General features: G+C 42.1%; 1 protein-coding gene across 1 annotated transcript; it reads left to right on the forward strand.

Moving 5' to 3' along the window:
- Positions 1 to 6,598: 6,598 nt before the first annotated feature.
- CHST15 (carbohydrate sulfotransferase 15) lies at positions 6,599 to 56,556 on the forward strand. The gene is made up of 8 exons (XM_050899401.1): positions 6,599 to 6,629; positions 35,314 to 36,389; positions 37,148 to 37,487; positions 41,374 to 41,520; positions 46,919 to 47,075; positions 51,208 to 51,364; positions 54,565 to 54,712; positions 55,926 to 56,556. The coding sequence occupies exons 2-8, from the start codon at positions 35,802 to 35,804 to the stop codon at positions 56,114 to 56,116; spliced, it is 1,728 nt and encodes a 575-aa protein (XP_050755358.1). The 5' UTR covers positions 6,599 to 6,629; positions 35,314 to 35,801; the 3' UTR covers positions 56,117 to 56,556.
- Positions 56,557 to 72,089: the final 15,533 nt, after the last annotated feature.

Genomic DNA, 72,089 nt, shown 5'->3' on the forward strand with positions numbered 1-72,089 from the left:
AGGAATTGGCTTTGCACCAAACTGCCTGATTCAGCAAGATATTACCAGTGTGCAGAAGCTCTGCTGTCGTGTTCCAGCTTTTAGGCACCGGGAGAGAGGAAGGAACCTGCACGAGGAGAAACTAAGGGATTCCTTACAGATTCAAGTATGGCAGTGTTTTAACTATGTGAGTAGAAAGTTATCAGAAAAAAATATGCATTAAGCATAGATAATACATGTATGAAATTCATCCCTCCCGTGCTATTTCTTCAGCTTGTATGATGGAGACTGAATTTTATCTCTTTGTTTTCTGCCGTCTCTGGTATTCTTCCTAAAGCCGAAATTCTGTTGCAACTATGGTAGTCATCAAAAATTATAATGTAAGAAAGTGTTTATCAGTTCTATCATTGCAGGTGTACTGGAAGAATGATTGCAAATTGAAATGACTTTGTAGCGAAGCCTGAGTTAGCAAAAAAAAAAAAAGAGCAGAAAAAAGGAATATTCATTTTTCTGAAATTAGCAGAAAGAATAACACTTGGAGAAAACATTTATCATTATGTCAGCAAGAAGGTATGTGATTTATCTTTGTAATAATGGTTTTCATGACTTTGAAGGTAAAGACAGTTGATCTACCTTGATATTTTTCATATAACATCTAGCAAGTTAAATGACTTTATTTGTATATCTAAAATGAAGGCTAATCTAGCATAAGCCTGCTTGGAAATTCATCTCTCTGCAGCTGTACAGGGTCAGGGCCCATCCTCTGGTCCTGAAGGAAAGAAGCATGCCATGGGCCATCTCTCCACAAGTAAACCATCTTCTTTGAAAAGCAGGCTGACCTCATGCACTGACCTCATCGGTGACGTCATACCTACGGGAAGAGTCGCTGACGGTGCTGTTCCCTGAACCAGGACCGCCTGGGCTGAAATGGAGCGTGCAAAAGCATGGCAGAGTGGGACCTCACAGCTGGGCTCCAGGTTTTGGCCCTCCCTGCCCTAATGCTGGCCAGGTAGCAACTTCTCATCAGGTGTGAGGGACACCCGGGGTCCCCCGTGGATCCCCGCGCGTACAGGTACGGTGTTTGCTCTTCATACATGAATTTCTATTGCAACAAATGGCAAGTCCATACGGTGAGCACTCATCCCACAAACTCAACATTAACAAAACAGCCTTGGTACTTGAAATATTTATATATTATGGCCAGAAGAAACAGTCATTTTTTTGTCCAGCAATATGAGGTGTTTATCCAGAATGTAAATAATTCTTAAGGAAAGATTCATATGTGCATGCACATGTATTGTATGTGTATTTGCTTCATGCCACAGTCTGGTTTTTTCAACTCTGAAGGCCCTGCTGAAGGCTGGGGTTTGCAAGGAACTTCAGGTTTAGGCATGAATGAGGAGCAACAGATGGGAAAGAGGAAAGACTAGAGTATGCAGGGCAAAGAGCTTATAAAATAGAGTTAATCTGATTTTTCTTGAGGTAGGCAGAATGGTAAAAATTAGTTCAGGAAATAAGGCACACATATAATCCAAGCACTCATTAGAACACGTCCCTGATCAAATTTTAAACACTTCATTTTGAATTCAGGAGCTGGAGGAGGAGTAATAAATGACATGAAAGTAAAAACTCCGGGCGTTGGAGTGCACACAAAATGGCCCAGTGACCTACAATTCCCTACCAGTGGCTCAGAGACGAAATGTATTAACATACATAATAGATCTGGAGAGTGACAGTTTAAATACATGACACAGAGGGGAAAAGATTATTCTGTAACAGAAACTAAACGCCTCCAAGAGTAACACTCTTCCCTCCTTATTCACAAGAGCAATACAAAACAACAGGGTTGTTCATATGGGAAAGGAGGAGCCAGGAGCAGAGCTCCCATCGGCTTCTGTGGCAGCGACGTGTGCCTCTAATCAGGAACCGCACACAATGGTGACAGAGAAGCCACCTAATCATTTTAGCAGAGATCTGAGAGGTCTTAGAGCATCTTTCCCCATTTAGTCTGCTTCTTAGCTATCTCAAGCTCTTCTTTAATCAACGCTCATGATGTGTTACAGATTTCTAAAGACTTTTTGTTTGTTTGTTTTTTGATTAAAGCAAACAACTTAAATAAGAGCCTGAACCAACCTAACGTCAAGCTCCTTGGCTGCTGGCTCACCTACTTTTACCACTGCTGTGATGAGCCCTGGGTTGGTGTCACATATCTAAGAGTTATAGGAGGAGCAGTGTGAAACCCTCAGGCCAGCAGCACGCGTGAGCTGTTTCTGGTGCCAATTTGAACCCATCTCCATTTGTCTTCCAAATCGTAACTCCTCGTTCATATTCCTTTAGAGAATCACAGAGCTGTGCATGCAGCGGGTTTAAAAGCTTTGCCTGCCCTAGGAGTCACACACATGTATTTCTAAAAGCAGCAGGCTTCAACTGGCTTCGAGCCTTCTCGTTGCGTGCGGTGCCGCAAAAGCATTATGGTAATTCTGAGCGCTGAACCATTTAAAATCTATTTTAATTGATTCCTGGCTATTTCATGATTCCAGCATATTGTTAAATCAGTGGTAGATAAAAGTAGCAGGAGGTAACATCTTTTGTATTGCTGCAGGGAGATCACACCTAAAGTAAGGCATTAAATTCTGGGTACCTCATTGCCAGAGAAATGCAGACAAATTGGAAGAAATTCATAGAAGAGCAATAAAAATGATTAAGGGTCTGAAGGGACTGAGTTATGAGTGAAGATTAAAGGAACTTAATATGTATTGCTTGGCTAAATGATGACTAAGAGGGAAACGATACCCTTCAACAAGTACTTGAATAAAAAAGAATTCTTTAGGGTGCTGAAGGACATACAACTTGGGATAAAAGGATGGCGTTAGGCAAAAGGAAACTGGCTCTCGACATACATCATTAAAACCGAACAGACCATTTGTGGGAAACCAAGTTCTGACACATTTATCTAATCACGTTTCAGTATTAATTTTTGCCTATTCTAGGAAAAAAGCCATTGTCTTCAATTAAAGACTGAGCAAGAACTCCCAGATGCGCTCCAGGGATGTGCATGCCAAGAAGAGTAATTCCCAATCCAAGTTAGGAAAACAGCAAAAAAGCATTCCGAGTATTTGAAGGTTGATATACCCTTTATCGAGAGACGAAGGATGTATAAGACATGAAATTAGTGATCTGTATTTTAGGAATGTGTCTGTTGCCAGGATACCATGGGGAAAATAAAAGTAATAACGCATTTCTTTAAAACATACACATTCCACTAATTCCAGTGAGAATTATACCAACATCTTAATGGGAGAACAGACAACTAAGAATAGTAAATCTTTCTGCAGTTTTCTCAGAGCACCAACTCACAGCTCAGAGCTCAGCCTCAGAGTTGGAAGAGGAGCCGAAATAGTCTCCACGGGCGTCGGGGTGCCACGGGTTGCACATCCTAACCCCAGCCTGTGTTAGAAAGCAACCGTGCATTCAACAGGATTGAATGTCTGCGTGAAATTGGGCTTTGCTCTGCCTCTGCTCAGCAGAGCGGCTCAGCGGCATAGCAGCTGAAGTCCTAAAACTGTTAAGTACAACATATATATCACCTTGTGGTTTTTCAGACTTACTGCATGGAAACTCCCCAGCTGAATTTAGAGGTCCCCACCCAGTAATTTATTTGCTTCCAGCTCCGGCTACCCCTTTGCTTTTCTGGACAAAGAGGGAATCCTGAACCTGCTCGCTCAGGCAGCTCTCTTGGGGAACTCGGCACATCCGTTTGCTCCTCGCAGCTCATGGCAGAAGTGGGACAGAGAGGTTTTGGGGACGTTTTTTGCCTTTTCCTGTCACAACCCACATCCGTTTCTGGTGAGATTACAATTTGACGTAAGAGTATCGGTTTATGCTGGTACCCTGTAGCAACATCCCTTGAGAAAAGCATTGGAAAGCAGCGCCTGGCGATGGGAGGTCATGGGAAAAGGGCTCCCCAAAAGCAGCAGGAATGGAAAGCTGTGGAAAAGTCTCCCGGGTGCTTGCAGGCAATGAACTTCTTCGTCTGGTTTTTGAGTTTGGGAGAGAGGAAGCACAAAGCAGAAACATCTGCATTTCTAATCCCTCTTTGTGAGAATAACCTAAAGATGCTGATGCCTAATAGGCACGTGGAGGAAGAGCAGTCCATTTCCTCGGATTTGCATCCCATTACAGCGGTGCTCTGAGGGCACAATCTGATTTGTTTATCCCAGAGTTAAATCTGGCTATAAATGCACGGTTCTGCTGCTGTCAAACCCAGCCACCGGACCTCTTCGCCAGGCTTCTGCCCCAAACCGTGGCCAGCAGCAATAAGGAAGGACTCCCCTGCGTAAAAAAATCACCTTTAAAACTCACACACTTGCACTACTAGTTGTGTGCCTGCTTTTCAACACTACTAAAGGGCTCTCCCATCTTTTTTACCGGATAACCCTGCTCAGAGCTAAGAAACATGTACAAACTTGTTTTAAAAGTGAGATGATCCTTTATCTGTCACAGAGTAAGCATGGCAACCAGCAGAAATCATATTTCCAGAGGTGGAGGTCAGGAGCTTTCATTTTATGAAAACCAATCTAGTCAGACAAAGTATTACTGTAATTTCTATATTGAAATCTCTTCATTTCTTCCCTCTTTGAACATTTTGAATCATGAGAATTAATGTCCGGTCTTAGTTTTTAGATTTTTTTTTCACTATTTATTCTGACTGTTCTTCGTCTGACTATCATTGTTCATGGTAACACAATTAGTTCCTGGACAGTGATTTATTATGCCATAAAATTTTGTATTTTCCTTCCCATCTCACCAGCTAATGTTGAAGATAGTTTGTAAGTGTTCGTGAGATGGGTAGACACAACCTTTTTGGGGAGCCTGGAAGTTTGAGCTACCACATGTAGATACCGCCATCAAGATATTTACTCCATCTGATGATTGGTGAGGAATAGCATGAACAGAGACTTCCCCAGGGAACGAAGGTCTTGTTTTCATGACAGCTTCTCTGATTTTTTTTTTTTTAAATACATAAAAAGGAAGGGAGTATAATTATGCAGAAATCTGGCTAAGCATAATTGCTATTCAGAGCATCCCAGGAGGCCTAAAAAGGCCTTGGAGGGCAGCATATTTAACCCAGACCAGAAACACTGAATATGCATGAATATTCTATAAATCAGAGGTTTCACCTAGTCAGGTGTTTTATCCTGTGAGGTTTTTTTAGCTAAGAATTAGGTGAGAATCAGATGTGACCTGAACAGAGATACATACACAGTGCTGTACGAAACTTGTGCATGTGTGATTTTTAAGCTAGTCTCTTATTTATATATGGTCTTACAGGTATACAATCACCCATTTGAAATCCTTAAACTGTTTGGCTCCCAATCAGAGCTGTGTAACTTGGAAGCTTCTGTTTTGTGTTTTACTATTAAGTTACATATGGTTTCACTTCAAAACAGATTCCCACAAATTTGTGTAAGTTTTAGATGCTTCTGAAAGTTATAACCGAAGATGAACTAGATCACGAAAGGAAATACTAAAACACAGTAATCACTGTTCTTTCATACTTAGCTCATGCTTCATCGCCTCGACTTCTTAGAAATAACGTTGCTGAATATTAAACCTGCAGATCTAAGCCCAACAATGGGTTGACTTAGTGTTAGGAGGGAAATAGGAAGAGCTTTCCTCCTCCAGTGTGCTCACACGAACCTTGGCCAGCTGCGCAACAACTTCTGATACCATCACCTTTGCAAGCGTTGCATTAAACCTTCATGTGAAACTGCGTGTGCTACCTCACAGAAGGTATGTGCATGTATCACATGGATGACTTAATAAGCAGACTATACATTTACATATACATACATATTTATGTATACGTGGTAGGATCTTCTTGGTTGAGAATGAACCTTGCACTTACTGAGTAGAAGATTTTGGCTTCTTGGCCAATGTTTGTGCTGTTGCCGTTTCAAAATTGGACCGCGGCTGTACACGCTGCATGTGGTCTGCAAGGTATGCAGCATGGCAGTCTGACTGGCTCAAGCGATGGAGACCTGGCAGCGTACGAGCAATGGGTCTCCTCGGGTTGACCTCTAACTGCCCCCATCACAGCTTGGGGTGCTGGTTCCCCCTAAACGCCATTTGCTTGGGACAGCTCGAATTTCCTCTAGGATCGCTCAGGAGAGGCCCATCTCCTTCCAAAAGCTTCCCAGCAAGCCCAGCCGGCAGCTCCCGCTGCCGATGGCCGTGCTGCCGGGACCGGCGAGCCGCGGGGGCGATGCCCGGCGGGACCCCCCGCAATCCGCCCCCGCTCCACCCCGCCGGGGAACCGGGGGGTTCCGCACCCCTTCCCCCGCGGAGCCGCCGGCAGCAGGCCGGCTCTGCCCAATCCCTCCCACCCCCTCCCGGGGGGAGCCGCTGGGGACCCCCCCCCGCCTCCGCGGAGCCGAGCCGAGCGGCAGCACGCCGCCTCCCGGGCTGCGCAGCTCGGCCGGGGAGCGGCGCGGGGCTGCTCCCTCCCTCCCTCCCCCTTCTTCTTCCTCCTCCTCCTCCTCCTACTCCTCCTCCGCCCCCCCCCCCCCCCCCCGCAGGGCAGAGCCGGCGGAGGCGGCGGGCGCGGATGGGAGGACGAGCGAGCGCGGCGCGGGGCAGAGCCGGCGGAGGTAGGTGGGCCGGGCGGGCGGCCGCCGCGGGGATATTGGGGGGGGGGGTCCCCCCAAGTTTGGAGGCGGGGGGACTTTGCGGGAAGTTAGGCGGCCAGCCGGCACCACCGGGCAGTGCGGCTCGGCACGGCTCGGTACGGTGGAGCGGACCCCCCGGGGGGGGGGCGGCCCCGGGGGCGCGGTGCTCCCGCCGCGGTAGCCGGCTCTTGGAGGTGCGGAGAGACCCCCGGCTGCCCCCCGCCTTACTCCGGGGTGAAGCCTGGCGGTGCCTCCCCAACAAACGGGGGGCCGGGAGTGTCGTGCCCCCCCCCCCCCCTCCACGGGCGGGTCCCGGGGGTGCGGGCTGGGGCACCTCGGGGCGCCCCTCGGGTGCAGCATCCCCCGGTGCTTCGCAGGAGGGTGAGCGGAGAGGCGGGGGGACACTTCTTTTAAGACGTGTCCCTGAGCAGGTTAGTGCTCCGGGGAGGACGGAATGATGACAAAGATAATGCAATTTGCTGTCATCTCGCCGGGCTGCCTGTGTTGGGCAGGTCCCTGCTGCCTGCCGGAGAACTGCTCATTTGCTAATTGCGCTGGTTTTACGGTGATTTGGGAGAGGAGACACTTGTAAAGCGGCTTTCTCTGAAAGATTCATTTAATTCCGGCAGCGCATCCTACCTAGAATTAAGCCGTGGATGGATGTTGCCATTCACTGATGCATATTTTTAGGTGAAGAGGGATATTTCTTAAATGCAAGCTGTCGGCTGTTAAAAATAGCTTCATAGCATGCTTTTGCTGAGAATGCAGTTAAGGTTCAGTGACGGGTTATTATGGTTAGAGTCTGTTAAGCAACAATTCACCAGCTGAACTTTGGTGGTGTCATATATGGGTTTGTGTTGGGGTTGGGTTTTTTTTTTCTGTGCTGCTTCATTGTAATACTACAGCTGTACTCTGCAGTGAATTGACTTTCTTAGACACAGCTAGATTTGTGGGTTAATAGGATAGATGATAGTATTTCTAGGATGGCGCATCTAAATACCTACCAAACTTTCAGGTATGGAAATGTATTTGGTTTTTTTTTTTTTTATTATATGGTTCTATGGCCTAAAGTTCTCTTCATATTGATTTGCTTGCATATGACATAAGAGCGGTTTCACTTCTTGAATTGTTAGCCAGACAAAAAATCATTATCGTCTCCTGTAGAACAAACACGTGCCTTTTGTATTTTGTGACTAAAAAAAGCAGAGTAGTCAGCTGAGCAGATTACAGATTAAAACTCAAAGTTTGCTGGAACTGTTCATGAAGAGTAAATATTTTTAAGGTTTGACTGAAAATCATACGCGCTCGTTTGTGTAAACAAATGCCTAACTGAACAGCACTGCGCTTGATCCTAACGGGGGACTACTTGATCTCTGGCAAAAAGGGAAATTTCCATCAATAAGAGGTCACAGCATATATATGGACTATACATATGCATTTATATCTATGCTATTTATATACATTGATATATGTATTTTATATACAGACACACACACGTGTATATACACACACACACTCACTTATAAACAGTAAACACTAATGGAACAGTTGTCTTGAAGCTTTTTTTTGTCAGTGATTACAATGTTGTCACATGTCTCTTGCCCCGAGAGCTTCTCTGCTGCTGCTGGTGCCATTTCACTCTTGGGCATTGAGTCAAAGGATTCATCTGGCTCTTCACATGCCAAAAGAAAGAAAATCAATTTGAATGCAGAAAAGAGGGAACTACTTGTATGAAGATTTAGTAGTGAAACTACCTTCTTTTTTTCCTGAAATCCATAACAAAATAGTTTTATGGTTCAGATTTTGTAATAGGAGGACTAATCTCAAATTCAGAGTGTTTTATTTGGTGGTTTGTAACAGGAGCATGATGAAACAGTGGAGATTTACATGACAAAACACTTAATTCCACTAATGCAGTGGAAGACAGTAATGGATTTTATCTTCTTTGCTAAACTAAAAGTAGGTATCTGGAAACTGTATAAATGAGGAGGTTGAAGCAGACTCTCGTATTTGAATTCTAGCATGTGGTTGAAGTGGAAGGATGAAGTTATGTAATCCACTAGCAGCATTAGCAAGGATAGGATTATGTAGGCATAATCATAGAGATGCAAATAAGATACTGCTTATATTTTATTATTTTAAGCAGCCTGCAGCAGGAGCTCTATGAGAACCAGGAGTTTCAGTGGGCAAAGATTATGTTGGTAGCCCAGGTGATTTCAGTGTTATCGCACATGTTTTTAAGGATGGACTGTGTCCCAACAGTAAAGTATCTCTCAAAGTATTGGTTTATATTTAAGGTCAAGTTGTTAGGTGGGTGACAGCAAACTCTTCCAAAGTTCATGAGGTATTGCTAGCCATGATACTACAATCCCTCCACCCCCAACAGGGATTTCTTATCAAATTCCTCTGCTGACTGGGAAGGGAATCCTTCTTATTATTAACTACTTTTCCTATGCTGAGTGCTTCCTCATATGTTCATGGGAGCAAAATTTTAAGAAGTTGTAAGTCAGCGTTGTTGTTACCATTACGTTCCGATATACATTCTCTAGAGATAAGCTAGCAGCAGTGGTCTGATCTTGCCTAAATGACATGTTGATTTAGGAAGTTAGAACGTCCAACTGTGGTTCTCTTTCGGTACAGATAAATCACTCAGGTGAAGAAAGCCATGACTTAAACGGGTGCCAATATGCTCCCTCTCCCTCCTAACTCTTAATTACTCCTACAGTTACTGTATCCTTGAAGGCTGTATATCCCACAAGCAGGAACTCCAAGGAAATGTGCTGTTAAATCATTCAGTGCTACTCTGGATGCTTGGGGGATGTGAATCACCCTGTTTCCAACGTCTTATAGAATCTGCAGGAGCTGTACCCTGGTTTGAACTGGGCTCCTTAATTGCTGTCTTCAGGCTTCAATTCCTCCCTTAACCCACTTATTTTCCTTCATGCCTTGCACAGTGAGGGATAACTCTGAATTCCCACCATACTCCTTGGCTGGAGTTACGTTGCTCAGCTGGAAGAATCCAAAGTGCTGTGGAAAAACAAGATAGATTTCAAATAAGAGAGCATTTTTTTCACTGCTTTCCCCCACAAATTAGTATTTCTTATTTATTTATGCGTTTTACTGAAGTGCACTGTTTTTCTTACTGATGAAGTGCGGTGCCAGATTTGGAGTCTAAATACAGCTATTCACGCAAGGGCAAGGGATCTGTAAGCTTCTACAAGCTCTTATCTCAAAGCAGCCTGAATTACACCGATCTCTCCACTTATACTGCAATTTCACTAAAATTAACTAATTACGTCTAGCATTGTTGACCCATTCCCTTAAAAATACGTAGGGCTGTCCATGTATCTAACAGCAAGTGTGTTGTACAGTCACACTGGCCGTTTGTCCCTGCAACCTTTTCATTTGTGTTTCCCGGGCTGAAAGACACGATTACAATTCTGTCCCGGTTACTTGATTTGGTTTTTACATGCGAGGGAGACAGGAAAGCTACCGAGGAGCCGGAGCGCGGCAGGCGGGTTGCAATGGGATGTGCCTGACGTGCCACTAAACAGCACTTCAGGGGCAAGCAATTAATGTGGCTTTGCCAGGGGATATTTATTCATTTATGTTACACCTGGTTTCCAGCAGCTGTTGAACGTGGCTTGCCAGCACTAGTTTTAAGGATTGGCGTCCTCTGTAAGAAGAGATAAGCAGGCGATGCGCATGATACCTTGCGAGAAGGAACAGAAAGAAAGATGATGTCCAGTTGGGTACCGGTGGCTGATGGCAATGACAAGGCAGCTGTGGTGGTGGTGAGAGACCAGATGTGACGGTGAGTGTGAATAGGAATGAGTGGTCCACAGCAAGCTCTGTCCCAATGCCCTCCCTCTGTCCTCCTGTGGCAGCAAGCCAGAGGTCATGGACTCGCCAGTCCCAACCCATTGCCCTGCCTCTTCTCATTCCCAGATCCAGCTTCTTAAAATTCCCCTAATACCTTGAACTGGCTGAAACACATGTTTTCCAAATCCCTAAAGTGGCAAGCCTGCCGATTTCCTTCTGAACTTGCCAGAAATGAGGTAGTACACATAAGCTAACCCAGCTCCGGAAACATTTTTGGAGCTCCTGGTGCAGCAAGCCTTCCTCCCTTGGTTTGCAGAAAGCAGCTAAAGCCCCTGCAGCATTAGGGATGGTGAAAGGCACTTGGCTGCCAAGGCGCCTGCCTTCTCTGTAATGGGTTGCCTTTGAAACAAACACAGTCACGTGAAGAAACGTGGTGATGGAGAGGTAGGGAAGTGACCCAGGCCTTTATTCTTTTATATACCGAGCACTACTAAATACACACTTTTTATTCTAAAACGTAATGTGCCATCATTTGGACGCATCAAATATGCACAGCATTTTATAAATAAGTGTGGGGTTTTATGCCAACTCTGTATCTAAGGTAGATCGTTCCTCACTGTACAAGGTGCAGATCTGTACCTAAATAGCAAAATACTAAAACTGACATTTTTTATTTGCTTCACGCCTTCCAGTAGGGAAAAATATGTTTCACAAGGAGATATTTTTCCTGTAAAAAACCTTGATGTTCAGTGTGGGTGAATGTACCCTGCTATCTTACCATAAAATTAGAAAACCTGATGAGATGATTGAAAAATACTTTTTTTTTTTTTTTTTGGCATATATTGGTGCATGGCTTAAATCTGCCAAGTTTAAGTTAGACCTGGTAACTTCTCAGGATTGCGTGGAATATAGGGAAGGACATTTCTTTCAAATAACAGCAGTCATTGTGTTACAGGTGAGTTTTAACTGGGAAGAATCGAGAGGTCAATCAAAAAGAGTGAAGATAAAACGTAAGGTTCAAAGATGTACAGAGAAAACAAGATAAGACTGCTTTGAAAAAATGCGAACTTCTGTAAGATACATAGGAAAAATAATAAAGATTTATCTGCAACGTGTACTTAGGGGATGGAAGAAGCCTGTTAGATGGTAGTGTTGAAAGAGTGCTATGAAAGTGAGCAGCACCTTAGATGTGAGTTTGCAATATTGGATGGTGTCGTGGTTTAACCCCAGCCGGCAGCTGAGCACCACGCAGCCGCTCGCTCACTGCCCCCCACCCCTGGGATGGGGGAGAGAATCAGGAAAAAAACCTCGTGAGCTGAGATAAAGACAGTTTAATAGGACAGAAGGGAATGAAAAACAATTATAATGATAAAATAATATGACAATAGTAATACTAAAAGAATTAAACTATACAAAGCAAGTGGTGCACAATGCAATTGCTCACCACTCGTTGACCGATGCCCAGTTAGTTCCCGAGCCGCGATCCGCCCCTCCCAGCCAGCTCCCCCAGTTTATATACTGGGCATGATGTCATATGGTATGGAATAGCCCTTTGGCCAGTTGGGGTCAGCTCCCCTGGCTGTGTCCCCTCCCAGCTTCTTGTGCCCCTCCAGCCTTCTTGCTGGCTGGGCACGAGAAGCTGAAAAATCCTTGACTTAGTGTAAACACTACTTAGCAACAACTGAAAACATCAGTGTGTTATCAACATTATTCTCATACTAAATCCAAAACACAGCACTATACCAGCTACTAGGAAGAAAATTAACTCTGTCCTAGCCGAAACCAGGAGACATGGTTTCAGATGATTAAAGATTATAATGTCCTTATACGTTCTACATGCCCAGTTAAAGTTCAGGTCTTGGAGCAGTACGGGGAAAAAGGCACTTAATTAAAGTGCTTGAGATCTGGCACCAAATGAGTAGTGAGATACCAACAAATGGGAGAGACCTCAGGAAAAAAGTAATAGAAATCAGGATTCTGGAAGGTTTTGCACGATTTGAAGAAAATGTAAGAGCCCAGTGTTAACCTTGCTGTGCCTCAGCTAGGATATAATGGCCTATGAGTGCCAGAATTTATTAATCCAGAGAAGGAGAAGGACTCTGACTGGTGCAGCCAGGAGGTTTGACTGTGTAAAGCTAGAAATGGGAGGAAATGGAAAAGGATAGTTTAATAGATTATTAGGAGGGTATATCACATAATGAGATGGGTTTGCCTGCAGGGCCAGCTCTTCACAGGGGAGCTTCATCTCCTGAAAATTCTTTAACAGGTCTTAAAAACAACACTTTTTTGCAAGTCCATCAAATGCCATATCTAATGTTCCTCTCCAGCCTCTTCGATTTTGGCTACTTGTTAGTTGAGAAATTGGTTCCCACTGAGCTGTGTAGATATTAAATAGATAAATGTTAAATAGATATTGTTAATGTTAAGTAAGTTAAATGGATAACAAATCTGAAATTTCTAGGATTTCCAAGGAACACTCTGAAAGCTCAGCTTTTCACAGATCTATTTCACCAAGTTAGGCTAGCGGTTGTGCTCCTCTTCTGTCTTCAGTCACCGACTAGCGCATTTGTAGGACTGCTGCTGTACAGTTCATCCTTCTGGCTTGACTGCTGAAGCCTGAGGAGATTTCCCGGGGCCATTTCTGGAAGGGACTTTGGAAGCTGCTTTGTTGAAGTGGAAGAGGAGCAGGTTGCGTGTGCTCATCAGGTTTTGAGCCCATGCAGAGCTGATGCCAGTTCAGCGTCCCGAAGGAATATGGGTTCACGCTGTGAGGTTGTGCTTCAGGATCAGGGACTCTTTGCTTGTGTTGTGGCTCCCTGGAGCTCTAGCCTGGGATAACTCTGCGATATCTGGGTTGTAAGTGCATCTATTGCAAGTGCAGAGGTCAGATAAAAGAGTGGATAAAAACACTGCTGTGCATTCAAGGCTACCAACAGAAATTACAACATGAGATACAGCGGTGGTCTCTTCATTTAAAAAGACAAAAACGTGTTCTTGAGGACTTCAGCATGGAGCATGACAGCTTTACGCCCTGAGCAATTCATCGGAGCCATTCATAAAGTAAATAATTTAGGTGAAAAATTTCATAAATTATAGAGCTATGAAAACAGTGTCTCAGGTTGAGGATTAACTTGCCTGAGGAACAGATATGGGTAAATCAGAATGAAACCGCTATCGCTCTTGACATTTAGTATTAGAATTACTTTGCAAAGCTATTTATACCAGCTTTAAAACAGTTTCAACAAGAAATGAGATGTGAGAGGTGAACAGAAGGGAACAGTGGAACCTAAGCTCATCCCTCTCATTATAGGAAAGAGGAAAAATTCATCTGTCTAACATCAGGCTATTTTAAATACTGAAGTGTTTAACTCTTCAGAGAAGATTTTTGAACATTGCTAAGGAGATCAGCAAAATTAAAAATAGACAGCATAGTAAAGTGGAATATATATTGGTATCCATGGAAATGCCACGTGGATTTCTCTTGCGTTAGGGTAGATCAAGAGTAATTCAGCTCTCGGTTTTCACTGGTGTAAGGGGGACCAGAATCTGGCTCCTCCAAATTGTGGGCACTGACAATGTTCTCCAGTTGTTTTGGAGGAGTTCAGAGTCCTCTACTCGACGAAGTGTGTGGCTGTAGTGGTAAGGCTGGTAAACCTAAGCAGCAGTCTGCTCTTACACTGTAGTACTTGACAGTGAGTAGCTTTTAGCTTAAGTCCGCACTGCTTTTTTTTAAAAAAACAGATTTCAGTAACTCTTTGGGTAAAATATCCTTCTTAGACGGCTTCAAATCACCTGCTGCTTATTTCTGCATGCAGCTTTAAAAATTGAGTATTCTCATTGTTTGATATCGCAGTTACAATGTTGCAATAACTCGTTTTGGTGTAATACAGGGGAATGCATAAAAAGCTTCTGCTGAGTTTTGGTAGCTTTTTCTTTTAATGGTACCCATTAAGTGGGTGTAGTAATCTATCCAGTTTCCCAGGTTTTTGTCTTGCTGTACTAGTACATTGGATAATAAATGAAAAAAAAAGCAGTAAAAAATGTACTGTGAAAATACAGGTAAGCATGTAAATAAAAACAGTGATTTTTGTTGGACTATTACAATTCCTAGATTCTAAGGCTTTTCAGTACGAGGAAATGAACTGAAACTTTATGACAATTTATATTTGTGCATTAAAAATACTTGCCTGTTACTGAAACAGGAATATCCCAACCATAATCACTAAAAATTGTACACTACAGTATTTTTAATAACCTTCTTTGTGTATTTTTAAAGATAAGAAATAATTCTGAAATAGCAAATATCATTAAGTTGCATTTAACAAAAAAAATTGAGGGTTTCAAATGAGGTAATATAAATGCTGTGTTCATTCCAAACAGCAATTCTCAGGATGAACCTCTGGCTTCATTAAAGTCAATGAAATGTCTTCCTGCTGACTTCAGCATGCCAGGATTTAAAAAAATAAATTGAAATGGGGTCTTAAAAAGTTTTCCTCTTGGTGAGTGACTGGAGCTAAAGCCATTCAGCTGTACTTTTCTGTGCCTACGTTCTTTAGTTCAGCCAGGAAGTCTTAAGGTGAAGATAACGTCTGGTGGGGATGAGGGTATGTGAAAAGGAAATAATATTTCTCTTTGAAATAATCTATCAGAAGTTGCGTTATCCCAGAGGTCCCCTTTTATGGAGATGCTGCAGACGTGTGCCCATTTCAGCGCTAAGGGAAGCCGATCGTGCAGGTGGACATTCCTGTCAAGGATATTTAGGCCTTAAAAGTGATGGAAAGCCCCAAAGTCTAACTCTTTATTCAAAGTATTGCATGGCTGCGTTGTGCGGGTAGGAGTTTGGGCAGGCTTTTGCATCAAGTGCAGCATTCAGGCATGGGTTTAGGGACATTTTTAGCTTTGTCCTTTTGGCATCAAGGATTTTTATGTAGCAGTTGAATAGGAGGAAGGAATTAATTTGATTTAGCGATGTCAAACTGAAAATGAAGTTCCTCCTAGCACATCCTTCGAAGAACGCTCAATGGCTCTGGATTTAGCCTGCCATCCGCTTTATTTTTGCAGGGATATTTTTGAACTTCCTCTGCTGATAAATATTTAGACTCTGTTTATATTTCATCTGATTTCTGTTAGATAGTGCTTACAGATTTTTTTCCCGTAAATACTTATTACTGAAGAAATTGGTGTTACAAGCATTGAAATTGCAGTGCTAGCAGTTTTGTAATTTTAACTGTAGCTGACTGACAGTATATTTATTAATTATCCAAGAGAGGCTTATAGCTTTCTGAAATAGAACTTTTTTTCTGGGCTGTAGGAGTTAGAAGGGGAGCTGTAATTGCTTTATGTCTGGAGTGCAGGTTTAGGTGCAGAAGGCTTGGCTGGATTAGATGTGACCATGGCTGAGGATCAATAAGGTATGAAAAGTGGAAAGGCTCTTTCAAATTTGTAAAAGTTTTAGTCACCAGGATGCTGCTGAGCTTAGAATGAAAATTGCAGCTTTTTCTTTTTCGTTTAATTAAAATCTAATGAAAAACAATTCAGAGAAAGCTGAGTTTATATTAATTACTTTGAGCACTTGAAGGATTTCCTTTGCAAAATTCTGTGCAGCCTTTTCTTACAGCCTGGCTCTGCACGATTCTCACTGGTGTTGCCCAGCTAAATCTTAGTGCTGTTTTGCTATGCCTTGCTAATTCCTTTTTGGTGTCATGTTTTTCCTGATGTGAATATGACAATCCCACTTTAATTAGATAACAGCAGTTGTCACCGTGCATAGGGATTGTGATGCCTAGGAGTCTCAGAAGTATCTGTGTCAAAATAAATAAATAAAGCATCTAAAAAGCTTTACTAAGAAACAGTAAACTTAAAAATTGAATTGGTTAACAGCATTGAAATGAGTTGCCTTATTATATTACAGCATATAGCCACCAGGTGTCACTTATTTTGTGCACCACTGTGCTGGGGAGAAATATGCCCTTGGTATGTAAAAGATAAAAAAAACCCAGCAACTTGCTATAAGTGGCTTTGTTTCTGTTTGTATTCATAATTGGCAACTGTCTTCCTTGATAAATATTTATCTTAAAATAGATTGTATGGACTCGTTTCTCACAGATAAGATAGACTTGCATTTTTTATGAGCCTTAAATGTCAGCAGTGACATTTTGAAATTCAGTCTTTAAGAAAATAATTAATAGGCTTACTAAATTTTCAAAAGGATGAAAGTACATTTTATGGGAAGGACAGTTTTATTATTATGAACTGTACTATCATTAAAGACACTTTAACCGGTAGCTTAAATATATATTCATCTTCAGCCAAGTTAAAAGCAGTGAGATGAGTCTTAAAGTCATGCAGGACTGAAAGCAAGGTGGAAGTACGTGTAGACAGTGGAAGAGCCACTTCTAAAATCAGAGAACAGCATCCACTTATAGAACGATGCAATTCATCCTCAGGGTTTAAAGGCTTCAAAGAAAGTGTAAATAAAGATAGACAGCTGGGGATATATCTCTAAAGTGGAAAAGGAACACTTGGTACCCAACGCAAAGCTGTTTTTCCCGACCCCAATGAGCATGAACAGTCAGGGAGCAGGATGAGACGACTACTTGCTCACCAGTGAGAGCGAGCAAAGGGCTCGTGATCTGGGTCGTGGTGTTCAGAGGTGGTTTTCTCCTCCCGTTACCAGAGATGCTAAGTTGATAGGCGCAGACCCTCTTCCTGCTCCATGGTCACATAAGCCTCATGCTCATTTATTTTTCGGTCTGTACTCAAAGGCAGCACCGTTAGAAAGGGGAAATTTGATTTTCTGGACTTGAAGCAGAAAGACTGAAAATTGAGTGATTTCCTGAAGGGTAATGATTAGTTTTTTTTTTTCCAGAGGTAGTACTGTAGTTTGGTTTCACATTTTAAATGCGCCTTCTACCTCAGATTTCAGTTTGGGATGGAGTCATACTCGCTCTGTGGATCTCATGCAGATTGGAGGATGTAAATCCATTGCTCTGAGTGCATGATGTGAGGGTTGCTCTCTGAATTATTTTCCTTTTGAGTCCTCAGGAGCAGCTGTTTTGAAAGACTACCTACCTTCATTTTTCATCTGTGGTGAAAAATGTACTCGAGCATGGCATTCACTAACTGGAGGCAGAGTATATGACACAGACTTCCCCTCCACCCCTTTTCTTCTACGCTTGAGCAAAAATAGAGGCGAGCAAAGCACTCCTTAACTAATAGAAATGGTATTGACTTCTAAAAGCAGCAAATTAGTGTTTTAGCAGCTAATATGAAACCAGTTATATTAATGAGGGCTCCAGTGTCTTAACTGAGAGTTGTTTATGAGGCTGAGGGTTTCACTTCCTAGCTGCAGGTCTTGCACCGTTGCTCCCGAAAATGCCACCTGCCAGCTTTGGCCGCTGCAAGTGCTCGCTGCCGCCGGCGTGCAGCGGGGTCCCGGCGCGGCTCTGGGACGGGGACTGCGATGGCAGCTTGGGAAAGTTGGAAGAATTACCTTCTCTGTCTTTTAAGCTTATGGAAAGACTGAAATTTGCTCCGTTTATCATGGTTGCTGGGGGAAATTCAGATTCGATGCTGTCTGCCTTAGATGGTTTATTTCAAACTGGATTGCCGGTGACTTTATGTTATACAATACATATCTGAATTTTGTTCAGAGTCCCTCAGTCCCCGTGTAATGGGATTCTGGATGGTGAGTTAGGAGATGTAGATTTTTCTTGGACTTCTACCATTTTATGCCATATGGCATGTCAGTACTCTGTCATTTTGTCATCCACAAATTGAAAAGCACTCTGACGTCTGCCGCTGGGAGTTACTCCAAGAAAGTGAGTACTGTCCGTGCCCCAAGGGTCTGATACACGTGGACGTTAACCAAACTCGGAGATACATTTGAGTGCACTCTAGCATCCCCCCGAGTCTGCTGTGTATGGCATGAATGTTTTCAATGCAACTACTGCCTTTACTCATTTAATCAGTTTTTCAGGTTGGACAGAAGCTTCTGTCTAAAAAGATTAATGAAATAATATATAAGTTGTATTTAAATGTTCATGTTTAGAGAATACATTTTGTTTGTTCCAGATCAGTTTTGTTGGTGTAGCTTAGCCCTGTACAAGTAACCTTTAGGAGGAAAAGTAAGAATAACTTCGAAGTCAAATTTTCACGTGTAAAGGAAGAGAAAGCATATAATTGTAAGGTTTTATTCTGATTTGCTGTTATTATCAAAGTCTAATTTATAACACTGAACCATGCAATAAAGAAACTGAGGTATATTATCAGCATATAATTTATTTTTTCACTTAATGAGAAGAACTGTGAAATTTTCTGAGTTTATAGATTATTCTGAAATTCTGAAGTTGCTTACTTTGATTATAAATGTTTTGGATGCTGAAGGCATTTTTCAGGATTTAAATGTGCAAGAAAGTTGTAAATTAAATCAAATGGTCAGTGGTGAGACTATCATTTCTCTTACACACCTAGGATGAATGGTTTTCTAGCATGCCTAATTTCTCCACATACCAGTGAAGTAACTGCTATAAAAGCAGCAGGACTGACTCAGTTACTCACATAGTAGGTTTCATTTTTGTCCACCAGAAAGAGTTTGTCCCTCAGGGCCAGAGAGCCGATCCCTGGGCGCCTTCCCTTGTTGACTCTGTCTGGTTCGAAGCCATGCTCCAGCTGTGCAAAGCGGGATCTGCTCTGTTGAAGCACGTTGGAGATGCAGAAGGGGATTGTCACAGTCGAGATGCCAACTCCCCCTTGAAAGCATAAGCAAAGAGATGAACTCAAAGAACAACTATGTTGCCAAAGGGTGGAGGGTTTTCATGGGTAGAGCACCACAGCAATTCGTCATTAAAAAACCCAACCAAAACAACCAATTTGGCTGACAACCTCATTGCCCAGACTCATGGAAGCTCTCACATCTGGGTGACAAGGCTGCTGAACTGGTGGTGGAGCTGTTCCTGTTGAAGCCGGGGCGAGCCAGAGCCGGTGGGGTGGGGGCAGGCAGCTTTGCTCTTCTGGGACCTCCGCTGTAGAGGACATAAAGCAGTGTGGAGGGGTTGCAGTGTCCGAAGCTTCTCCTGCCGCCTGCTGAGTCGCATTCCTGAAGCTTTGATGGAAGACGTGGCATTTCGTGGTGCTTTATTGCGTGTTGCTATCTTTAGATGTGGGCGTGGAGTGATCTTTGTAGAAGACAATGATTGATACGGCTTTCTGCGGCAACTGCTGTGTTTTGTTTTCCACCATTCTTGAGGGTGGAAAGCGTTAAGGGAATCTGAGCGTGGGTCAGCTTCTACAATGCCTTATTTCTGAAACCATACAGCTCCTTTAGGTGACCACTAAAAAAATAGGTGTAACTCAATAGCATTATTGATAGAACAGGTCAATATAGACCCATTTTTCACATTGCTCTGTATCTGAGGCACTAAAAGAACCATTGTCTCTGGAGCTGCAGTTTGATGCGTCAGCTGGAATGAGCTCTTCTGCTGACAAATACAGCGTATTTCTATACCATTATCTGCATATAATGTATATATTTTATTTAGCATTGTTTTGTAGTGGCTGGGTCTCACTTTTGGGAAATGAACACTGCTTTCCTAGAATGCTTGTGTTGTCACTTATTTGATAGAGTTTTAGGAGTTTTCCTTGGTGTCATTATTATATAATATAGTAGTGCTTAGAAACCATAAATGGGCTTGGAAGCCATCTCTGCCAGCCTAAGACACCCTAGTAAGCTTTTATTTCAGTGTAGTCCCTGCTGCAGACATATATTAAAGAATTTCTAGTTTATTTCACATAAAAAATATCCCCTCCAAATGCATCTGTATGCTCTTGATGCCATCTTAGTCTCCTGCGTATCTGAAAGCTTTGAATGCATTAACAGCCTAAACCAAGTTTTTACATTAATCTCGTGAAATCAAAAATTCATGTTTTTGACTCAAGGTAGAGTAAACACTATTGGCAACAGAGAAATTTAAGAGATGGAAATGCATTTCAATACTTGGGAGGTATTTTTGCTGGAGATGGTTTTTGGTTAGATGTGTTAATTCTGCTAAAGTTGGAGTTTATAGGTCCTTGCAAAGCATTTTGTGGGGCATATTCCGGAGATGCTTCTCGTTCTCTGCAGAGTTTTATAATGTTAATGCTCTAGCTCAATTTTTCTGCGTTAGAAACTAAGCTTTCTGGGTTATCGTTAACAGTCATCCATCTATTCTTGCAAAGCTGGCTGCCAACTGCAGTTGAGGGAATTAGTTTCATTTCAGATTTCTTCTGTGAATTGCTTCAGTAAATGGTTTATTTCAAGAAGTGGAACCCGAGCTCCAGAACTAGCATTGATCTGATTTCAGCTGCAAAGTCCTAAAGGGACTCCATGTCCTCCTCTATTTGTCTAGAACCAAATATATCAATAAACACAGCTGTTTAAAAATAAAACCTCATTTTACCTCCCGCTGTTCACTTTTGAGTTGTGCCCTGCCACCCCCAGGGACACAGGGATTTTTCAGCAGAGTGAGAGCTTTCTGTCTGGAGCAGAGTGTTTGAGAACAATTGCTCACCCTTTCTCCTTAAAACTGCGTCCTCTGGGCCATCTCAGGAGATGGTCTGTCCCACAGAGCAAGCAAGAGCGTCCGGGCCCCAGGCACCCCTGCATAGCACCCACGTGGTGTTCAGGTAGGGGTCAATAAGGACCATCGTGTGAATGAGGCACTTGTGCCATCTGGGAGCTCCGTCAAGAGTGGGATTTTTTTTTTCAGCTTCTCAATGCAAGGCCTTAAAAAGTGAATGTTGAGCCCTCTGCAGTTTAAGCAGAGGAAAAGTGGAAGGTTAGTTTGAGACAGTCTCCCTACAACAGAAGTTAAGTAATTAACGTCTCCACTGGGAAAAAAGTCTCTTAGAGAGCTTGCCTCAGATTGCGTCTGCACCACAAATAAAGACCATCTAGTTTGCTAGGCTAAATGTTGCCTTTATGCTGCAGAAAATGTAGCAGAAGAGGCAGGGTGTGAGGGAGTGCATGCCAAATTTTTCTTGGTGCGTTCATCGTTATGCGGAGTTTGGGGTTTGGGGTTGGGTTTTTTTTTTTTTCCTGTTTTCTTTCCATGGAAATTCAGTAAATAAAGTTCTCAGATTTTTATCTTGTTTGTTTACAATCTGCAGTCCAGCTACATGCAACATAAAGCATGAAAAGAGATTTGTGGTTGTGTTCTTTCCAAGTGGAAAACAAGTATACTGAAGCCAAACATGGGTGAAACCTGCAGGAATACACAGTCAAGTCAAGGGAGTCAGTGACTCAGTGGCTGAGGAATAGATTTATTTTGTTATTGTTCTGGATATTACAGTATTTACTTGCTGGGTCCCATACATAGCATGGCTTTTTTTTTTTTTTTTTTGTTATTACTGTTGTAAATGGGGGTCTTCATGCAGTTGCAAGATTACTGGGCTAGAGTTTACCATGTTATGAAAATTGTGTTGAGAGCTGTGATTTTTTTGAGAGGCTGGTGACAGAATGCAACACATTCTCTTTCTTGTAATAGTGGAAACCAGGAAGTGAAGATATTTGAATTTCTTTGAAGCTTGTGATAGAAGTGTTGTTCTTTAGCTGTGATCATCTAAAAGTACGAGAGGACAATAATGAGTGTTTAATTCATTATCAAATGGCATTAGGTTCCACATCAAGTATGTGCTCTGCCTATAAAGATATATGTCGTTAGCAACAGAAAACAGAGTATAGCCATGCAGAAACGTCTTCAGAATGATGGTCTTGTAAGCTGGTTAGTAAAAATTTATTGCACTTTTGTGTAGTTAAAGAGCAGGTGATACGGATGAGTGATGGAGCCTAAGCCTTCGATGAAACACTTATGAATAGTGGTAGGAGACTTTGGAAGTAAATGTTGCTTGACTTATGCAGAATAAACACTTTCCTAAGATGCTGAAAGCAATAGAATATATTCCATCAGAAAGGTTTTGCTTAATTAACTGTAGTCAGAAGTTACCTGCAGGAATTTTATCTGGTGATACTGTGTTACTCTTACAGAGGTAACCAATTAGCAATTTCTTGAGAATACTTAGACCTTTTTGGGTGTCTCCACTTGGACTTTGAATCTGCTTCACTTTGGAACAAGTGTGTAGTTTCTTGGTACTTTAATGGGCTGAGATTTATCTGCTGTGTTGTTGCTTAAAGAATTAAAGTTGTTGAACACTTATAAAAGTTACTACTAAGCTTGGAACACAGTTGTTTTTTTTTTTTTAAGTATCAAAACAAAGCCACAGTTGTGATTTGGCATCAATGAGTAGTTTTTGTTGACTAATTTTTGTTTGAATTTACAAGAAACTTTAATGACAGACTCTCATACTGAGTTTGTCTTTTCAGGATGCAGCTGTGTATGTTTCCTTTCACCCACTCAGCACTAGATGAAAGATGAAATGCCCTATTCATGAAAAAGTACTTACACGGTACTTATGTACTGATGAAATATGTTTTTCCGTCCCTTTTAATGTATGTCTCATGGAGAAGGTACCATGTATGAGTCATAACAAAAAATTTCAGATGACTGTGTTAAGATAGTAAAGTTTACGGAGAAAATTCAGTTTGGAGGTGGAGGAAAATCCCTTCTCAGTCACTAAAAATCAAATGAGCAGCTGTTAGCATATACGTTGCTCTAGAATTGTCACAACAATATTGTGTTTAAAGCAATGTTAAGTATCACATAGACCGATCCCCTTCAGCAAGACTGCTTATTTGTGAAGCGTGAAGGTATATCAAATGAATTCTAGTAGATACCATTTGGCTGCATTATTGCATGCAAAAACATTTTACCACGCCATGAGATAAACAGGCACTGAAGGCATTACGTTATGCATATTCTATTTATTCCATATAATGTTATTCATCCCTCAAAAGCAGCCTTAAATTAGCAGCTGATCTCTCACAACCCACAAGATTTAGCAATTCATACTGTATACCATTTGCAAAGTGGCAGTAAGTATTAGATTTCAGATGGTGGAAAGAATATGTTTCTCACTTTAAATCAACTTGAGGTAGCAGCTGCTAAAATCAAGTAAAATCAAATGTGTAAAAAGAACAAGATGGTAATCAGAGTAACATAACTGTGAATGCCCACTATTTTGCAGCATGCCGAGGCTGAAAATGCTTGGCAGGACCGTTGGAAATACTCTCAGAACATTTTTCTCCCACGTGCTGGTTCTGGACCAGTAATCAATGTAAGAGACAAAGACCTGTGCTTAAAATAAACCTTCAGCACTGAAAGATCTCTTCCTGCAAATTCAACTGTGCTACACTAGCTCGCCATCTCTTCCTTGAATAAGAGTCAGCTGGCACTCTGAATGTGAAGATTTAGTTTTCTTTAGCACAATGAGGCTTTGGTGTTCATCTCACCTAACCTTAGAGGTGTGGATGGCAGATGCCTAAATCTGAGACAGTCACTCGAACCTCACGTTGTAGCCGACACGGAGAAATTGGCTGTCCAGAGCAATTTCCTCGTGTTCAGATAAGGTGATGAAAACGAGCATGCAGTCCTCACCTAACCAAGCTTTGCATGAAGGGAAACCCCATATCTCTATTGAGCAAGTTGCTGCAGAAGAGCTATTTGAGTAAATTACAGCAATATCTGTCCAGAGACTCAAACAATGAAGCAGACTTGGAAGCCTGAAAATAAAGCAGGACAGGCAGCTGCCAGAAAGAAATGCATAACAAAAAGTAGCCTGCATTTGATAAGTGAACTCTGTCAATACTAGACCAATTCTTTGCCTCTGGAGTTTTCTGAAGATAAGTACTTACTTATTTTTGATTACAGCCTGACTGCAGGGCGTACGGGAGCTGTATTTAGAGATGATATTTTTTCCCACCTGCCAACCCCCAAACCCCCTGGATTTGTTTGATAAAAATATCTGGAGTAGAAGAGCTTCATAACAGATTCAGCCTTCATGCTTCGTGTTTCCCTGTTGCATTAGTACTTATAACAGGAATTTGGCTGATTTGTGGGACGATAGCGTGATTTATTCCTTGAAAGAACGTGTAGGTAAGAATTTCTATTATTGTAAAGTAATGTGATATCCTGTCTTGGGAAAGAAACTTCAACGGCTGTTTGATCTTGTTAAAAATGTAATAAAAACATTTGTGGCAAGACCAGCCTTATCACTTTCACTCTGCACCTGAAGTTGTATTTGAGGTGATCCCTTTACCTTTACTGTGAGCTCTTTGGTTCTTTTTCTTTTGCTGCATGACAAAAGAAAATAAATATGGCAAATTCAGCCTGAAGAATTCTCACTGATATTAAATCACTGAATAAGTGATTTAACCTTCTATGTCTGTTTTCATCTTATTTTTGACATCAGGTGTCTTCCTGGAGATTTAAGAAAATACACTTTTTCTTAGCAAAGGGGTAAAAATTAACTCCCATTAGCATCAGTGTTTTATATCTGTTCTGGCTCTTAGTGATTCAATCATTTTAATGAGGGACTGACTGGTTTTTGTTAAATAGATGTGATTTCTGGTTGTATTCTGAATACCAGAACTTTTTAATCTGGTTCCAGATTTTGGGGAGAGGAATCTGTGAGCCCCACAGAATGGATGCATCAGTTTATCTCTGTTTTCGTGGGATGACCTCAAGGACTGTGTAGGATATATTGGGAGGTTGCTCGCAGTTACTATGAGAATTAAAAAAACCAGAAGAGATACTAAACTTCAGCCATGCATAATGATTTCTGAAACTGGCTTAAAATGGCTTTTCTGTGAGAAGACATGCACTGGAGTAATTTATGTAAAGACAAAGTTTTTCTACAGTGTGCAATTTTTTCATATTCAATACAAATCTGTCAGTGTTTCTTTAGCAAGACACTATGTGAGATGAATAGAAACTAAGTGATGTGAAAAGATGAATTGCTGGAGATGTTGCACATCCCAGGCAGCAAGTTTTGATCACGAGTTGAGAAGCCAGTGTGTACCGTAGGCAAAGCTCTGCTCTGAGCATCCTTATAAATACATGAGAAGAAAATTTTGCTCCGTGTTTGTGCAAGAGGAAGGACATAAATACATTGGTGTGAGCTCTACCCTGACGCAGGGTGACGGATTCACGGTGCTTGGGATATGTGGTGCCACAGGTTGGGCGGCTGGCAGTGGTGCTTTTTTTTCTTCCAGGGCTTGTGGACCTGCGTTTCTGGAGAAGTCATTACAGTGCTGATGCCCCAAATCCCTACACTTCTCTTCAGCTCTCATAAAACCTCATAAAAAATCTTGCATGGGGATAGCTTTTGGAAAATGGCCTTGTGTGGGTCTGAGGCAGGTGTTACTGTGGAGGAATTGTTGGCGAGATCTCATCCCTGCCTTAAACGTGGAGGAACTCGTCCGTTATCTTCTAAACCTGTATGCTAGTTTAGATCTAATTGGGAGACCATAATATAGTTTGGAGTTTACCAGTAGGCCAGAGGTTGGCTGGCTTGGGTTCTGTTTTATTTTCCTGTCTGGACTTTTTATTCTGCAAGTAGCCCAAAAATAAATGACGGGTCTGATTCTAGACTGATTTAAATCAGGTGAAATAAAAAGAAAAAACAACACCGAAGTCATGAAATTTTTTAGTGACATCTTTTCCACTGAAAAATAGTTTAAATTAAGAATGGGTAATATCAAGCATAATTATTATTTTCAAGGCAAATCAAACAATAACACATCAGAACATGTGGATGTGGCATGTTAGGAGCACAAGAAGCTGGACCTTGGTAATTTCTAGGAACCTGCACAAGACTTCAGAGGTAATAACAGGTTTCTGGGGGAAGGCATGACCATGCTGTAGCTGATCCAGGACTGTGTCCTGCTCCCCTTCCCACTCCCCCCTCTTTTTTCCTTGCTTCCAATAATCTGTTTATTCAGGCAGTGTTTATGCCTTAATGGAGCGGTGATTCCAGCTCAGTAACTATTTCCTGAGCATTGCAGCACAAATAATAAGAGTGGGTCCTTATTTGATTGAAACGACTACCGTTACACTGGTGTTAGGGGAGTTTGCTGATTTTTTTGCAAATGGAGGGTGTCATTTGTTCCATTCTCCCATTTGCTTTGGGAGCATATTGATGAGGAAGGAGCAGAGCGTGTTTGGATTAGATCTTGAGAAAGAAACCAGCTGGGTTATGGAATAAGCCACAGTTGTTATTTAGGCACGACTGCTGATTCAGTGGTGATTCAGGAGGTTTTCTTTGGCTTTAAAAGGCTTCAGAACCGGGTCCTTTAAAGAATATTTTACACTTGAACAAGTGTTCAGCAGTTGTTGAGCAGGTTGAGTGTATAATCATGGGTTATGACCACATATTCTAGCTTTTAAAATGTGACTGTTTTTCAAGTGATTGCCTTAAAAATGTTTGTAGTGGGTTTATATAATTTTTTGGGAGTTGCATTTATTGATTTTTTTTTTTTAAATTGTTTTTTTTAAGTAAATAGTGGAGCTTTACATAACTTCAGTCTGCAGGAGGTTGCTGAGCTTTGTAATGAGTCCTGCTGCTTTTCTAAACCACTGCAATCGCCTTTTTTTTTTCTTTTTTTTGCAGGGAGGTTGCAGAGGTCAGTGATTCATGATTCTCATTTTATTGACATATCTTCTTTCTGGCAGCTTGTTGATTTCTCTGAGGTAAATAGATGTGAGTTCAGGCAAAGTTTATTTCCAAAAATGTTAACTTGAGGAGCCAAATGTGTACAAAAAGCAGAATAGAGAAAATCTACGATTATTCCTCTTCTTCTTTCCTGAGCTCGTTTTCTTTTTCTTTTTCTTTTTTTTTAGGTCAACTTTTTACTACTTGTACTGTTTATTTATTACAATGGTACAACCTCCCCACTAACAGGATGAACTTCCTCATGCTGTACAAATACTTCACTACACTTGTACAAATACTTCAGCTTGTTCTGAAGAGACCATGTCTGCGAGCAAAATCATTGTGCCGCCTGTGGTCTGGTTCAATCCTTATCCCTTCCAGTAAGCTCGATAGCTAAAAAGTATCCATAATGGTAAAGTTTTGCAGGTTTTTTATATGTCCGGAGGTCATAAACATATCTTGCATAGGCTGAAGAATTGCTGTTGTACAGGGAGAAAGCTGGTCCCTGCTGCTGTGGGCCACGTTGCAATGGGTGATGGAGGAATGGAAGAGGAATTACATGGTTGTGCTGCACTGCTACTAAATATTGCCTTTTTTTTTTTCCCATATGAAAATGTTATGAAGGTTTTACTCTACCCGCCTCACTCTGCCCTTTTATGTTTCCATTCCTCTTCATGTGAGTCACGGAAGGTTTATCATGGTACGGTTGTGGGCAGCATTTCACTTGAGACCTACATCTTTTTCTGACTAATGACAGCCCTGCCTTCACAGGAGCTCTTGAGAGTGAAATTTTACCAAAGGGAAGTTCATTTCTGGAGTGTTCATGGAGGGTGTGGGATCAGCTTTGCTCTGAGATTTCAAAAAACATTAGCAGCGCAAACTGAGAACTTGAATTAAACAAATCTTCCTGATTTGACAGGGAAGACACTTAGGCGGTACGGATATTTATCCAGATTAGTGAATACAATTAGAAGAGTATGACTAAAACAGCATAGCTGTTACTCAAAGAATGGCAATAGATATTAAATTAGGAGCCATGTCCTCCTTCAGAAGTTACTGACCAAATGAAATCCAGCAGTATTATCTTTTGCCTAATCTTTTCTTTTTTATTTTTGCTAAAGGTGCTTATCCTTATTTTTGTAGCATCTGTAGCTTTCATTTGAAAAAGAAGAAGAGGGGCAAGGGCTACCTGCTGCAGAGGACGCGTTCCACGTGTCTGCTTTGGGTGATGTTTCAGCTGAAGTATCTTCTCGTGGTGCAACTGCTTCTCATCACATGGAGAAATAACAGACATCACAGCAGCTGAAGGTCTTGCCATGACAAGGAAGCAACAGAGCAAGAACATGAAGTGCTCTTGTGTTTCCACATATTAATAGCTCTAGTTTTTCACTTTTGCTGAGAAGTAATAAGATTCCTTGGGAAAAAGAGTCCATTTTTCTCGGCTTTAATAAGCGCATCAACATACAAATCCTTGATGTGATGCCTGACATGACTGGCAACAGGAAAATGGACAGAAAGAAAAAAGAAAATGTGTTTTGTGAGACTGCAGAGCCTGTCTGTGGGAGCTGCAGCTGAGGGGCATGCTTTGGCTGGGCTTCATCCCATCTAACCTGAGAGCTGGTGGATTATTTTCTAACTTGTCTTAGATATCCATATTTCAGGCTGTGACCTGCCCAACAGGACAATCTTAGCTCAAATCTTCAACTGGCACAGATACCTCTGTCCCTCGCTCCTGCCTCTGGCCATGGCCAGTAATAAATGCTCAGTGAAAGAGCGTAAGAACAGGTATTAATAGATTTCTCCGATCCCCATCCCTTTTTAGCTTCTGGGAATTGAGGATAGCAATTATTGATAGATTTATTCTCCGTTAATTGTCTAATGTCTTTGAAATGCATTCATACTTCTGGCCTCAATGAGTTCCTACGTTTTAATTATATTGTGTGAAGAGAGGAAACAAAGTGCTGTAGCTCCATTGACATAAAACAGAGAAACAGTTATACATCAAGCTGAGAAATGTGTTACTGGTGTACTTGAAGTGTGTTTATAATAGGTTAACAGCATGCCACTCTTTCATGTGGTAGTAGGAAAAGCTGAATATAATTAAAAGTAACAAGGCTAGTATAAAATTTAGCCTTAAGAATACTAGCAAAAGCATGTTTTATCTTTATTTTAAAGAATTATGAAAAAAAGGAAAGCACAGTAAATATTAAGGCTGATGACCTGAAAAATAGGTCATACACTTAGATGTCCAGAAGATGTGTGTGCATGTAAAATCAGTTCCGTTTGTTTTATCTTATTCATAGAGGAGGAGAATTTTAGTTCTATGACTGAGCATATGAAAGTAATTTCTTTTTATAGCCATTTTGATTACAGTCTTCCCTTACAATCCTTTAAGAGAAAGGGGAGGAATTTTATGAAATGTTTATTTAATAGAAATTAAACAGAATTTCAAATATTTTCCATATAGTGAACAAAAATATGTCAATGATAAAAAATCTTGCATGTTTTATTTTTGGTGGAATTTGTCTTTTTACCCTATTTAACTTCCCGTATGGCAATGAGCAGGACACGGCGGATACTGCATTTTCAGTAGTTTATTGTAAGGCTCGAGCAGGCAGCTCTGCCTTGTGCTGTTTGCTTTTGTGGTACCTGCAAGTGTTACCTGCCAGCCTTCTCTCCCGCATCCTGCAGCCTGTGCACCCAACGGTTCCTCCTCTTATATAACGAAGGAATTGCACAGGCAAACTAGGAAAGAAAAGGTCTCACCGGTTTGCTATTAAGTTCTCTGCTGCATGTAAATATATTTGTTAGCTTGAGTCTGCTTCAATTTGAAACAGTGATGCAGGTCCCCTTGGCTTCAGGAGAGGTATATTGAAATCTAAGATAGCTATTCATTTTTTTCCCGTTCCACCGTGTGTCATCTCTTATATCCATGTTTCCTACTTAAGAGATTCCCAAAGATCCTCATTTTTATGGGGAGGATTGCTTTTGGCCGAGGAGCTTGAAAAGGTTTATGTTGATTTCTGCTTTGTGGTTAGAGCTGGTATACATTTGTGTACAACAGACAAATACTGTATAGGCATGATCATAAATAATTCACCATTCACTTCAACAAGAGGAAATTACATGCTACATTATTCAACAATATACAAAGACACTGCTTGTTGTGTAAAGAGCGTAGTGTTCTGCCAGTGAACCGACAACAGTTTTGCAACTAAAATATAAAAAGACATAAATGGTTTATTACTAACTCAAATCTCATAACCTTTCTTCTGCCTGCAGTTCACATCCTTCTGCTTTCACTATTGAAATACAAAAAGGGTGAAGTATATCTGTGGCTGTGGTTATGACTACTGGAAATGTTGAATGGAAGAAGCAAACTGTAGATGTCTTGATTTCAGGGGGTAAATGAGGAAAACGAGGGCTGCTTATGCTGGGGAAAGATCCTGGCCTTCTGGTGAGCACCCTTCATTGCATGGTAAAAGGTTGGGGAATGAACTTTTAATAAAAGCTTCTTGGTAAAGAGAAGGGAGTGGCAGTAGGGAATTATATCCTGACTTTTATGTGTTTATTACAATTGGGTTTTTTTACTACATGAACACGACAGTGGAAAATCATGTAAAATGGTATGTCTGCAACTGGCAGTTATTAAAAAAAAAAGTAAAATCAAGATTTTAACATTCTATTAGCTGTGTAATATGTCATGTTGCCCTGTGGTAGGTCGTCAAACTGATCATCTAACTAAGCAGCCTGTTGTAGTGCGTGTGCGTAAGTTGGCAGAGTTATGGTTGCTGGTGGAACTTTAAATTTTCCCTCATGACTGCTGTGATTAAGATCTCAGTTTTATTGTAGCCTAAGCATATTTCTTTCCCCCCCCCCACCTTGTATCAGCTTCCTGATAAAGTATTTTCCTGAGCTGTCAAAGATGTAGTTAACATGGTTTTTCCTTACATTTGTAATATTTGTAACAGAGTTTCATGAGAAGTGTCTGCACCTGGGAAGGGTTCAATAAATTCCAGTCCATTTTATTAACATACAAATGGACATAAGATAGGGCAGAGAAGCTTATGTGGTTTTTCTAAGATCCTGCACTCTGTAGTCGTTAATGTATCTCTGATGACTCTTTTTAATAATTTGAGAATTAGTGTCAAATACACAAGTCTTGAATTGATTCTGTAAGACTATCTCAGATAAATCTGTTCAATCAGTATCACTGGGCAAGTTTCAGATCCCCATTAGAAGAGGACTGGAAAATAAACTGGATTTTCCCCCCCCCCCCCCTAAATAGTGCATAGTAACTGGTCCCTCTGAAAATAAACAGCAAGGAGCTGGAGAGCAGAGATCTAGGAGAATATTGAGATACTCACTGGGTGTCAAAGTGGAGGAGTTCAAGGTGGAAGGATTACATGAAAACAAATGTGTAGCACATGATTAATTTAATTGAAGTGATGCTGTAGGGTACCTTCTGGTTACCAGATCTTTTTATAGCTACCACTATGACGTGTAGTCTCTTCTTTGTGCATCTTTTTTAAGAGATGCTTTTTTCACTTCCCTTTTCTTATCTTTTGTTATGAGGGCCCTCATCTCCATCCTCTCTTTTTCTACAGTCTTTTTTTTGGAACTATCTCTGTTTTCATGATTTCCTCTGTTACCTCCGTGGATGATGTCTGAATCTGCCCTGACAGTACTTCCGTCTCCTGCCTCCTTTGCCTCCTCTGTGAAAATCTTTGCTCAGCTGTCTTATTGCTGCCTGAAATGCTTACTTGCAAAGTAGAAACTTTTCACTTCTCGTCAGGACCTCCCTTTCTCGTCCTCCTTCTCTCCAGCCATTAGGACCGTCAGTGGTGTTTGGACAACCGTCGAGCTCTTTCCTGCTTTAAATCTTGGCTCCTTTCCATAGCTTCTCTTTTTCTTTTGGACGTTCATTTTGGGGGGGCAGGGGATATTTTATGTATAAGAAAGCATAAACTTGCTGGGTTTAATATTACACACATGAATCTGATTTATTCTCTCTAGTCATTCAGACTTCTGTCAAAATCGTCACAGGTCCATTTCTTTAGAGAAGTTTTTAAGACTAGTTTCTTTGAGAAGTCTTACACTGTTTTCTTTCCCTTTGTTTTAAATATAGTCAGTAATGATTATGCTATGATTTCTGTCTGCCTCATTTGACTTGTAGAATAAACTCATTAAGGAAATGAACTTTTTTTTGTAGGAAGGTATTTTGCAAATACTTTTGTTCAGTATTTATCTAAATAATTATTCTTGAGTCCTTGAGACACAGCCTGCTTGCTCTGATTGCAGAAATCCTCCAAGATGTGGCAGTGTTAGGTGGGAGAAACATCAAGGATATAAATAATTTTACAAAAGCACTTTGTCTCATACCAAAACGCAGCTAGAAGAATGATGATTAATGCAGGATCTGAAGTGACTGCCCCATTTGATCTGGACACTTTTGTAGGAATGAACCAGGAGTTATTATCTAGAATTATAGCAATGTTTCTTAAGAATTAAAAATAAGTGTTGAAAGAGCTAAAGGCAAAATAGCCAAATTCTGGGACTCATACTTAGGAATGATTATACTTCTATGATTTAGTGTGTTGTAGGAGTAATCAGAGGACCCTTTGTATATCCATTGTATCATCATGAGAAATTCTTTTCGTTATTGGTGTCTTGGACATTACACAAACATGCACTTCAGAAATGCGAAAGTCTGTGTTGTTTCTCAGGAACCAAGGGACAAAGTCAGACAGGAAGATTTCTGCTGAAGACAGAGGTGTGCAAAAGGATGAGTTAAGTTAGATGGTTTTGGGTGGAATGAAGAGCACTGTAGGACAGGGAAGAAAGAAAGATGTTTGGAAACAATGCAGAGAAAAAGCATTTCTGAGCCTTTGAAAAGAAGATGGATTTTTGTAGAGAAGGAGCAACTACTGTGGGTCCAGAGGAGGGAGCCACTGGCAAAAAGTAACAAGAAAAAAATTTGTACGTGGTTACTGAGGTGTATTTAAACTATGAGAACTGTACCTGTGCGAGAATTATAATGGTGCTGATTTTTTTGTGTTACCCTGATAGTACACTAATTTTTCGTAAGTGTGAGTTGTCAAACATCTCTTCTATTTCATATTTTGTTTAAGGTGACTTGGACAATATATTTTCATTTAAGTAGTAAAAGTGAATGTTGGACCTTTAGATATCCCATAAAGCAATGAGCTGGCTCTCTGGTCTAGTGGAGTTAATTATAACACAGACTAACTTTATCTGAAAAATAATTTTAATTAATTAGCATTTCATCATCCATAGTCTTCTGGGCAAAAGATATCATTCTGTTCAGGTAAAGCTGTTGCGCTCCTGAATTCTTCCAACTCCTTCAGCTGCTACTTTTATCTGCAAGAACATGTTATATTTTGTGCGTGGAGTCCGTATGCCCTTCCTTGGCCTCGCACAGAAGGGGCAGTCCTTTTTCTGTTCTTCAGAGGCAGTATTGAGCCTCTTACTCACAATATGGTTACAACTGTTTGTATTGAACCTTCAGGGTAATTACTTAGGTTAATACTGGGGTTGTCTGCGGAAAGGCTGAAAAGTGGGATGTGGCAGACCAGGTCCTGGGTGATGCTGAGGAAATGGAGGTGCTGAGAGGGGAACGGGGTCACTGCTTTCATGGGTATCCGCATCGGGATGGACAAGGAGCATCACAGCACTGGAGCCTTAAGGTAGCCTCGTTCCGAGGGGCTAAAGGGAAGTTCTGTCTTTATCAGGTGACAAAAACCAAAATAGAAGTCACCTGTCAGAGCCATACATTACTAATGTCCCTTAGGTTTTCCCCATCTTTTCCTTTTCCTTTTCATCCTGTGCCAGTTTATTGTTTTGCTTCTGACTTTTCAAGATTGTTTTAAAATATTTCCTGTCTTTAGATCCCCCAGAAAAGCAATTCTAGAAAATAAAAATATTTTCTAGTATATAGAAGAAGGTATATTATCTGTGAACTTTTGTATTTGATAATTTGGCTTCTCAAAATAGAGAGTTGATTTTGACCTTAAAATGCAGGTAGTTCCCGTAAGGTATTTAATAAACCATGAAAACAGAAATTCTAGAGGAACTATGCATAAATATGCTTTAATTAAGACCATCCTTAAGCTGATGACTTGTTTGTGACTTTAAGTGTCTCTGCTCTGAATGCTGCCTGGAAAGCCAAGCACGGACACGCTCAAACCAAGACCAAAGCTTGACATAAATGCTTTAAACAGCTCTGGTCACTTTTTGGCTGTAAGCAGCCGTGGTGTTGAAGTGTTTAAAGGAGGATGGCACGTACCCTGTGCCGCAAGGTGCTTCAGCCCCTGGTCTGTGTGGACGTGGAGACCTTCATGAGACCCACGAGTGCTCAAGTCCCTGGTGGTGGTGCCTGCCTTGTAGGAAGGGGACATCCGCTCCTGCGTTTTCTGCACGACCTCTCTGGTACCAAAGTGCACACCATTAAGAGGATTCGCTGGATCCAGGCTCTTGCCTTGAAGTTGCAGTACTGATGGTACATTTCATTTAAGTAACACATTTTCCCGTTTTTAGCGAGCACTATGTTTTCAAAATGTGTTTGGCTAGTAGTGCTGAAAGTATCTTGGTGACGTTGCAGTGCGTCACGGGCGGTTACTCTCATCGCAGAATCATTTGGTCCAGAAACCAGAGATCCTGTTGTGAGCCTTTGCACGTGTCTATTATTTAATCCCTTCAATTTGCTGAATGTTTTACTTGGGGCTTTTGGGTTTTTTGTTTGGCTTTTTATCTCATATGATTGAAAGGAGACTGTTATCTTATCCCTGCCTTGTTCTCTTAACTAGGGTTCTACCCCACTTCAGGACAGTTAATTTAAGGTCCCCATGTACAGATAGAGTGTAAATATTTAAACCTGTGTTACTGGACACTGTCCAAAAATGCTTCCGTATTTAAAGAGCAGATTAAGATCTGTTAGATAGGTTAGTGAGCAGCTGAGGGAAGTCGTGTAGTATTACCTGTGGTAGCAACTGTTTGTTGATGTGAGCAGATGGGTGATTGAAAAAGGGCAGCTCGCTGTGAACTTGAAGCCAAACGTTTCCTGGGTTTAATATCGTGAGTGCTGTAATTAATATACTTGGCAAATAGAAGACATCTTTCAAATAGAATTGTGAAATTACTTGTGGTAGATTGTACTTTGCTATGGCTTTGAATGAAGGTGAATGTAGATATTATGCCTGCTGTTCTGTGTGTATCCATATATATGTTTTTGTTTCTTTAGGTTGTACAATGCAAATCTTTGAAGCCGTCTCTGGGAAGATGAAGCTTCCAGTAGCAGCAGTCTGGTTTGGAACCTGCTTGTTTTAAGAATACCTGGGAATTTCTACCCATATTTGCCTATTCCAGCGTAAATCAGAGGACAATGAATTATTTTTATTTTTTGCATATTTTCACGCTACATAACAATTTTTCTTCCTTCTCATTTTGTTCAACGGGAAAAACTTGAGCCAGTTGTGTAGCTGATTCTTACTTCGCCACATTCCTCTTACTGAGCCAAATTCTTGGAAACCACGTCCACAGTACATCTATTTTTGTGTGTTGATTGTTGGTGGTTTTTTTCTTTATGTGACCTATGTCACTTTTTGAGTGCTTTTACCTGTTCTGATTTGAACCTGTCCTTTTGCGTTGCTGAGTAGTCATAGAATCACTCAAGGAATTAAATAATTTCAGACTTACAGAAGATGACTCATATGGTTCAGAAACATTTTTATGGCTGTGCCTGGCTCATTAATACAGGAGTTTAACAGTAGTAATATGAGGTATTGCATTAATTGTTGCATACATTTATTGCCAAATGACTTGCACAGACAGTGTTTCAGATGCCGTGGACCTAATCATAATAACCAGAAGTGTCCTGTTTGCAAAGGAGAAAATAAGATCCCTTTGTACACCGATAGCAAGCAGATGAAGTTGCTTGCAGTTTTGGAAGTAAGGACTGATCACAGGGAAAGCTGGAATGGATTTTCCTGCTTGAGGAAGGGGAAGCTATGCAGCTTAATATTTGGGTTGATTATAATGACTCTAGTGATGGCATCCTACATACTGACTGGAGCCAAACATGGCCTGTTGTTAATACCATCTCCCTTCCATTACGGAGCTTTTACTAGCAATCCAAGCTTAATGGACAATGAAAGCCTTAGCGACATGAAAGACCATTACCAGCCTTCTAAAATGAATATTTCATATGTAAAGGATTATCCAAGCATTAAATTAATTATTAACACTATTACTTCAAAGATAGAGTTTATGACAAGACAGCGCCCTGATTTAGAAGAGCTGAGGAAACAAGAGCCACATGTACGTATGAATTGAAGTGTGTCTTAAACTGCTGTATACTTGCTTGTTTCAAGACGTTTGGGTCAATCTTTTACTGAGGTTAAAAAATGTGCAACTGCTCAGGTGTTCATATAGTGATTTACACCATCTGGAGCCTCCTGATTTACACCAGCTGAAAAGCTGATATTGTAGATCACGTCCTTCTCAGTCATGGGCAAAATAGATGGGTTATATAAATGGTCTTGACACCTGAAGCAAAAAATCAGGCAGTCTTCCGATAGCTGTACAATCTCATTGAATTTTTACCTTGTCTCATTCAAAATCATTCTGACTTAGATTTGCCAGTCACCTTAAATGATAAATAAGAAAAGAGCCTTTCTAATAACTGATAACCAGTGTGCCTTCCTGAAAATCTGGTCATTGCAAACCTTGTGTTTCAGAGTTAAAAACTGGAAGTTAATTTGATTTGAGTATTACGTGTTTGACTTTAAAAATTAATTCCTGGGGTTGCAGGGGAGTGGGGGGATTATTGAGGTCCTTTCTGGCCTTAAAATCAAAGGATTTCTAAATGTAATCCCCTCCCAGGCCAACTGTTTGTACAGGATTTGGTTCCGGTGTCATCAGAAGAAATAAGTTAGGTCAACTTTGTAGTTAAAAAAATAAGGGTTAAAAATGTCCACATAGTCTTTCTATTGTGTTCTCTTACTGTGCTAAGTTAGAACAGTATAACTGTCAGTTTTTTGCTGCCTTGACTGAAATTGTTGTTCTTTGTGTTGCAGATGTTTTCAGTAATTCCTAATAAATTCCTTCCAAATAGCAAGAATCCTTGTTGGTATGAAGAGTACAGAGGAAACACAACCACAGATCCTTATGCAACAAACTCCTATGCACTGTATTCAAAGCGCTTTCGAACCATATTTGATTACCTCAGGAAGGTATTTTGGAACCACTTGTACCATTATAAGGACAAACACTACCGCCTGCGCTGTCTCCCCCATTTCTACATCATTGGCCAGCCCAAGTGTGGGACAACGGACCTGTACGACCGGCTCAGGCTGCACCCCGACGTTCGGTTCTCAGCAATCAAAGAGCCACACTGGTGGACAAGAAAACGGTTTGGTGAGTAAACATGTCCTCTCGTATCCAGGCAGGTTGTCTCTATTAAACTCTGACACTTCTTGTATATATTTGGGATGAAGTTTATGGATTTGCTCCATATTGGCTTACTTTGAAACCACTGGAGTTAATAGTTTTGAAAAATCCAGGTGATGGATGCTCGGTAGGTTCCGGCCTGCTTTTGTTTAATGATGTTGTGAGTTAAACTTTTTGAGATGATGCACATTTCATTTGGTTTATTTGCAGTGGTTTAGAAATCTAGGGAAAAAATAAAAACACTGGATAAAACCAACCCTGTGAATTTGTAAAAGCAGGAAGAGGAACTATCATGTTGTGATGGGAGACTTAAAGAATAGCAGTGATAGTTTTGTATTGCAAAATTCTATAAAGCCTTTCCTACATGAATAAATGATGGGCCAGTATTTGAAATGTGGTGGCTTCAGTCCATACGGTTCAATAAATACAACTGTGCTTTGTGGTAGGAGCTTTGTTAGTGTTGCAGCTCTAGTCAAGCACTGAACAGTAGAGATGCTCTGCATGAGAAAGCTGTCTCACACTGAGGAACCTGCACATATTTTTGATGCTCTTTTTCTGGGTGACATCAATATTTCACGAAGTGACCCTTCGTCTCTGAAGACAGACTTGAATAGTTGAGGTTATGGCCTGCTGGAGCAAAACACATCTACCCTTCGTGATTGCACCTTCAGAGGGTGTCTGAGGGTGGTGGGGCTGAGCGCATCGTTTTATCCATCTGAAGTTTTTATGTCCTTCTTGTTCTCTCTTCCCTGGGCACCACGGAAGGTCAGTCTTGTGGTTAGAGACTAGATGAGATGCAGAAGACCTATTTTCAGTTCCTGACTCTGCTATGTGCTTAGTGCCTTCCTCTAGATGCAGATGCATATAATGCTTGCTGTATTCCACCCAGGCTCTGGGTTTTCCCACTGTTGGGTCTAGCTGTTAAGTGCTGGTATGCCCTCACTTCGTATGACTTTGGTATCAAAGATCACAGGCTTTTCAGTGATATTACTATTTTCAAGAGGAAGATACTGTTATTTTACGGTGACATCTTCGCTTCTGTTTCTCATTTGCTGTTGCTTTACTGCAGACATTACCTGTGGAACAAGGAAAAACCTAGCACTGTGGGGTAGATCATTTGATGAAGACTTTGCATCACTACTTTCCTTTGTTGCTTTTCTAAGCTTCCTTGAAATGGGAAACTATCTCTTCTAATGAACTGCTGGGACTAAAGGCAATGAAGGACACTTTCTGTGGGACCGGGACACCTGCCGTGCTGCTTCTGTTCTTTATTTTGGGGTCGTACCTTCAATTCTTTATTTCTCCTGCATGTGGTGTTGCCATTTCCATCTCCCTTCCCTACGCCCTGGAACCCAGAAGAACCTCTGAGCTCCTGCAGATGGGGCTTTGTTCCTCGCTGCTTGGTGAGGAGGAGGGCTCAGCCACAGAGCTGGGATTTCAGGATTTTGCTGTGTTCTTAGAGTTTGTATTTTCTTCCTTTGCAAATGCCATAAAAAAGTGGCTAAAATAAGTATGTCAGACATTTTCTAAATGTTTGTTATAAACCAAGAGTTAAAGCAATAAGATGAAAATACAGTTTTGCTTTTGAGATAATTTGGTCCAGTTTAGGAGACACTGGAGGCACCAGTGTGAATTGAGGTGTCAAACAAAGTCAAACAAGAGGAGCATCATCGTGCCCCCTGAAGCCCCATGAGAAGGCACTCGTTCATCACAGTCAGCAGCTGACTGAAGACAAATGATAAGAATTACCTCCTGACCTGAAGGTGAAAAGTCAGATCAGTGAAGAAAGGGGATTTTAGACTTGGACGTCTTCCGGTGCGAATGCTGTGCTGCTTGTCTCTGGGTGTGTAGATGCAGGGACTGTCAGCAAAACCATCTGTGGGAGATTGTTTCTTCCGTGAGAGTGCTGGCAGGAAGGGCTGAACCGAACTCACACATTAAGATAAAATCCTGTATACTGAATAGCTCTCTACACCTACATTAGTCTCAACATAAATGTTTGGAATTAATGTTGGAGGAGGTAATGCATCCAACCTCTCTAAAGCAAGACTGGATTCACTAAAGCTCAGAACTGGACCTACCAAACAGGCAGAAGAGTGTAAGGAATCAGGCTGGAGTGCATATAATTTGAGAACAAGGATGAATTCCTATCTCTGTTTTGGCATTCACAAACTCTCCACTTGCACGGTCTTGTGGTCAGCCACTGGAGACCAAGTGCAGATCCTCAAAGAGAACATTCTTTGCATAATTAAATTTTTTGAAGTTAGTTTGTAAAGCTGAAGAATGAGGAAAGATTGCAGAGCTTGTGATCTCATGGGAGGGAGATCTGTAGAGATGACCTTCCGATCATCTCAGGCTGTCTGCCACTGAGAATGAAAGATTAAGTTTGCTCCTCCTGGCTCAGTCCTTTCATTCTGCCTCAACAGTACATTAGGTAATCGTTACTATTAAAAAAAGAAAAAAGAAAGAAAAGGAAAAAAAAAGAGAGTATGACAAATAGACTAACAAGTGAAACTGAGACAGCCCCCTTTATAAGCCAGCTAGTGGATATGACTCCTATGCTCCTGGCTATTAACTTGGTTCAGTTTGTAACACTTATCTGGACAAGAAAGTTCCTTTGTTCTATGGCTTCCTCTGATTCAGTGGATTTTTATGAGACTGACTAATTTCAGCTGAAGCTAAACTGCCCTCCTGGGGAGGCCCCATTTCGCAAATCACCGCTTTCCCGTTTTGCTGGGATGGCTGATGCTCTACAGGACTTTGTCCCAGCTTGACTGTCCCTCTTTCCTGGCTCTTAGCCGCAATTTCTATTCCCATGAGTGGGGTGGCAACAAACCCAGGCAGTCTGTAGCACCATGCTTGTACTTTCTTTTCCCCCCTCAAAACAAGTCAAAATAATACACTGCTGAGCTTTCTTCTACCCTCATTAATTCTTACTTTCCTAAAGGGGAAAATCAGAGGGAATGGACAAAAGAACTCCCTTGCTGAGCTTTCCTCTCACATAAATGATAATTATTGGCCTTGTAGGAACAAGAAAGGGAGAGCTGAGAAGTCCTGCTGTATACTCTTAGCTTTGCTCCTACTCTGTTGCCTTCCCAACACTGTCCTTGACCACTGCCCACTTGAGAAACCCTCTTGTGGTGTGGTAAGAAGCAAGAATGCAAAGATGGGCATGGGGAGCATGTACAGAAAGTGGAGAAGTGAGACTAGATTTGGAAAGAAGAGTGGGAAAAGGAGTATAAAAATCACAGATGTGGCTCAGGATGCTGAGAAATGCAGGGAGAAGGTGATACTGAACACACCCTGGAGTGTAGGGAGGGAGAGGAGAAAAATAAGACACTGTCGTGGAGCTTTGTTTTCATACTTATGAAAGACAAAAACATAAATGATTTCCCAGTTTTCTGATTTTGATAAGTGGATGCTGATTTGCATATTTGGCATCAGAACCTGTTCTCAATCTCAATACAGTAAATCTAGTGGGAGTCCAATATTACTTCAATTTATATTGGTGCAAATGAAAGCAGAATCTGGTCTTTTATATTCATTCCAAAAGCTAAATTCAGAAGAAAATAAATGCAAGCTATTCATGCAGGAACTATGAAACAGAACACTTAAGATATTTCCTATCACTGTGAATTTATGGCTTAATCGTATAGTATCTTGACTCTCAGCTACTTCATTATTGGCACTTCTATCTGAGTGTTACACTTCATCGGTCTAATTTTGTGCTGACGTTAGCTGGCTCAGTGCCAGCCATGTCAATGAAGCCATCTTGGTTTACACCAGCGGTTAATCTTGCCCTGCTATTATTATTATTTTTTTTTTTTAACTTCTCTCTTTTCATTGTTTTTAGGAATCATTCGTCTGAGGGATGGATTTCATGATCGCTACCCAGTGGAAGATTACCTTGATCTGTTTGACTTAGCAGCACATCAGATTCAGGGTGTGCTGCAGAGCGAAGCAGCAAAAGAGCGTGGCAAGATGAACAACATCATAATTGGTAGGGCAAATACAGCCTCTGAAATATGTCTCTGTAGCTCCAGGTTGGCCGTGTTTGTAGCTGAGGCATGAGAGGGGCATTTTCCCCCATGTAAATGGTTCACAGCACAGAGCCCCTGACGTTGGTTTTCTCTGGTGTGCGTGGATAGTGCAGAAGTTCTTGCCTTTTCCTGGAGGGTGGTTACTAGCTTTGTTAAAAGATTGTGATTATCTTTAGAAAATGCCTGAGCAAGCAATGAATGTCTGATGAACATCAGCATTTAATTAAATTTAAAAAAAAAAAAAAAAGAGTGAGAATGACCTTGGTGACTGCTTCAAAGATTGTTTTCATTTTGTTTTCATTATAAGGGGTTTGCCTGTAGTGACAGGATTGTAGCTTCAGGTTCAGATGCTGTAGCAATGTGCTGGGATAACACACTAGTTGTGGTATTATGACATACAATGGGTACCGTATGTCCCATGATAGTTTCCATGGTAGCAACACAGCTCTTCTCCAGCTTCAACCTAACATACATGTAGGAAGAAGGACCACCAGTTTTTGTGTCATCATCCCTATGATGTAGCCTATGGTGGACTGAAATAAATATGAATAAACTCCTGAGCTGCTTTGTTAACAGAAAAGATAATGCAAGTTTCAAGAGCAGGAATATGAAGTGTCAAGTTGAAGCTATCTTGTGCTGTATTTCTTTTCAGGCATGGAACCTAGAGGCACAGTACAGGATACTATTTGAAGATAATCTTACAGTTTCAGTTGATATTAAATTACCTGATTAGCATTAAAAATGGTTTAGAAATGCTGTTGTATTGTACCTTATGGAAGACCGTGGATAGGACTGGGCTGTAGGGAGGAATCCCTGGACTGCTTTCCATGACACACAGTGGTTGATCCACCGTGCTCATCCACTGTGGTCCATGCTGCCATCGGTTTACAGTGCCCATGAGAAATGTCAGCAGAGACTTCTAAATTCTGCTTTTGCTGTCTGCTAAAACCAGAAAATTGAGGGGAAGAGAGTTTTACCAGTCTTACTCTGTCATGGTTTAGGCCCAGCCAGCAACAAAGCACCACGCAGCTGCTTGCTCACTGCTCCTCCCCAGTGGGATGGGGAGGAGAAAATACAACGAAAGGCTCGTGAGTCGAGACAAGGACAGGGAGATCACTCACCAGTTATGGTCACAGGCAAAACAGACTCGACTTGGGGGGAAAGCAATCAATTTAATTTATTACCAATCAAATCAGAGTAGGATAATGAGAAATAAAACCAAATCTTAAAAACACCTTCCCCCCACCCCTCCCTTCTTCCCGGGCTCAACTTTACTCCCGATTTTCTCTACCTCCTCACCCCCGTGGCACAGGGGGACGGGGAATGGGGGTTGCGGTCAGTTCATCACACGTTGTCTCTGCTGCTCCTTCCTCCTCAGGGAGAGGACTCCTCACACTCTTCCTCTGCTCCAGCGTGGGCTCCCTCCCACAGGAGGCAGTTCTCCATGAACTGTTCCAACGTGAGTCCTTCCCACGGGCTGCAGTTCTTCACGAACTGCTCCAGTGTGGGCTTTCCCATGGAGTCACGGCCTTCTCCGGGCCCAGCCGCCTGCTCCACCGTTAACCTCCACGGGCTGCAGGGGGACAGCCTGCCCTCTCACCACAGGCTGCAGGGGAATCCCTGCTCTGGCGCACCTCCTCCCTCTCCTTCTTCACTGACCTCGGTGTCTGCGTGGCTGTTTCTCTCACATCCCACTCCTCTCTCCACTGTAGCTCTTCTTCTTCTTTTCAGCAGTCTTTCCCCTTCTTAAATAAGTTATCATAGAGCTGCTAGCACCGTCGCTGATGGGCTCGGCCTTGGCCAGAGGCAGGTCCGACTTGGAGCCGGGGAAGCTTCCAGCAGCTCCTCACAGGAGCCAGCCCTGTAGCCTCTCCCCCGCTACCCAAACCCTGCCGCACAAACCCAACACACTCGGTCACCTCAAAATTTCCCAGGGAAACCAGACACATTCCATGAAAATACTAGTTGAGCAAGAGACAGTTCCCTGTCGAAAACAGGCTTTTCAAGTAGGCCTGAAGTCATTATTCTACAGAAAACAGAGACAAGATTTTTGCTGCCTGCCCTCAGAGGGAATACCCTCAGAATAATTTTTTTTTGTCTCATTCTAACCAAAAAATTTAACCTATTGTTGGCTGGATGAAATGGTGACGATGTCTTACATTGTTTAAACTAGAGACCTGGCTGTAGTCATATTTGCTCAATACTTCCTCAGCCTCTATTTAAGTCTATCATTTGCTTTATTAAATATTCAAGAAGATTTGCAAGATGGGGTCTTAAGAAATGTTGCCATCAAGGACATCTGCAGATTTTCTTCCTACTTACAATAATATCTCCTGTCCTTTCATGGGTGAAGTGCTTATACTAATTAAATTCACTAATCTAATTGGCAATGTACATCTTTGATTACTTACCTCCTGTTGCAGCTTTTTCTAGAGTTCGCTTTGTGTTTCTTTTTCCTGTAGTCTCATTTCTTTTTTCATTAAGGTTCTGTTCTCTTTTCTTATTAAGTTTACAGGAAAAGTCCTGAATGATTACACTCATTAAGTCAGTCTTTTATGACCTTGGTAACAAAGCAAAACAAAGCTAGCTAGTCTAAAATGAATCTGTATCAATATCAGGTTTACTTGGAATCCTCCATTTTCTTATTTCAGATGACTAGAAAGAAAAATCGAATTAAAACTATACACATCTCAGTAGTTCATCACGTTACATTATTTTGAAAAGTTAAGCTTCTGTGGCTGTTATACTTAGTGGGTAATAATTGCATTTTCCCAAAAAAAGCAACATCTGCTTAGAGATGAACCAAAGAGGACAACACTGATCTAGCCTGAGGCATTCTGAGCGGGACTTCTTTATTTGTGATCATTAATAGGATAAATTCAGAGGAAAGTCTTATGAAAACACAGTGTGATTTTAATCCATTAATGACTGAATAAAGAGGTTATACATCTATTCTTTAGGCAATTTAGTAATTCGTATGTTCTTTAAGTCCGTAAGAAAATTAATATAGTTTTGGTTGCACTGCAGTAATTTGACGTAATTACTATAGCAGTCATTAATTTATCTCATGTTTAGTATGGCTCATTCTCTTTGCAGATATTAAATCTGTATGATAAAGCAGAAAGGAACACTGTCAAATTGTCAGGAGTATTTTTGGCTGCTTCAGGAAATTAAAACTATAAGAGGCAGCAGAGACCAGAATGATTTTTATTCCCTGCCCCCCCCCCCTTTAATTCTTGACAGTCATGTTGCTTTGGGAAGATTTACCTTCTTGAACCCAGGCTATCCTGGACTGACTGCATTAGAGCAGCACCTTGAGTCCCTGTTAATGCTTTAGCGTGATTCAGTCGTGTGCCTGTGATCTTTGCTCACGCGCTGCCTGCAGATTTTTGGTGGTGGCAGCTGATCCGGCTGAAACAATGTCTGTGGAGTGGTCTGGTCTGTGATGTTAAGAGAATCTGCCCATTTCTGTGTAAATGCATTGATTTTATTGAGTTCAGATAACACATGTGTAAGCAGATGTTTTTAGGTTTGGTGACTATATATGAGCTAATTGGAATAAATCCAATAGAGCATCAAATATGATCAGAGATCTACAGAGCAGAGAAGTATGAAGGGAGATCAGAAAATCTATTCTAGAGAGGAATAGATGGCTTGATGAGGTCATAGACTTTAATCTTTGGCATGATTTAGGCAAACATTTTTGAGGGAGCAGTTTAAGCCTAGCCGTTCCTGTCACGGAGATGTAGCCGTGACTTCCCAAGGTCGCTCTCATCCCTGGAATGCACTATTCTGTAAATCCGTGTATGCAAGTGCTCGTACCCATTTGCATTACACCGTCTTCTGATGATAGCGCAGAAATAGCTGCATGAGGTTTTTGTGGTACGGCTATCTCAGCTCTTGTCCTATATTTAGTCTTTTGTGTTTCTGCTTCACCCAGCGTGGGAGCTGGGCTAATTGAGTTTTAATTGACAAGTCAAAGCCCACCAATGATTAGACAGTGCTTTGGCTAATTAATTTAGGATGGAAAAGCAGAGCTGTTGTGGACACCCAGCTTTAACCAACGGACCTGATCTCCTCCTCCTGAAAAGAGGCAAAATGAACATGACAGAAGATTAATGTGTTTTCTAACAACTCCCAGACTTTATTAATGAATCACATTATGTTAAGCTGAAGTTTGGAGCCAGTACCTTTTTCATGTTGTGTTTTGGCCATCTTTTAAAATCTTTATTGGACTTTCCCAGGAAAGGGGGGGGGAAAAAAAATGGAAATCATGTGCAAGTCTGTAAGCCTACAACATTATTAGTTTTTCATCTCATTCCTTTTCATTTGAAAAACCTCATTAACAAGAATTAGCTCTCATTAGACTGTCAAAGAGTGGAAGTTTCCAAAAAGCTTCTGTATATGTTTTATTAAACAGCAGTGTGCCACATAAATGCCAGTATTACTTAAAAAGACGGGGAAGATTACACAATTCAAAACATCGTATCAGATCATTTATTTAGCAGCTGAAGCATCATATACCTTGTTCTGGCAGAGATGTTACTGATTGTGTTTCTCCCTGTAGCATTACATTCAGAGTAAGCTTCTTCAGAAACTAATAATATCAGAATCTGGCATTTAACCAAATGTGTTACTTATTCTATAGACCTTTTGTGTAATAGTCAGTAAATAGTTATATTTGACTTAATCTACATGAGTAATTGTAGTTATATAAAAAAGCTCTGAAAATGGATAATTCTCAAAAAGGGATATTTCAAACCACAGTGACACAATTCAGCTGGTTAGTGCATTTTTTTTTAATATTTCCCATGTGCTCACTGACTCTCCTGTTTATGTTCTAAACACTATTGATCCGCTGGAGTGGTGGTTTCCGCTTTTTTCTTTAGTTTGTGTCAAATAATTGTACAATTTGTTCGCAAGTTATGTTGTAGAGATCAGGAGCATTCAAACCAACCCTTGGGGTGCTACAGAGAGCACGGCAGGTCTTCGGCGGCATCGAGCTCCTGCCTCCTCGCTGGAGGGTGGGCCAAAACCCTGAGCAGTCCGTTCCAGCCCAGATCAAATATATTTGCATGTGTTAACCACTAACAGGAAGCAATGTGGTTAGTGGACAGTAACATTTCAGGTGGAATTACATAAAACCTGCCTTAACCATCACTACATTCACAAAGGTACAAGGTGGTGTCATTAATCTGGCTCTGGGGAGCATTAGCCAGATCAATTTGCAAGAACCAAGGTATGCTGAAATTAATAGAGTCAATTTTAATTGGTCTACACCAGTTCAAAATTCAGCCGATTTCCACTCCAATACAAAGAATGAAATGAGTTACTAGCAGAGATGCTTTTAATTTCCAGGGGAGGCCAGCGCCTCGACGATGTGGGACAACAACGCTTGGATTTTCTTTTATGACAACAGTACTGAAGGAGAACCTCCCTTCTTAATCCAGGATTTTATCCATGCCTTCCAACCGAATGCCAAACTTATCGTCATGCTGAGAGACCCTGTTGAAAGGTGAGCAAGGATCACGTTGCTAAAGTATGCAAGAAAATTTTCTTACTGTAATAATTTTATTCGCTCTCTCACTCTCTTGGATGCAAATAAATGTTCACATGGTATTTGACAGAGTTACTTGCTTTATGACGAGAGCTGCCAAGGGGTTTTATTCTGTGTATTTTGGCATAGGTACTTGTGATAGTGTTTTAAAGAGGGGCATGTGAGTGTAAATGCCACAGTGAGTGCCATGCATGGACACCTGAGCTACTCTGAAAAAAAGAATTTATACGTCGCCAAATGCAATATAACTCCATTACCTGAGCTAATATGCCCTGGTTCTCAGCAGGGCTCGCTAGACTGAGTATGGCACTGCAGTTACAGATCTCAGCATAAGTGGTCCTGTGAAGTGCTTCAATTCATGTTAAATAATAAGGTTTATATCTTCAAGGGGCATACTGTTCGAAGTGGTTAAAAGATTGCAAATAGCCCCAGAGTCGGCAAATGATACAAACTTTTTTAATCTTAAAAATGCTTGGTGCAACAGTCATATAAAGCTTCACTAGGCAATTTTAGCTTGCACAGCCAACAGCTACTTAGGAGTTCACCCTTGGTCTTCCTGGCTTTGTTTGCAGTGAAAGGGCTCTGCTTTTGCAAAGGTGTGGGCTGTTCTGGAATGGTTCTCCATTGTGTTCATCAGGAATGCCCTTCTTTCCACTTGCGTTTCACTTTTTCTCTCCAGTCTTCCTCCAGATTTCTGGGGCATTTCTTTCCACCGTGTCCTCTGAAGGAGGATGATAATGATGAGGGTAACGGGGAGGGTGGCAGGGATGGAGGCAGAGCCCAAAAGGATCAGACCAAGGGGGTGTGAATTCCTTCTCTCTGTAGCTCCGTAGGGATATTCAGGACACTTAGGCCTAGGTCAGCGCTCAAGGGCGAAGCCCCAGAAACACCCAGGAAAGAGAAGGGGATGCAGATGATGATGGGGACCAGGCTCTGGTGCGAGCTTGGGTACTGGGAGAAGTGCAGGCGAGGGACACTTGTGCAGGCAGCCCTGCTGCCCGGCAGCTGCCCAGAGTGACTTGGCAGCGGGACGGGACGGGTGCTCTTTGACGAGCTTCCCCGATGGTAGGACATGGCTACTGGTGAGAGGCAGAGCTGTGAGAGTGCTTCCCATCTCCTATGTCAGGAAATACAGCTCTCAACTTTTAATGGCATCTCCTGACCTCAGGATTTAACAGATGGTAATTTTATGTGAGAGAGCTGGCTGAAGTGGCTTCCTCATGTAAATTACCGACAAATTCCCTGATTGCTTTAACCACCCTCTGTAATGTGGGTGTAGCTCTTTGCCAGCTTTAATAAGGGTGAGATAAAAAGTCAGCTTCATCTCCCTTACTGTATTTATGATAAATTGGTTTCTTTTTGTTTACGATTGCCTATGCCCTTGTTGCCGATAGCTCATCTGAACTGCAGGAGCAAAAGCAGCTGTGGCAGAAGGGGCAGCCCGGGCAGCTCCATCGGCAATGCAGGGCAGCGGGGCAGTTGCCTTGCAGTAGCCAGGAGAATGTGGGTGCTGCAGAGGGTCTGGGACAGGGTCTGATCTAACCTGCACGGGGTCTGGTCTATCCCCCAACAGGGGATATTTGGAGGACATCAAGGTTTGTGATGGTGGGTGTCAACTGCATCATTATTTTATTGTAATGGATGGTGACTGAGGGTAAGGACTTCAAGTAGCTGGAACAGCTGAAATCCTAATCAGCAAAGGTTTTATTTCCAGACAGATGTCCCCAGAATTAAAAACAGATGGAAAGAAACATAGAAAATCTCAACTGCCCTGCGGAGAGAGAACTTGTCTTCAAGAACGTAGTTTTCCATAAGATGTCAGCAAGTCTTTAAAATGATGCATTTATTTTAACGGATGATTAGAAATACTAAGCGGTCATATTAAATCTTTTAAATAAAATTGCAGCCAGTCCCATGCTGTACATGATGCCTGCTGGCTGATTTCCCCCAGCAAGAAGCTTTTCAGCTGCTCTGCCAGGAGCAGTTGGTCCTGCCGTCCCTGGGACAAGCTGGGCAAGCCTGAGTCTTGTCGATGTAGACACTTTTCTGCAAGCAGGAGATACTGTTGTGTGCGTAATTTAGTTGAAGTCAGCTGGCTTTGTCCCTTAGCTTGTCCCCAGCTTGTTCTTGTACCCTGCGCTGGTGGAGTGGCTCCTTTTGGTGGGTGCAGCATGAGGGACCCAAGGTCTGCCGTTGCAGAGGGAGAGGACACACATGGTGCCATGGTTGTGGTCCTCAAGCACCGGAGGACATCACTTTGAAACAGGCTGCCCGACCAGTCTGGTCCAAGCCTGGTACCCTCCTTCTGCTCTGAGATGGGGATTTTTCATTTAAAGAAAACTGTCTGAAGTGCATTTGCCAGACTGGGAAGAACTGGACAAAAATCAGAGTCTTTGTCTGTCTTAGGGTGACTCCTGTAGATAGTACCGGGTGCCTCTGCCTCATCTTCCATAGTTTGCTACGATTTTTCTTTTAAAAAGTGTGTAAAAATTGAATTAAAAGCATCCTGCAACAAAGGTATCCCTTTTCTTCCTTTTTAACTGAACAGAGAGTCTTCATTTGTTTCATATGGGAATTAAAACCCTGTTCTTGCAAAACACTAACATAAATAATGAGTGCAGAGGGGCTATTCCTGTGCTTAAGTGCTTTGCTGGATTAGGGCCTAAACTTTCTAAATTAAATGATGAATTTTTAAGTACCTGTGGAAATCTAGGGAAGTTAAAAAATAAATAAAGTGCAATACAAAAGATTACTGCAGCAATAAAATTAGACCTAAATAAATCGACTTTTTTAGGTTGTTTCTTAGACACTTGTGTTTTTTGAAAGAGGCTGAAAGATATCTAGGATTTCTGGAATTTCGTCGAGAGGTGGATGCTATGAAGGTGTAATATTTGTGCTGCAAACACACTCGGGGAACTGACTCCTTCTCAAGCGTTACAAAACTGTCTCCGAAATCCTGTGGTATTGTTGGGGTTCTGGTCATAGTTTCTAAGCCTAAATATGAAAAAAAGTTAAAATAGCATGTTCAGCGGATCTAATATTTATGCCATGTCAGAGCATTTCCTTTGTCTCTTTGAACGATGTTTAAGTTGGAAGAGTTTAATCAAGGTTTCAGGGATTAATGCTAAAGTAGATATTTTACTTGCCTATAGGTTTTGGGTTGTTTCACTGCCACCACCCCCCAAAGGGATTTGAATTTAGATAATCTTTTTTTAAGTGATATTAAGCAATTGTAAAACTTGCGCTAAAAATGTGCAACGAGGGGCTACTCCTCTGCTGTAACTTGGAGAAATTCCTGTTGCTGGTGGCTTTTGCTCACAGCAGCTGATGCGGGGGCTCTGCTTGCCTGCAAGCTGCAAACGTGCATGGGCCCACGTCCTGCTGTCCTCAAAGCAGAGGTGGGACTGCTTGGGGAAAGCAGCACAACAGACTGTAGCACAAATGTGAATCATTCACCTAGCTGTAATATTTCAGCTTAAGAAAACCAAGAGGTGGAATGGTGTATATTGGAAGTTTTTGATGGAAAGTCAATATAGGATTGGAGGTGGAGCTTTCTGCAAAAAACTAGGAAATCTGGACTCTTTCCTACCCTTGATGGTAGCCAGCTTGGTAATCATATAAAAATCACTCTTTCTAACCCATCCCATTCCTCTGTTGGTTTTGAAATCAACTTTAAGCTTTTGAGACGAGGACTGTTTCTATCCATGGCAGTGTGGAGCACCAAATATAGAGGGGGTACCAATGTCAGCTGAGACCAGTCCAAGGATAAGACGAATTTAAAGTATATACATTTGAAAAATTTGCCTTCAGGAGAAAATACCTGCTCACACAATTACTAGGGTCACGTTCTCAAGGGATGCTGACCTTGAAGGCGGGGATGATGTTTAGCAACTCCCTGGAGTGGATGTTACTCTGAGCCAAAACCCATCAAAATGAATAGAAAATGTGTGACTGGCTGAACAGGCTGTTGGTGGGACAATGTTACACACATGTACCCTTTCCCTTGATTCACGTAACTGATTGCCATTGTCATGTAAATAAATCTTCTTTCATTTCCTCTGTCATTTACTTACACGTATCTCATTCACAGATTGTACTCCGATTATCTGTACTTTGCAAGCGCTAATAAATCTGCGGAAGATTTTCATGAAAAAGTGGCAGAATCACTGCAGCTGTTTGAAAATTGCATGCTGGATTACTCACTGAGAGCCTGTGTCTACAACAACACCCTGAATAATGCCATGCCCGTACGTATTTCCAAGAACATTTGATTCCTTGCTTGTTTAATGGTACGTTGTGTCAAGGTTATTAAAATACCAAAATACTGTGCAAATAAGCATCAAGAAATAAAACTTTCTCCCTTTTCATTTGTAAAGCGGACGACATACATAAATATATATATAAGCATGTAAAAGCTGATGTACTGGCTCAGCTGTCTCCTCAGTCTGTTCCCTGATGAATGCCAACAGTAATAATACAGTCTTTCTATTGTGCAAGTGTATGGAGAGCACATTTAGTGAAGATTACAGTTTAATGTGTAAGCTTTTTGCAGATCTCTCCAAAAAGTAGCTCTGGCAAGGATCTTTGGGGTACGAAATTGCCTCAAAATCAGAATAAATTACGTATTCTTTCTCAAGAAAAGGCTACCAATAACTAGATAAAACTTTTCTTTTTTTTTTTTTTTTTAAATTGTGCACATCAGAAAATGATAAAAGGAAATACAGAAACTGCTGGCAGGGGAATGGATAAGTATTATAGGCTCAGTATTCCAAAATTCACATTTTTAGTGTAGAACGGACTTCAAAGTTTGCTGGAGGGGGGAGAATAATATGGAAGAGATTGACTTGAAGTATCACATCTGGCCAGTTTCCCATTCAATCCTATTTTATTTGCTCAGGCTGTAAAGGACTCAGAGGGAATACTTCCCTCCTTTGTCTCCGGGGTGAAGTTATTGCCTCCTCCACTCGATAAAATAACCATAAAAGAGTGTATTGCACAGGCTTGAGCCCCGCAGCAGTAGGGCAAACAGGACATTCCTCTTACTTACCTTGGCCGGTAGACTGGAGCTGCTCGTCTTTGATGATAGCCTCCAGGACCTCCAGAGAAACGAGCTGCTGCCGGGCAGTATCACAGTACTTTCCAGCCATCTGCTTGCACAAATACATTTCTTCCAGTGTGGGGAGAGAAAGGCAGAGAGAGAACCAGAAGGAAAGATTTTTCCTCTTCTCTTCGTCCTTAGGGTGCAGAACCAATCTTCATTTGTTGTCTTAGGCAGCCCTCTGAAGAAGATACTTTTGAAAAGGAACAGAGGATGCCTCTTTCCAAAGAGCCACAAGCAGGTGTTTGTAATAAAACACGAATGCTAACTGTGCTCCTCAGTGGGCTTTTTTAGCTGCTGCTTCAGCCAAGTTGCTAAAGTCTGTTACGTGCATGGTTTGCTCTATATTGGAAAAAGTAAGGATTATTTTCCCTGGTGAGCTCATTAGATTGCTAATTGCGTGACGACGCCAGAAGAATTTTGCTTTGTGGTTTGTTAATATATTCCTGAAACAAGAGAGGCGTCGTAGACATTATCGCTGCTGATAGATGCTAACCTGTAAAGAAAGGGGTGTTTGTCAGCTCATCCTCACTCAGAATCAGTGAAAAGCGTGTTATCCGGAGAAAGGCATGCCGAGCCAGGGAGGTCAAACTGAAAGTGCAGAAATGGATATTATGGAGGGGAGAATGGCTTGGGAAACTTCTGCTGATGCCTTTGATGTACAGGGGGAAGCGCTGGAGCTTTATGGAAGGAGAGAATCTGGTTCAGAAGAACAGCGATGGAAAAGAAGTCAGTAGAACACACTGTGTAGGGAAGAAAATCAAGGTTCTTGCTGATCTCAAGAAAACTGAAAATTACAGGGACATACTAAAATTACGGGGACATATTAGTTAGAATTCCTCTTTCTGGTGAAAAGCTTTAAAAAAGATTCTAAGCCCATGTGGGAAAGTGCTGCAGTCCCAAACTATACCATGCAGCCAGTGCTTGCCTTTCACTCACCTCCATCTCCCAGGAAAAAGAAAAGCAAAACCCATCACTGAGCCACACGTTTGCCCCGGTGTTCAGTGAAGTGGGGCGTTGACTGAGAGCTGGAGTGCTGCCCTGCCAGTATTATTACATGTTAGGCTGATGTTTTAATCAAATAAGATGTTTCAAATTCTTGTGTAGCACATATATAAAGAAGTCTGCTAAATATGGAGGCTTATTGTTATAAGCAAAGACACACATCAGAATCATACATTATGATAATATGACTTAGCAATAATTCAAAATATGGCTTATTTTTCTGGAATCTAGGTATCAACGTAGGTCACATGAGTCACTGTAAGAAGTGAGAGGCTATTGTTATCTGACTTCATTGGTTCTGCGGTAATGCGACTTGAAGATGTTAAGTCTCTTTTATGAAAGATGCTTATGACTTGGGATTCATGTCTCTCTCTTCTGAGCCTGAAGGGATTTAGAAAAATATTTATAAGCACAGTTGGAGGTTGGACTTTTAAGAACACCAGACTACCCTTTTTATGTTTCAACTTGTTATGTAAAATTGAGGAGGGAAGAAAAACAGAGATTAGGTCAGGACAGGCTGAAAAACTGCCTTTTCACATCTCTGGTCTAACATAGTCTGGCACTCTCATTGCATACTCAGACACTGCACCATTAACACTGTCTAGCAGCCACTGCTACTGCAGCTTAATCATAGAATGGGTTGGGTTGGAAGGGACCTTGAAGATCATCTAGTTCCAACCCCCCTGCCATGGGCAGGGACACCTTCCACTAGACCAGGTTGCTCAAAGCCCCATCCAACCTGCCCTATATCTAGCTTATACCTAAATCTAATGATTGCAATCAGAAGATAAAGCAAATATACCCAAATCTGATTCCTGACACCGAATCGGAATATTTGTACTACTCATGGCAGTGTGATCTGGTGCAGCTGATAATCAAGGTCAAATAAGCAGCCTTAGGACCTGGAGAAGGTAGCAGGACTAAGCATCTTCCCTTCCACTGCTGTTCATCCAGGGGCTGAAAGCCCTCAGTGTCTCCGTGAAGGCTGGGTCATCCCAAGCACGGAGGAGCATGGAGGTGAGGTGGCGGAGCATCCTTCTGCATATGGTTGTCTCTGTACAGCGCTTTTACGCAGGCCTGTGGCTGATGCAGCAAGTGCACAGCCAAGTCCTTAGTAAAATGACATCTCTAACCAGTAGAAAGGCCATTTGCAAAGATTTCCTTAAGCTGCACTGAAAATAAGAGGAAGATTAAAAAATGTTCAGATATTGTCTTTTTATGGTTCCTCAACAGCAAGTATTTGGCATTTTTGCCCAGAAGACAGAGGTGACTGTTGGTTTGTTACTGCTAGAAGGTTGTAAGATGAATTAATTTTTATTTGTTTTGGGTTTTTTGTGCTTACAGGTAAGGTTACAGGTTGGGCTCTATGTTGTGTATCTCTTGGACTGGCTGACAGTTTTTGACAAAGATCAGATACTCGTTCTTCGCTTGGAGGACCACGCATCAAATGTGAAATACACCATGCACATGGTGTTCCAGTTTCTAGATCTGGGTAGGTGTCTTCTGGCTGTTTAGAGATAAGTTCAAAAAATCATTATTATCCTTCTTCTGGGTCATTTTTGCTTTATTAAGAGACAAAACAGAAGCATGGGGATCTGTCTTGAAGGATGCATTAATCTTTTTGCCTGGAGTCAAGCAAAATTGAAATTCCCAAATTCCCATAGAAAGGCTGGTGTTAGAAGATCTTAATAAGACTATATCAAGGAAAAAATCAAACCCATTCAGAATGTAGGGATATATCTTACCATACAGAACCCAATCCTGCTTCTGAAGGCAGTCAGGGCTTGTTTGTCATGGGCATGCATAGGTGCAAGAGCTATCCCATGCAATTTAAACAAATTGAAGTGCTACCGTGGTGTGCATGCTGTTGCCAGCGTGCACCGATCCAGAATCTAAATCTAAGTATGATGAAAGGTTGCGTTTCTAGCCGGGGAGAAGGGGGAAATTATGTTTTTGCTGTGTTGATTGAGACATCTGTTGCTAATCCTTGGAGAAACGCTGGCAGACAAAATGTTGCCCAATGTTGATTTGACAGTAGCAAGAGGATGAAAATGTGGCTGCAAAACAGTCTGGCTGGTCCAAACACTGGTCTAGATGATGAGAAAGTTTGAATGTAGCAGATTGAACAGATGAAGAGCTTGGCATCTTCTTCCTGAATATGGTTTGCGCTGGAAAAGTCTGTGGGTTTTTATCTTGTTGAAGTACATTGTCAAGGGCTTACGTTTATTCCTGGAGTAGGGGCACCGCTATACCTGTGTACCACTTTGATCCCACTGACAACCTCAAAAACAAAACAAAAAAGGGCTTACATGAGTGAGGCTTGTGGAGTTTCTACCAGGTGTTAAACAACTCACATCATAAAGTGAAATAATAGTATAAAATAATTGCAACTCCAAAATGGACAGGAAGTTATATTCAAAGTCATAGTTGTTTTCTGAAAACAAATTTTTACCTCCAGAAATTATTTATGCTGCTTGTTGGAAAGATGATTAATTAATGTGAAAGGAAAACCTGTTATTTCCATATTTACTAGCAGTGATTTATTTTACTAGTCTAAGCCTGTACTCAATATTCTGAAACGCCATCACTGCTAACACAAATCCCATTTGTCTTCCGTTGGCAAACCTTCTGATTTAGTAATTTGTCTTCTTTAGCATGGGCATTTTTTGTGAAATACTTTGAGATAATATTCTATTTTTCCACAGGACCTCTAAGTGAGAAACAAGAAGCTCTGATTACAAAGAGTCCTGCATCAAACACTAGACGACCTGAAGACAGAAGTCTGGGACCTATGCTACCAACAACGAAGGCAATTTTAAGAGATTTCTATAGGCCTTTTAATACAAAACTGGCGCAAGTTCTTTTTGATGATGCTTTTTTATGGAAGAGGACATAATATGTAAATTTAGTGCCACAAATACAGTGCTTAAAGGAGTTTTTATTTTTTTAAATTCTATTTTTGTGTGTGGATATTTACATTTTTCCCATTCCAAAGAGAAGCCGATTGATGAGCTGAGACTCTCACCTTCAGTCAGCACACTTCACAACAGTTATACCACATTTTCCTTGTGAGAATGTAAAGCATCTTGCTTATCTGTTTATTGCAACTTCTTTTACCCCGGCAAAAGAGTAGAGTGGAAAAGCATTAGTACAAAGATGATGTCTTACGCTCTCCACGGGGATGTTGAAGTTTAACCTTCTCTAAGAGGCTGCAACACAGAATTAGCATCAGTTTCCTACAATTACACTTATAATCTCATTTTCAATATATGTTATTCATTCATTTTTTCAAACTATCAATGTCATTTAGTCATTAAAATTTTTAATTGAATTCAACCTAAAATTTTGTTTCTTTTTATCAGCATATTCACAAACGGTCTTCACTCGCACTAAGGTTTTTATGTTTCCTTAATTCTGAAACAAAGATAAAGGATAATTGCATTTACATAAATTTCCAAGTCTAATTTATATCTTCAAGATAAATGGACTTTCCTAGCCACAGTTCTTGTAAAAGAAAATTTTATATTCCAGGTAAGAATGGATGACTGAAATCTAAACAACAGGCCACATTTAGTGTTTAGCATAACAAATCCATTGTCTTCCATATTTTGTTCATGTAAATACAAGTAACGTATCATTTATTCATATCGCTCACACATTTTCCCAGGAAACCACTAATAGGCTTGGTGTAAAGTCCATTACTGGCCACGGAGAGCTTTTATGGAGTTTTCTCTTAGGTCCTACACAATTACTCTTCTTCATTGCAAAGAAATATGCATTTTAAAATCAATATGAAATCTTGTGATTAAATGCATAAAGGGACAGGATGCACAGTTTCTTGCATCCCCATAGAAAGGATGTGTTACCTAATGAATTAGTTGCACATTATGTGTTACCCTCTTCAGGAAAGATGTCTACATCTAGTTAAAAAGGTTGAGATATGCAGACTTCAGAAAAAAACATTTTGAAAGTTATGGAGAAACTTTGGACTATCTGAAAGGTTTTTTTATTTGACTAAAATGGCCAGATTTCTATATAAATGCGCAGTAATTCAATATTTGATTTCAAACACACCTGGTTAGGGTCACTGTCAGCTGCAGTCTGCAGTCTTCCTGCAGATGGAACTGGCCAGCATAGTCTGCCTAAGCTAGGGACTTTTTTAAGAGACAAATGAAAATGCTGCCTGTTGGTAATTTCCTTTCAAGGGCTAAACTGATTGTTTCTTCCCTGAATATGTGTTGAGTGGCTCAAATGAAGCTGATATCTAGCTAGCAGGTATCAAAAGCCCAAAGAATCATCCCTAATTGGCTTCATGTGCCCTTTCGACCTTATGTTGGACCCCACAATATGGCTTAGTGACGGATTCACAAATCCATTTACAAATACTAAGGGTAACTATTCACCGTCCTCCTCCACGGGGACATGTTATTCACCTCCTGTGTTTCTAAATTGAGAATTAATGCTGAAAACTTCATGAAACCTAAACATTTTACACGTGAATATGATTGATGACATGTGAGATTTTTTGTAACAGAAGTCCATTTCTAGGTCCTTTGCCAACTGGTAATGCACTGTTTAAAAAGGATTCAGTCTGGTGTTCAGGGAGGTAGTTCTGGACAACCAGAACAGATTAGTTGTAGTTCGGAAATGCTTACAGACCAAAAATGGTTAGAGAACTGAGAATGGACTCTTTTAGCAGTACAATAAAAATATCATGGCAGCAAGAATCAGAAAATCAGAATGAACTCACCACTGTTTGCAAATGTAAAATTTCCAGTCAACAATTTATATACACTAAAGATTTCTGCCAGCTGTGCTCTGAATTAGAGTCAACACTGTGTGGTCAGGATAACTCTGTACAGAATGTTTGCTAACCTGATCTGCCATGGCCAAATGTTTCCATTTAGTTGTCAGCTACAACCATGACCTAATGATATTATCTTACCAGCCCTAAAAGCTAATGAATGTATCTGTCGTTATCATTTAGCGTGAGCATTAATTCCATGAACAAATCACACACACTGGTTTGTGCCACACTGATGTATGGTGCTGAACTCTAATTTCTGCCGGCAGACCCATGCAGTCCACCAGCGGTCGGGGAGATTCTCTCTGCCCTTTGCCTATGTGTATAATCTAAATCAAAACGTGCTTCATGGTCAAAATTTCTGCCTTAGGCTGAATCATACCCAGCACCCTGCTAGATCGAGGTCTTGCCTGGTTCTGACTCAGAGGAAGGAGAAAGTGGAAGGTTCCCTCTACGATGGTGGACAGTGGTGACCAAGTGTGGATGAGGTCAACAGAGAGCAGATGGTGCACTGAGTGTCATCACGTTGTGTGTAGCACAGTAACACATGGGGAAGGGGCTGTAGTTATAGATGGTCTGTTAGGAGCCTGTGGTCCTTCTGAAAGTGAAGTCCCCAATGAGGCTGCTTTTTTATGTCTTCATCTCTTTCACGAGCTCCAAAATACGATCTCTTGATTTAACACATTGCAACCTTATACTGTTGGGTTGTGGCATGACTAGTATGAAAAAGTAGCAAATTAACTGTTAAGAGGGCATCTTGGAGGTAAGGATGTTGCTCTCTAGTCCAGACTGTTAAAATAGTATTGATTTGGTGACTCAGAATAAAATAAAATAGCATTTGATTTTCTTGAGTGATGTGACAGTGCTGGGTGTCAGACCGCTCTTCTTCAGCCACAGAGCAGGCAGCGTACTACTGCCATTCAGTGGCTTCACTCCAGCCTCACAGCAAATCTCTACATAGGATAAGGCTCACCCCAAGTTCTTCCAGTTCCCTTTACCTTTCTGTTGATAATTCTAGTTGTGAAAGAATTCAATATTATTGTTCTTATTCACTGTAACACTGAGCTGACCTACATCCCCAGAACAGTAATTTGCTAAGAAATTGGACTTACTATCAAGACAATGTATTTTCATGTTTGCCAGAGCGTAGCAGTGGCTGTTTGCAAAGACCTCAGAAAATGTGCATCTCATACTGTGTTTTTACTCTTATCTCTGCTGAACAAAATTAATCAGGCAAAGGTGCAGCTTTCCTGAGTGCAAAGGCACTGAGGAAGGGGTCGTTTCCAAATATTCTTGCTCCTACTGCAGAAGAATGTGAAATGTGTTTTCTGTAAGACCTTGCGTGTTTGGGCCAAGCATCTTGGCTGGCTGGAAGAAGCACAGTAAAAACAAAGGATCTCCTGCTAAGAAAAACAGGCACTGGTTTACATGGAAAATGGTATGTTGTTATCTGTTGAGTCCAGTGCACCGGCTTGTATGCTTCAGCTTAATAAACTGAAGATAAACAGTGAAGTTGTCACAGTTCTGAATATATCTTTCTGCCAAGAAACTAATCCATCTTCCAACTAAGCCAAACGCTCTTTTATTAAAGACAAGGCACAACAGTGTCACAAAAAGTTACTCCTGCTAGATACCCCTAACACAGGCATGTTAAATGAGGCATTTCAGGAGCAGCTATAGTTTCTAACAAGAATGCTTGTGTTGCAGTACCATCTTGTGGTCAACACGGGCAATACTTCGTGCCGTGGGCATGCATGCATTTTTTTCTACAACGACAACAGAAAAGGCAGGTGCAAAAAGAAAAAATAATTTCCACTTCTTTTCAGATGCCCACAGGAATAAAATTTCCAGTGCAGCCCAGGAGTTGGGGACCCTATGGAGAAACACTGACTCCACACAGCCCCAGCATCAAAACATCATAAAATCGTAGAATCATTTAGGTTGGAAAAGACCTTTAAGATCATCGAGTACAACCATAAACCTAACACTGCCAAGTCCACCACTAAACCATGTCCCTAAGTGCCACATCTACATGTCTTTTAAATACCTCCAGGGATGGTGAGTCAACTGCTTCCCTGGGCAGCCTGTTCCAATGCTTGACAACCCTTTCGGTGAAGACATTTTTCCTAATGTCCAATCTAAACCTCCCCTGGCACAACTTGAGGCCATTTCCTCTCCTCCTATCGCTTGTTACTTGGGAGAAGCAGCTGACACCCATCTCGCCACAACCTCATCCTTGCGGTCCCTCCTGGGGAGCTGCTGCAGGGTCCTGCGTGTGCTGCAGTCTCCCACAGGGATTTGCCAGCACCAGCACAGGCCATCACGCAGGACTTACCTCTGCACTGAGGGAACTTGTTGGGTCGTGTTATTCTAGTAGTACTTCTAGTTATTAATAAGTAGTCAGCTCAGAGCAGCTGCCAAACCGCTGTCAGGCGGTGGCCTGGGAATCTCAGTTTGCAGAGATGCTGCTACAGGCTTTGATCCACACTTCTGTCCATACCGGCTCTCTGCTTGCATCAGGGGAAAGATGTCTTCAGCGGCTGAGGCCGGGGAGATGCTCGCCTCCACTGATTACGATGGTGTCCTGCTGGGGACTCCTGCTTTTAAGTCACAGCTTCTGTGAAAATTCTGCCGTCTCTCTGGGCTGCCTCAATCAATAGAAAGGCCCTTAAAATGATTGCCAGCATGGCAGGGGCTTAATGGACTGCCAGGCTGAAAGCTGCTGTTGAAAATTAGAGGCCTGCTGTGTACGTATTAAGCCACAGTTAGCAGAAAATAAGGTTTGGAAGACACACAAATAGTAATCAACGTATCACATTTCAGAGGAAAGACATACTTTCCGTCCCTCACCCTCGGCATTTCTGAGCATCCGTTTGCTCGGTGAAAAAGCTGCCCCTTCAAGCAGGTGTCGGTGCGTGGGTGCCTCTGCAGCTGGGCTGGCAGGGGCAGGGGCTGTTCACACCCCCGGGCTGTGCCAGGGCAGGGGGACAGTGGGGACAGTGGGCTCCCTAGGTGTCCATCTGCCTTCTCCTGGTATCACCCACCAAAAGTCCTTTTCTCCAACGATGGCTGCAGGAAGACGGGGTAAGATTTGTGCGCACATCCGTATCAATGACTGTGTTTTGACTCCTCTAATGCTCGCAGGGGTGAGAAGTCGCAAGCCCATGATGTGACCGGTTCATCACCTCCGGTCCCTGGAGAAAGGAGCCCCAACGGGTGATGTGAGTGCAGCTGGTACCTGGCTCCATACCTCCAGAAGAGTCATGCCCTTCGTCTTCAGTTTGAATCCCCAACCCAGCGGCAGGATCCCACACGCTGCAACGCTCCCCGTTCCCTGCCTCCCCACCCGCTCGCTCTCCTTTGGGTATGGGTGACAGGTGTGAAAGATCTAGAGGAAAAATGCTGAAAATACAACTCTAAGAGCTTTAAAATTGTTGTTTAGTTACTGAAGTAGCAGTTGCTGCGGTAAAAACTTACTGCATGGCAGCGGTGGCACTGCAAAGCTTCTGCACAGGACACCTTCCCCAAGGAAAACACGGGCAAGCACTGTTATTTACTATCAAAAGCGGGGCAGAATAATTCACAGTTCTTTCCTCAGTCTGGGTATGTCTCACACACTTACAAAATAATCTCTTCCTCTACTAATGAATGGGAATGAGGAAAGGGAAGGGTTGTGCTGGTACTCAGAGCATTGCAGTGGAAACTTTATTTATTTTAGGCTCCAGAGGCCTAAGCCACAGATGACTTGCAAATAACTTGAGGTTTAGCTTTTGATGAAGCTAAAACCAGTGCATCCTGATTATTGAACATGTTGAGTTTCTCAGAGACCAAAGATTTGGGGCTGTCTGCATCACACATGTAGTGAGACGTCGTTCATCAGTGGCTGCTCACAGTTTAGCCAACCAAGCTGGGTCTTCTTCCACAGTGAAATTTTGAAAAAAGAGTTTGTAGGGAAAAACAATTGTATTTAAAACTTCAGTGTCTATTTTTCTTGGTTTATAGACTTGTTGAACACATCTGTAAGTCAGACAAGTGCACAATATAATTTAGATCATTCCCAGCTTTTCTGTCTTCCCAGCTCAGCCCTCGTGGTGACACACGGCGTGTATATATTTATTTATACGTATTACTCTGGGCCTGAATTGACTTAATTCAAGTGACTGTTACTTTCTCAGGTCTTCTATGAGAAGAGCGATTACCAACTCCCCACTCAAGGAACAGTCACACTGCCGTTAAATAGGCATTAAAGCAGAAATACACTTGGATATCTTCGGCCAAGCTATCCCAGGCCTGGAAGAAGGATGTCCTCTGTGCTGTCCTGCCTGGGTGGCCCCAATTACCTGGGTGGTTAATTGGGTCTACACATGTTAACTCCTCCTCTAGTATGTTGAAATCAGAGATAGAAAGCAATGAAAAGTGCTGTCCGTTGATATGAGTGGGGCACCTGGGGCAGTGTGGCCCTACAGCAGGGCGAGGAGGCAAAGGCTGCGACACAACAGCTACAGAAAGGGGTGGAGGAGGGGGGAAATACGAAAGAAATCCTGCAGTTGCGTCAAATGAAACCCTGGAGCAGTGAGACAAGATTGATAGGGCAAAATTGCACGGAAGAAAGTAAACCCAAGCAAGATAGCCAAAAAATAGAAGAAATCAGGCAGAGGAATAAGCAGAAAGAGATGTACGGCTGTCAGATGAAAACAAAAGATGGATATTTTTGACCATCTGAAAAGGCTTAGAAAAGGAAAATAATGATAGAACCTGGGGAAACTATGTTGGCTTGACTGGAAAGGTATCGGCTCAGCCCACCACAGGCTTGGCTTTTGTTGCGTGTTGCGCTGGGAGGTCTAACCTCAGTCAGGAGGAACAGGGACGGGATCCGCGGAAATGTGGGTTCCTCACCTCCCTCTGCCCAGCTCGTACAACAGAGCCCAATGCTTCATTTAGGCTTGGGAAGGAGGAAACTATATTAAAGGGAATAGAACATTTGCTGAGGGGGAAGGTCTAAAGTAAAAACAGGAGCTACTTGTCTGGATTAAGAGTCTGAAAGAGAGGCTAAATGCTGCACTTATAGCTAAGAAGAGAAAAGGATTGGCACTGGGAGATTTCTCGGGTATCCCCTACCCCTGCCCGCAGGCTCTGGATGGGAGGACCCATCCGAGGGCAGGGCTCTGGGCCAGGAGGTGTGTAACAGGCGGCAAAACTATAATATGCCTTTTATTTTACGCTCTGTTTGTGGGCAACCACGTTGGTGATTTTAGGCGGCGGGCTGTGATGCTGCTGTGGGGCAGGAGCAGAGAGGTGGGTTGCAGCACGGCCGCTTGCCGAAACCCAGCTGCCTGCAGCGTGTTTGCGCATTGCCACCCCATCCCCTCCAGCCGCAGCTTTGAGGGGGTCACTAGGCATTTCTTTGCCAGGGGTGTAGGACCCGCAAGAAATGAGGTGTGATGAGGCCAGCAGCATACCGCAAGAGGGCAGGGCATATCTGGAAATTCAGCTGCAGCTGGAAAGGCCGCTGTGCAATGGCCAGACCCAGCTCGGCTGCCCTGCAGCACAGCCACAGCGAAGGACACCTGGGAGGTAGCAAAAGAAACCCGGGGGAAAAGGAGGGAGATGTCTGATGGTGACTGCAGCCAGGTGGGCAAAGCCCGCTGCCCTGGCTCACAGCCTACGAGAGGTCCGCTCACATAAAACTTTTATCGGAGATTTCCCCTTGTCCTGGTTTCGGCTAGGACAGAGTTAATTTTCTTCCTAGTAGCTGGTATAGTGCTGGGTTTTGGATTTAGTAGGAAAATAATGTTGATAACACACTGATGTTTTCAGTTGTTGCTAAGTAGTGTTTATACTAAGTCAAGGATTTCTCAGCTTCTCGTGCCCAGCCAGCAAGAAGGCTGGAGGGGCACAAGAAGCTGGGAGGGGACACAGCCAGGGGAGCTGACCCAAACTGGCCAAAGAGCTATTCCATACCATATGACATCATGCCCAGTATATAAACTGGGGGGAGTTAACTGGGAGGGCGGATCGTGGCTCGGGAACTAACTGGGCATCAGTCAGCGGGTGGTGAGCAATTGCATTGTGCATCACTGGTGGTTTTTTTTTCTTTTGTTGTTGTTTGTTTGGTTTTTTTCCCTTCCTCCCCCTCCTTTTTGTTATATTCCTTTTCATTACTATTATTATTATTGTATTTCATTATTATTATTGTTAGTATTATATTTTACTTTAGTTATTAAACTGTTCTTATCTCACCCCACGAGTTTTACTTTTTTTTTCCCCTCTTTCCTCCTCCTCACCCCACTGGGAGAGGGAAGGGGGAAGCGGCTGCGTGGTGCTGAGTTGCTGGCTGGGGTTAAACCACGACACCCCCGAACCGCACCGAGTGGTGGAGGGAAAGCAGTTCTCATGCTACATAACACAAATGCATACATAACTCAATATAACTCATACGTAACTCAACATAACTCAACATAACTAACAGATAACTCAACATAGCTCACACATAACTCAACATAATTCCTACATAACTCAACGTAACACAAAGAGCATGGGGAGAATTAGGCAAAAGGACCTAAACGTGCCCAGCAGTACAATTTACACACAGCATGGCGTTGATACTATTCATGTAGTGGCATTGGCATCACAATCCCCCTTCTCTCCTGCATGAGCCTACCAGGACTGTGGTAGCCCCACACCTTCAAATTCACTCTGATCCATGCTGCCGAATACAACCTCAATGCAAATAATACGGATTTTGAAGGTACCAAACAAAAATCCCACTTCCTTATTGTGATGGGTAAACATAAGCCCAACTTCTATGAGTTTATTATTTCAGTGCATTATTTAGTTATCCTGTAGCATGATATATCGGGAAAAGGACATATGAACAATTCATTCCCACTGTAAAATCCTTCTGTGACAGTTGCACACTAAGCAGTCAGGTCAGTATTTATTGCATCGTTAAACAATATTTGCTAAGTTCTGTGTTGCCTTACAGTGATATTACCAAACTGAGTGGTGTTGAAGCATCTTTTGCTTCAGTAGTACTATCAAAACATGAAAAAAAGTTTCTTAGACTGAAAAAAAAAGCCCTTATATTTAAATAACACCTTCCAAACAGGCGCATATGAGTCAGTCCTTGACGGCGCTGTGTCATATGGCCCAGGGTGAATCCTGGAACATTTGTTCCCAACCCAAAGCCAAGCGAGCGTGATGTCTGGCCTGATTCAACAGTCAATATGTGCCTTTCTGAAACTGGATTACAAAGTGTGTTTCATTTCAGCAGGTGGTGCTGCAGAGCAGTCCTGTCCTCCTAACTGGCTGAGCTTTTGTAATACTGTATTTGAGAAGTACTGAATTTATACATTTACATTAAGCTGCTTTTCAGTAGTTTTCCTTTCTTCTAAAAGTGCTACAGAAGTGTATATTACTTAATGAACACCTCCGTAGGTACGCGTTGCTGTGTAATTAAAGGCTGGGGGGCTGAAGGCAGCACAGCATGAGCTAAGACAGGTATTTGAAACAGAACAATTCGGCAAGCAATCAAAATCCTGAGCTTCTGAAGCCAGAAGGTTCAAAGCACTTGGACTAGCGTAAGTGTACTAGCATGAGTATGATAAAACCTCAGGAGGCAGCAGCTGTAGGTGTCCAGCACCGCAGGAGGCAGGATTTGCTGAAGTTAACCACTGGCAGAGCCAGGAAATTGGGAATTTTAACACAGTGAAGTTCAGGAACTGAAGTGCTGGAGAACTGGAGAAGTCGGGGCAGAGAGGGATGAAAGGCTCCTAGTGCAACCCTAGCAGGGGTGGGGAGAAGTTGATTTATTTTAGAGAAACTGTGGCTTGTGCCAGAGTGATTTGGTCCTCCAACTGTAAAGGGAACCAACTAGCAAGGAGTGTTTGCCGTTCACTGTTGTCTTGGCAGGTATCTAAGAAATTTTAGACTGTAAATCTTTAAAATTCAAAGTGCCCTCAGCTGTGGGGTTTTAAAAAATCTGTTGCTGCTGTTAGGACTACTTTTTTGAAGGGTTGCATATTCTTCGTTGTTCACATTTTCTTTACTTTCAAGAATGCTGCATCAAGGATTTGCCCCAGATAATAAAATACCCAGCTCATGGTTGTAGTCATCAAACCTAAAGGAAAGGAAGATGATCTTGCAGTTAATGCACTTCCTTGGCACTCAGAAGTTTTTAATGACCGTGTCGTCCCCAGACCCCCATCAGACCTCCAGGAAGCCTCTAACAGGACAGACTGGGGCTCACCTTGCCTGCCCTCGAGGCTGGCAAACGTCAGAAGGCAAAGCAGCCACGCTGGCTTGGCATTACGCCTAAACTAATATTCCCCCTGAGAGTAAAAGATCACCAAAAGTTCCTTGTCGTATGAGATAATCTGGCACTGGAAGAAAAATAGAAGGCTACTTAGGTAATCCAGCCTGTGGATGGGCAGGAGACCACACATAGGTCCTGGGGGGAAGAGTGAAGGACAAGCTAGAGAGCTTGGCAGGGCTTGTGTACAGGCGTGGGGAGAAATTCCTCTGCTGCAAGGAACCAGCCTGGTATTTGCTTGGCTGGTTGCTTTAAAAGGACAAGGCAAAAGGGAATATGAGGAATGTAACTGATTAGAATAAGTAGCTTGAACAATATCCTGAGGTTTTTTAATACAAGGAGCTTTTTACAAAGCTTTGTGAAGGTAGCCAAAAACTGGTTGTCTCTAAATCCAAGAACCAAGAAAATATTGGGGGGTTTTATTATTTTCTATACTTGGAAACATGCACATTGTTCAGGAAGTGTAATTTTGCATGCTTCTCCCCTGTAGCCATTCCCTCCCCTCTTTTTCCTATGACTGATAAACAGTTAAACTAGATCCTCACTGCATTTCAAAAATAAATGTCTGCTATTGCACTGGGTCTATGGCAAAAAAAGAGGGGAATTTTCTGTATTAATATTGCAGAAGACCAGAAATCTATAAAGAATGCAACGCTCTGAAACAGTTTCCATTTCCACAGCAAATACCGAGTTCCAGGCTTTTAGATAGCATAGTTAGTGCTGTGGTTGACAGCATCAGTTACATGTGCAGCACCTCAAGTTTTCTCTGTCACATCTTTGCAATATTAACATAGACACAGGAGCTTTCAGCATTACATTATGCAATCTTTTAAGAGGCCTTCCAATTGACATGATGTTACGATATCTACCATGTGCTTAAAAAGAAAAAACTCTTAATTTACTAGAGGATTTTATAACATATTGTCAGTCTTACCATGAAGAAATACCACATTTTTATTTAGCCCCATTCAGACCTGGTCTTCCTAACATGTTTCTCCTACATGTCCCCAGAGCGACTGATTTCTAGACACATGCTGCAGATTTTCTGCTCTGCAGCTCACACAAGTCCCCAGAATAAGATGAGCTGATTCCTGGTTATCCTCGAAACATTTTCACACTAGCCCAGTTTTAATGGGTAGATGTAACACAAATAACATTGGCTCAGGTTTGCAGACTAGGCTGGTGCAAATACTTGCACCAGGCCTTTCTTCAAGATGCCACTTGAAGAAATCTTCAGGATAATGAATATCCCCTAAATAAAGTGTAAATTGTCTTTAAACACAAACCCAAGATTACTGAGCCCCAAGGTGAATGTGAACGCTCCCGACAGTGCCAGCATGGCTGCAAGAGAGCCAGGCTGGATGCCTGGACGGAGACCTGGATTTGCTACCTCACAGCACATTTTGATGCCAAAGTCTTTTCCTGCTCTCTGTAACACATCAGGAAGAATATTAAAGTATAAATATTTTTTCCCTGAATTACAGTCGTTCAAAGTTATTCCATGTTTAAGATAAGGAAAATGTATACATTGAGATACAAGCCCAGAGAATATTACACAAGAAAACATCTCTGAGTGAGTCACAATAGGAAACTTAGATGCCTAAAATGTACATGTAGTTATGTTCATTGCAGTTTAAAAATCATTTCACATGCCTAAAGTCAATTTGAATAGGACTCTAAGGGGCAGCAACACTTATTTCCAGCATCTACTATCTTGTTTTTATAATTTATTGAATGTATTTGGGAAAAGAATTGTTTTCAGGTTGTTCCAGCAAGAAAATTAGGTGAAACCCACCCCTGCACAGCAAAGCCGAAGCCTTGCACTCCCCTCTGTATTGCAGCGATCTGCTTTGCATGTGGGAAATTTTCGCCTGCTTGAAGTGTGCAAGGCAGCCTAAGGGAAGCGCAAAACCACCTTGCATCCTCCTGTGTGATGGGCACCGCTCTCCTCGGCGCGGGATGGAAACGAGAGAAGAGACATTACTTTCAGGCTGCTCCTCTAATCCAAACAGTCCCTTTGCTGCGAGTTTTTTCTCAGCGAAGGGAAAATCCATTTGGCTGGCGTCATTTCCTCAAAGCACCAGCTATTTGTCGTGCTTTTGCATTTGCAGGCTTTATGGCACTTGTGTAACGGGCGGTTGGGTTTCAAGGCACTCTTACGAGAGGCGGCAGATACGGAGCACGCCACCGGTCGATCCCATCTTGGATCATAACCACGTTAGCTGCCGCCGTGCAGCCACAGCTGAGACTTATGCACCTCGAGCTGATTTTTTCCTCTTCATTTGCACGTGCTGCTCTGGTTAAACACTTGCCACCCACCACCCCCACTGGAGGAGAGAGAAGTGGGACCTGGAGACAGCGAGGGCTGAGTGGAGCTGAGGGGGTCCGCATCAGCCATCCCCTCCCTAGCCTAAATATGAGCTGGTTCTTGTTCTGGCAGGCCCAGCCTGCAGCTCTGCTGGGGAGGGGGAGAGAAGCAGGAAGGTTTCCGACAGCAGTGAGCTGTGGAAATGCTTTGGAGCAGGGCTCTGTGCAGACAAAACACCAACTCAGCTGGCTGGCAGCCCCTGGAGTAAGGATTTTGTTGCTCAGTCCAAGGCCAGTATTAGTGGGGACTTAATGGAGCGAGGTCCTCTCACTGTTACTCCTCTCTGGAGCAAGGGGGAAGCAAGCAAAACTAAAGCAGAGTATCTATCTGGAGCTGTCAGGGACCTAGCAGCAAATCTGTGATTTCTGCTCTGGCACATTCGCCTGCTGTCTGTCTCTGATTATTGTGTGTCCAGATCAACCTGCAGAGAAGCATAGTTCTGTTACTTCAAAGGATTTCTTGTTGGCTAAGGATTAAACAAGAATTCAGTCAAAATCACAAGACAGTATTTCAACTGCAACCACTTGAAGTTCCACTCTGAAAATAAAGGCTACACAAAATAACATTGCAGACTTTGCACTGCGAAATGGAAAGATTGACTACAGTCACAGTAAAACAAGGAGAAAGAACGTTCCTCTATATGCCACCCCTACAGACGCAAGCAGCAGCGAAGTGCGGGGATCTGCAGAGTCTGTTTCTGCCCTCTGATACATTTATGCATGCTGGGACGCGCTTGGTGGAGATGTATCTTCTTGGCCCTGTAGTTATTGCTTCGGAAATAATTCTACTGGCAATCTACTGAAAGGAATAAAATCCTCCTCTGCCCCTTCTGAGCACAGGTCGGTAAAACCCAGCAGGCAGAAAGAGAGGGTGGGTTTCCAAGGACTGCGAGCAGGAGCTACAGTACTCCTCCGTGATTGTCAGCCTGGCTGTTATATATGCACAAGTCCCATGTTGGGTAAGAGACGGTGCCGCTGCATTGCTTCCCATCAGCATGCACGTCCCTCCCGGAGATAAACCCCAGATGTGCACCACGGGGTATGCGGGGTGGCTGCACGGGGAGAGCAGGAGAAGGTGGGACAGTGCTAAAGTCATCCGTGGAGACAACAACAGAAGCTCCTGGGAAGCTCTCCAAAGCTCTGACCTGAGCCTCTTCTGGGTATTTCTTTTGGTGAAAAGAGACTTTCTTTTTTCTCTACCGATGTGCGAGGGCGGGATGGCATGAAGCCCGCTTCCTCAGTCTGCAGGGACCTGGCATTTTGCAGGAGCAGAAAGTCCCAGCTGTGGGAGGTGTTCCCCGGCGGTGGTCCCACCGCTTGCCGAGGGAACTTTCACAGCTCAGCAGGTCCTGAGCAAACAGATGTGCATCCAACGCATCTGCTGGGAGCCGTCTGGTGAGTGGGAAGGCGCTTGGCTGCTGCTGGAGGGGCATTTCTCACAGCAGAAACTTGGTTTTACCAGCCAGCAAATCCAAACAGAAAGCGTGGGTGGCTGTCTCGGCCATGTGAGTCGATAGGCTGAAGTGGCCTGGTTTTAATAGAAGAGGCACTTTCAGGTGAAACGTTGAATCTTCTCAAGCCCAAGAGAACATGTCTCATCAAAATTTTATATGACGTTGGGATCTTGGTGTTTTATAAACAAAATATTTCCAGATGCATAAATGAGAAAAAACAGGAATATCACAAATTGATCATCCAGGGAAAAGAATAAATGAAGAAAGAAAAGCTCAGGAATTTACTTAAAATACAAGGAAATTTATATACGTATTTGGGAGTTTTATCCAACAGCAATACTTTTGCTCTTGCAGGGAACTAGAGTAAGTGGGAATTTCCCACATCGTTCCTTCTCTTTTCCTGGAGTACTTTTCAGTTGAGGTCCTGAATGTGTTGCTGGAATAGGTGGTGTAGTCTGGGGGGTGTAAGTCACCTCAGATGGGGTTTAAGGGACATCTATATGGCTACCTTGCATTACATGGGATGGGACTTGATGACCCAAGTGGTCCCTTCCAGCTTCTCATGAATGAAAGCTAGTGAAAGAAAAGTTTGTTGTTCTAGAGCTCTTTTCAATTGCATGAGGAAACTGTCATATAGGAAAGAAGAGATTATTATCAGTCGTAATGCTGTAATGCTAAAAGAAGGTTTGCTCTCTTTGTACTTCTCATCCGCCTCCCTAGTGAAAAATAACATGCTTTTCCTTTACATGAAAAATAGAAGAAAGCAAAAATTACTATTTGTGCTGAGTTTTTTCTAGTCCAGCTATACAAAAAGTCATTTTCCAAACCTCAAAATCTATTTCAAGTCTTTAAGGAAAGAATAAGAGATCTTTGGGCTGGTAATGCCAAAGTACTCCATGGTCTTTAAAATGCTGCATTAATTGCAATCTTTTCCATCTTTTCTGGATATCTTTGTAATGATTCAGATTGCTTTCTCTGTTGTATATTGCCATTATTCACAGCCAGGAATGCTAGGGAAGGAGTGAGGTCCCGCAGTGCTTGTTGTTGTGCTAACACGGAGCGGTAGAGGCAGCCCCTGCTTAGGGTGTCCCACAGCCTCTACACACACACACACACACACACACACACTTGTACACACAAATACACGCACATGGGCTGATGCTGCCGTTTCCTAACTTCTGAGACTTTGTAATCACAGTGCTGTTTCAGTATGGGTTTTGGATATCGTTTAGCCATATTATTCTTGGCAGGCAGTTTTATAAGGATCCTGATCAAAAGATCATTGCAAGTTCTGGAAAAAAAATGTTTTCATTTTAGAAGAACAAGATCCTTGACTCCTTTGGATAACCCACTTCCAACACCTATTGGTGAGAGGCTGCTCCCCTCTTCGGCTCAGGTCTCATAGTATTTAATAGGTACAATTGCTCTTCTGGCAGCAATATTGCAGTTCCTGGCAAATTTCAGAGCTTCTGATCTACTGTACCCCACACAGCTACTTAGCGAACCTGGAAGTTATGGAGTGCTAAAAATCAGGGAAATGCTTGGAAGTGTGCTTGCTTGGAAAGGCTGGGTGAGGCTTCCATGTCCTGCTTCCTCCACATGCCACTTGTCGTTTGAAAAAGTTCTGATCAGGTTGTTAAATCACTCTGATGTTAATGTGCTCCAGGTGGTCTTACGCTGCTGGGAGCTGACATGTGTTTCATCACGGAGAGACACAGCAGTAAGCGCTTATGAAATGGAAACACTGCAAAGGCTGCCAGTTGTCATTTATTCAACAAGCAGAACGGTCACCGCTGATTATAATGCACCACCACACCGCCGGTGCAATCCCTGAACCACAAACAGAACCCCTGCAATAAATACAAATAAAGTCGAGAAAGGGCTGCTGAGACTTAAATAAACAAAACCATCTGCTAAAAATTGACCTCACCTC

This window comes from Gymnogyps californianus, chromosome 6 (assembly GCF_018139145.2).
Source record: "Gymnogyps californianus isolate 813 chromosome 6, ASM1813914v2, whole genome shotgun sequence".
Lineage (NCBI taxonomy): Eukaryota > Metazoa > Chordata > Aves > Accipitriformes > Cathartidae > Gymnogyps > Gymnogyps californianus.

Coding starts and splice junctions, on each gene's coding strand:
- CHST15 (XM_050899401.1), top strand. CDS start 35,802: ATGGCTGTGCCTGGCTCATTAATACAGGAGTTTAACAGTAGTAATATG. Junction 41,521..46,918: donor GATGAACAACATCATAATTG/GTAGGGCAAATA, acceptor TTTAATTTCCAG/GGGAGGCCAGCGCCTCGACG. Junction 54,713..55,925: donor GTTCCAGTTTCTAGATCTGG/GTAGGTGTCTTC, acceptor ATTTTTCCACAG/GACCTCTAAGTGAGAAACAA.